This window comes from Diabrotica virgifera, chromosome 3 (assembly GCF_917563875.1).
Source record: "Diabrotica virgifera virgifera chromosome 3, PGI_DIABVI_V3a".
NCBI lineage: Eukaryota > Metazoa > Arthropoda > Insecta > Coleoptera > Chrysomelidae > Diabrotica > Diabrotica virgifera.
This window is the reverse complement of record NC_065445.1, coordinates 268,416,103-268,488,191: the sequence shown is the minus strand read 5'-3', so window position 1 is coordinate 268,488,191 and position 72,089 is coordinate 268,416,103. Positions and strand designations below refer to the sequence as shown.

Below are 72,089 nucleotides of genomic sequence, written 5' to 3'. Positions count from 1 at the left end.
TATAATTTGACTTAAACTTTCAAATGCTGTCAGCAGAATTACTATTTTATTTTTTAATCAAACGTTATTCGAGTTCAAAAATTGTAATTTCTCGATTTTTTGAAAGTTTCACCGCGTTTATCTCGAAAACTATGCATCCTACGAAAAAACTTGTAAGAACATTTTTTGCTTAGAATTACCCAAGAAACACAAAAAAAATGTTTTATTTTGCGAAAAATCGATGTTATGTAATTCCTCAAGTTCTTAGTTTATAACAATCTTATCGATATCCGGATCAACTGTTACCCAAAAAATTCGTGTTCTACGGGTCCAAATACATAAAAAACTTGGGTAAGTCCATTTAAATAAAGGAGCCCGTAGCACCCCCTCCTGGCCACAGCACTAATTTGTTCATAAGCCAAAAAATTGTTTATAACTTTAAAACATTGCTGAGGCTACTTAAATAATCCGATTTCAATTCTGTAAAGTGCATTAGATAGGTGGAGTACTTCTTTATATGTAACAAAATTGACAAATCTTTGTATGTTCTAGTTTCTGTTGCGCAAGATTTTAAAAAATTATAATTTTTTAAAAAAGTTTAGATTGCAAAATTATTATGCAAAATCTAGTAAGTCAATTTTAATGAAATTTGGTGTACGATTTTAGCACATTACAAAAATTTTCTAAGCGAATTAGGAAGGTTCCAAGTGTAACCTAAGTGATGGAAAATCATTGAAAAAAGACAGACTTGTTTTGCCCACTTATTTTATATTTATTGCTTTTTTGAAGCAAGTGTGATAAATTAAGACATTTTTAAACAATCGCGTCTGATAGAAAATTTAATTATCTTTGTTTTATTCCTATAAAAATTTGTTCTAAAATGAATAGTTTTTAAGTTATAAGCAAAAAAAGTAGAAAAAAAAAACGAAATTTTTTGAAATTTTTAAATATTTTATTTTTTTTTATTAATGTTCCGGGCATATTTGAGAAGGAGCATAATTCAATTATTATTAACGAAGTTATCACCTATAGGTCTGGATCTCGCGTATGAAAAAAAGTTGATTAATAGCAAGCTGAAAATTTGTTAATAGCTTAAGGGTGTCTAGTCGGACAAACTTTGATATATGGGAACACTGGAACAGGGGAAGTTTTAATTGTGGAACAGGTTAAAAATTTGGAACGGTCAGACCACGAAAACGGCACATGTATTTTGTCCGACAGAACAGACTTAAACTCTCCGAACAGAGATTAAACTCTCATGCAAAAGTCAGACTGCTATTTATCACCAAATGGGCGTTTTAATGAGTGGAACATGTAGAATATGTCAAATGACAGGAATTATGACAGGTGATAAATAGCAGTCTGATTTTTGCATGAGAGTTTAATCTCTGTTCGGAGAGTCTAAGTCTGTTCTGTCGGACAAAATAAATGTGCCGTTTTCGTGGTCTGACCGTTCCAAATTTTTAACCTGTTCCACAATTAAAACTGCCCCTGTTCCAGTGTTCCCATATATCAAAGTTTATCCGACTAGACACCCTTAAGCTATTAACAAATTTTCAGCTTGCTATTTATTAATCAACTTTTTTTTCATACGCGGGATCCAGACCTACTAACTTTATCAGCAAAAATCTGAATGCCACCTCTCACATCCACTTAAAAACAGATCCTTACTGGTCTATTATTGTTACATGTACTTGCACTGGACAATTTTCTTTGTGACAGGGTGACAGGAAAATACAGCGTGTTTTATATGTTCGTTCATGGGTATTCTTCCATTTTTCCGACTGTATGTAAGTTTAACAAAATTGAGTAGTGGTACATTATAAATCCCGAACGATGACTAATCCGGGAAAGGTCACTAGTGCACACAATTCATAATAATGCGAAACGCATTGTTGTGTTCGCCGACATTTATTTGAATAATTTCGCATTTTGGTCTCGTCCCGTACACACAAATACACACCACATCCACATACAGAAAGGCCGAAAGAAGTAAATTATGGGATACGTAACTAGAGAGAAAACGAATGAATCCGTAATGCACAATTTCAAGTGTTTTAAAGCAATTTTGACGTTTTTTATGGCGTGTCGCATAGTACGTGGCTCCGTTTCGCGCTCGTTGCTAACGGTTTTTATTTTTTTTCCTGAATTATTGCACTTTTTACGGTGATATTTAGTCATGTTGAATTGTACACAATTAAAATTAAATGGTGCTTTAACACGGGCCTTTTTAAATGTTACGCAAAGTAATTTTTTAATAAATGGGCTTCTTTTATCTTGAGTGATGAGTTTTTTCTGTAGGTATGTTTTAACCTTCCAGAGCTCGACTCTCGCTCCGCACTTTTAAAAGCTGCATAACTCCTCAATAAGCAGTCAAACGGCTAAGTGCGTGCTAGTATAGGCTATTCCACGAATATACTACTGTTTTGGATTATCGTGACAACAAATATTTTACTGTGCAACACAAGAAGTACGAAAGTAAATTGCTCTAATAATTATTCCAATAAACAACAATGTAATTTGCTATTTACTTTCGTTCTTCATATTTTGCCTAGTAAAATATTCATTGTCGAAATAAGCCAGTCATATATTCGTGGATATATATGGCATATATATGGCCAGCGGGCCATATAACCCAATATTGGGCGATATTGATAGCTGTTATGAATTCACACACACGTTAATATTATAAAATATTTATTGTTTTTTCATTTCAGATTAGCAATGGGTAAAATTTGTAAGAATTTGGGGAAACAGTGGTCACAAAACCAACTTAAAGATGCTATAACAGCTGCCAGTGGTGGAGAAAGAAGTGTTTGTGCTAGATTTAATATACCGAGGCGAACTCTACGCAGATATTGTGTCAACTTACTTGACATTACAATATTTTGCCTACCGTCGAATACTACCCATGAGCTACAACCATTGTGTGACCAAAATGTCACACTTGGTACCACGAAGAATGTGTTGGCCTTGATCACGATGACTACGATGACTTTGGGTGTTGTTAACGTCGTATGTATAATGTAATAATATGAGTACCTATCTGTCAATATTAAATATATTTTTAAAACAAGGTTTCGGTTTTGATAATAAATTGTAGAAATTTTAGTTGTGGGCCATATAAACCTCACGGATGGGTAATATGTTTTTATATGTGTATCCAATAAGATTAGTTTTTTGCCAATAAGATTACATGTAATAACAAATAATACAATCGCTTATAGTTTTTAATTTTTTTTATGTAATTATGTTTATTTACAATCTACATCATTAAAAGAGTATTAAGTAAATTTGTTCCATGTTTTTGGGCATGAAGAAGAGATTTCCAATGCTGTCTCATCTTATTCTATTTATGTTTAAGTTTTAAAATAGGTCCCGGGGCCAGGTTCTATCTAGTCTCCTTGTGGCAGGGCCATTATGGAATAATTCCCTTACTAACTCATTGTCATGGTGAATGGTACGCTCGTTTTGTGATTCCGAGGCTCGATGGATTTCTTCTCTGATGAAAAGTATATTTAAGTCTTCGTGAAGCGTTTGATTAGTTACATACCATGGTGCATCCACTATTGATCTTAGAACTTTAGACTGAAATCTTTGGATGATATTCAGTGATGTTGACTTTGCACAGCCCCAGAGGTGTAGTCCGTAGTACCAAATAAGTTTGAGTATTGCTTTGTACAGAAGAATTTTGTTTTGGATGTTGAGTTTTGATCTGCGTCCAAGGATCCAATACATTTACCGAAATTTCAAGTCTAGTTGTCTTCTTTTAGTCTGTATATGTTTTTTCCAAGTAAGACGTTGGTCAAGATGGAGGTCAAGGTATTTAGAATCTGTTACTGTTGGTATTCGTACATTTTCCGTTCTTACAGGTGGGCATGTGTTGTGGCGGTTTGTAAACGTTATTTGTGATGATTTTGTTTTATTTACTTTTGTTAGCCATTTTGTATACCGTTCACTGAGTATGTCCAGATGGTGTTGCAGGTCTTGTGAGGCTTGTATGTGATCTTCATTTACTGCTAGTATTGCTACGTCATCAGCAAAGGAAGCGATCGTAGTATTATGAGACTCTGGTATATCGGCTGTGTAGAGTGAGAAAAGCAGCGGCCCGAGAACACTACCTTGCGGTACACTGGTGTTAATAGGACAGAGGCTGGATTGTTGGTCTTTGAATTTTACTGAGAAATATCTATTTAATAAGTAGGATTTGATTAGGAGGAAATAGTTACCAGATAGTGCTAATTTTCTTTGTAAAGCAGACCTCTGTGCCACACTTTGTCAAACGCTTGTGAGATATCTAGGAATACAGCGTTGCAGTATTTCTTTTCTTCGAGAGTTTTTGATATTTCATTTACTATTCGATGGACTTGTTGTGTAGTAGAGTGATTTTCCCTAAAACCAAACTGATGTTCTGGTAGTAATGTTAGGAATTCATGATCTGCGTATATTCTTTGTAGCAGCAATCTTTCAAAAACTTTGCTAACGATTGGGAGTAGGCTGATGGGTCGATAAGATGTTACTTCATTGGGCGCTTTACCTGGCTTAAGGATCATTATGATTTCTGCAAACTTCCATATTTTTGGAAAGTATGATAAACTTAGCATGCGATTAAATATTACTGTTAGCATAATAATGGCCTTACGAGGAAGTTGTTTTAGTACTTGTAACGAGATTAAGTTAAAACCAGGAGCTTTCCGTGAGTTGAGTTTGGTTATTTCTTTCTTGACTTCTATAGGAGTAAAACTTTTGATTGGAAGGGACATTTGACATGCTGCGCTAATTAGTTCTTCCACTTCTTCATCAGGGTCTGGTGGCTCGATTTGAAATACACTCATAATATGTTCAGCAAAGACGTCCGCTTTTTCTTTGTTGGAACGAGCCCATTCACCATTTGGTTTATGGAGGTTAACATAATAATTATCAAACTAAATATTTAAATTTTTTTTAAAGATTATCTGGGCCATATTTTCCTCTAGTACCTTACTTTAACACGGGCCTGGTTTTTAAATATTACGCCAAGTAATTTTTTAATAAATGGACGAGAGCTTAAATTCTTTTATCCTGACTGATGTTAGATTGTATTATTATCTAATTGCAAGAAGAACATAGAAAATCATTAAGAGGTAGTCTATCAAATCAGGTATCTTTTCCTGAACCCTCTTTACAGTCCACACTTCACAGATGTACACCAACAGACGCCTAATCACACTCTTATACAGGGTGTTTCATTAATAATTGTCCATATAGTAACTGGAGAAACCTTAGCACAAAATACTAAGATTTAACCTAAAACACTTAAATAAAATGTTGTTACTTACTGAGTTACAGGGTGTTTTATCTATAAATTTAAAAACTATTTTTGCTCAGCATGTTAACACTATTCGACGTATCCTTTTTATACTTGGCAGAAAGTGCGACTACTAGGCACCCTACTAAATTATGATAAACACACGTTTATAGCTACTACCAGAGGCGTACGACAGGGGATGATGAATGGTTGACCTTTTTCAAATTCTACGCCACTGGAGGAATTACTATTTTAGTACCATTTTTAAATTCTACAATACTTTCTACGTAAATAATATACTCTTCATTGGTAACGATAAAGTCATTAGTTTTCGAGATATTTGAAGATAAATATGAAACGGCACAGTTATTTTGATTAATTTATGATATGATTCATATGATTAAAATTTAAAAATTATTTGTACACAGTACTTTAAAACTATTTGGCATATCCTTATCATACTTGGCAGACAGTGTAGGCACTTTACACCCTACTAAATTAAGATAAATAAACGGTTCTAGATACTACCAGAGGCGTACGACAGGGGATATCGACTGGTTGACCCTTCCCAAATTCTACGCCACTGACGAAATTGCTATTTTAGTGTAATTTTTTGATTTTGCAATACTCTTTATGTAAATAATATACTTTCTTTCGTAACGATAAAGTGATTAGTTTTCGAGATATTTGAAATTAAGAATGAAGCGACACAATACACTGATCAAAATAACCGTGTCGTTTCATTTTTAACTTCAAATAGAGTATATTATTTTCACAGAAAGTATTGGAGAATACAAAAGTTGAACTAAAATAACAATTTCGCCAGTGGCGTAGAATTTGGAAAGGGTCAACCATCCACTTTCCCCCGTCCTACGCCTCTGGTAATAGCCATAAACGTTTATTTAACATAATTTAGTAGTTTGTATAGTACCTAAACTTCATGCCAAGTATGAAAAGGATACGTCAAATAGTTTTAAAATGCCGAGCAAAAATAGTTTTTAAATTTTTAGATAAAACACCCTGTAACTCGGTAAGGAACCACATTTGATTTAAGTGTTTTAGGTAAAATCTTCGTATTTTGTGCTAAGGTTTCTCCAGTTACTATATGGACAATTATTAATGAAACACCCTGTATATTTTTCTTTTCAGCCCTTTACTGCTTTTTCGATCACAATTCATACGTTTTTAGTTATCTGTACGTCCAAGTATGTAAGCTGTTTCACAACTTAAATATTTGCGTCGTCTATTGTCAAATCTTTATCGTCAAAGCTGTGCTTTATAAATAGAAGATATAGCTTCATTATGGAAGAATTAAAAGGAATTAACCTAATGAAGTCAGAACCAACTTCTCCTATTCCATAAATACTCTGGGCTAATTAGCAAAATACAAGGAAAAGTTATTTACCAGCAATTTTATTGCTGGAATCGAATCTTATTATTGTATGTATTAATAATATAGGTATGCAAAGTCCGCAGATAGTGTGCTACTTTTTTTATAAACAAAATGGCGCCCGAAAATCGTGTTTTTTTCAATTTTTGCTATATAACTCCAAAGATTTTAACTTTACACCAAAAACACTCAAATAAAAATTCACCGCAATTAAATTCTGCATAGACACGTGTTTTTCCCGATTCACTTCGACGAAAATTTTCCCCGGAAAAAGCGGGTTTTTCCAACAAAATCTTTAATTTTCAACTAAAATTTTAGATAAGTAATTGTTAATCAATAATTAAATAACTTATTAGTGTAAAAGCCCTTTCCGTATAGATTATAATTCCAGAAGCCGATGGAAATTGAATGAACAGTTTAGCAACAATTGAATAGGTTATTAAAAATTTACGGTCGCTATAATAACGGTAATAATTGTGATGCATAAGAATAACTATGATTTTTTCATAAAAAGATACTATACCTATCTAATGTACTTTACAGAATTGAAATTGGAATATTTAAGCGGCCTCAGGAATATTTTAAAATTATAAACAATTTGTTGGCTTATAAACAAATAGAATACCTCGGTAAATATTAAATTAAATTAAATTGTAAAAACGGTATTCGAAAAACAGCGGCAGGACGCTTCTTTTAAAAGAAAAAAAACGTTTAATTATGACGAGTGGTTCCTGAGATACAACCGGTCAAAGTTGACCGGAATTTACGGCAAAGATATAAACAATAGGATCATAATTTTTAAACCACCACCTTTTTATTTTTGTCCGCTTTCTCCACACCAATTTTCAAATCCTTAAAATACTCCTAAAATATATTATTATAATAAAAACTTTCGATAATACGTGTGAAAATTGCCAAAAATAGCAAAATTCCAATCAAAAATTAGGTTGGAGAAAATGTAACCCTCAAAGTTCAAAATCGGTCTACGTTAAAAAAATGCATTTTCTCGGCTTCCCATGGAGCAATTTCCTTCATTCTTTTTCTGTTCCAAAGTAACTCGAGTAGAGCCATCCAACTAATGCATTATTAAATATCAAACTTGCTTTTGTTTTGTTATAATAAATTAATTTATTTATTATAACACAAAATTTTAATTTGTTTAAATAAAAATTGTTTAAATAATTATACAGCTTTCAAATGAGAATATTTATGATTTTACCTTTAAAAGGTACACTTGTAGTAAGTTTATCTAAAAAAAAGGCTACAACTGGAAAAAATATGTAGTTTTCTGTTTTTATAAATAAATTAATCTATTATAACAAAACAAAAGCAAGCTTGACATTTAATAATGCATTAGTTCGATGGCTCTACTCGAGTTATTAGGGAACAAAAAAAGAATGAAGGAAATTGCTCCATGGGAAGCCGAGAAAATACATTTTTTTAACGTATACCGATTTTGAACTTTGATGGTTACATTTTCTCCAACCTAATTTTTGATTGGAATTTTGCTATTTTTGGCAATTTTCACACGTATTATCGATAGTTTTTATTATAATAATATATGTTATGAGTATTTTAAAGACATGAAAATTGGTGTGGAGAAAGAGGACAAAAATAAAAAGGTAATGGTTTAAAAATTATGATCCTATTGTTTATATCTTTGCCGTAAATTCCGGTCAACTTTGACTGGTTGTATCTCAGGAACCACTCGTCATAATTAAACGTTTTTTCTTTTAAAAGAAGTGTCCTGCCGCTGTTTTTCGAATACCGTTTTCACATTTCATTTAGTTTAATATTTCCCGAGATATTCTATTTGTTTATAAGCCAAAAAATTGTTTATAATTTTAAAATATTCCTGAGGCCGCTTAAATATTCCAATTTCAATTCTATAAAGTACATTAGATAGGTATAGTGTCTTTTTATGAAAAAATCATAGCTATTCTTATGTATCATAATTATTGTCGTTATTATAGCGACCGTAAATTTTTAATTAACAATTCAATTGTTGCTAAACTGTTCATTCAATTTCCATCGGCTTCTGAAATTATAATCTATAGGAAAAGGGTTTTTACATTACCAAGTTGTTTAATTATTGATTAACAATTACTTATCTAAAAGTTTAGTTGAAAATTAAAGATTTCGTTGGAAAAACCCGCTTTTTCCGGGGAAAAGTTTCATCGAAGTGAATCGGGAAAAACACGTCTCTATGCAGAATTTAATTGCGGTGAATTTTTATTTGAGTTTTTTGGTTGTAAAGTTAAAATCTTTGGAGTTATAGAGCAAAAATTGAAAAAAAAAACACGATTTTAGGGCGCCATTTTGTTTATAAAAAAAAGTAGCACACTATCTGCGGACTTTGTATACCTATATTATTAATATATACAATCATAAGATTCGATTCCAGCAATAAAATTGCTGGTAAATAACTTTTCCCAAAAATGGCCTATTCTCCGATAATCAGCCCAGACTAAAAACAATGTTTAGTTAGGGAACCTCTCGGTAAAGTGTGCAAACGAGTATGCAATAAATGGACTATTGATATGGAAAGAACTAAGGATGTCTTGTGGGAAGAAGCAATCTTAAATGTAGTACTTGGGGTTCGCACCTTTGTCCCCAAAAACAAGATCGATGGAGCAGTTATCAGGAAATGTCAGAGGAAACAAGAAACAAGGATAAAGGCAAATATTGAGGAATGGTTATTGAAAAATCGGAAGAGCAAGGAGGACATACAAATCCTAGTGCACACGATGGACAAGAACTTTGCAATGCCTTAAGTTTTTTCAGCTCATTTCAAAGCGTACTACATAATTGTAAAGGCAATAGAGGCCTGGTTCCAATTATAGTCCTGTATAGGCAATCCTCCAATGTCCGAACTGTGAATTTTCGGTGCAGCACAAGATATACAAGGGGATTTAAAGGTTAAAAAGAAGAGTTAAAAGAAGAGCTTTTATGTAGATGATCTGATTATTATGACATTCATTTATATTATTCTGGTTTCTGAGTAAAAGAAAGGAAAATGAAATAACAAATAAAATTAAAGCACAAAGCACCGCAGATTGCCTTGATTTACCGCCGCCTTAAATTTAAATACCTATTTTCTCTCCCACCAGTTCTATGTCGCTACTTAAGCAATAAACCAAGAAAAACAAAACAAAAAAACGTAAGCTTAAAGTCTGTAGTGGTAAATGTGATATCATCAATGAAATTTTCGCAAAAACCCCGCTGCTCGCTTGTCGGGCGCTCTTACAAATTTGAATGGGTTGGCCGTGGCCGTACAGAACAGACAAAAAGGGCCAGATATCAATGTAAGTAACTCGACCGGTAAGACGCATAGCATTGATTTATACCAACAAACTTATATTAGACCTCCTACATGTACTTGCCAGGGACGGTTCAAAACGATGTAAATGAAAAAAGTTAAAGGTACGATATATGATATATGCCTATTAGGTCAAAGGTTCCAAGATGTGGCTGACCAACCGGAAAAACTTTCCACTGAAGGCAATAAAATAGGATTAAAATCAGTAGCTATTAATAAAGCCAAATAGATAAGAATAAATGTAAGGAACAACATAATAGGTCTGTTCCAACCAACAGTCAAACTAGTCAAAAATCGTCAGCAAACAGTTGGCCAGTGCGAGAACATAATACAATCATCAGTGCTATTCCCTCTACTCGCGCTGGTCGACTATTCGCTGATAGTTTCTGACTGTTCTGACCGCTAGTTGGAACAAACCTAATAGCTCTGTTCCAACCAACAGTCAAACTAATCAGAAATCGTCAGCAAACAGTTGGCCAGAGCGAGAACGTAACACAATCATCAGCGCTATCCCCTCTACTCGCGCTGGTCGACTATTCGCTGATAGTTTCTGACTGTTCTGACCGCTAGTTGGAACAAACCTAATACTATAACAACATGAAGATTGAAAATGTGGAAAATTTTACGTATCTTGGAAATGTCATAATAACAGAAACCGGAGGTACAGAAGACGATATTTGTATGCGGATGTATGAACATGCTCTAGAGGTCTGATCAGTATACTACAAAGACAAAGATCCAAATATTCCAGTCAAATTTAATGTCTGTTCTACTCTATGGATGTGAAACCTGGAAAGTGACAAAAATCCTTACAAACTGCAGGTATTTGTTAATAAATGTCTACGAAGAATTGTTTGTATTTCCTGGACTAATATCATCAGCCAAAGACTTGAGAATTATACAAAATCAGCAAGCAAATATTAGAATTGGCCTAAATACCTCTGAACCACTTAAAATTCTGTGGGGTTAGACAGGGATGAATCCTAACACCACTGCTTTTTAATATGTACTCTGAGCATTTTATCAAAGAAGCACTTGCCAGGGTTGATGTCGGTATCCCGGTTAACGGAATTAAGATCAGTCATCTGAGATATACGGTTGATACTGGGTTACTTAAGAGTTGTCACAATTATTAATTGGCAGTGTCACTGCAGAATGCGAAAAATACGGCTTAAAAGTTAATACTAAACTGAAACCTAAATATCTGATAGTCAACAGAGAAAACCCAATCGATGGTAATATCCAAGAACCCAATTAGATGTAAATTAGTAGTGTATGATCATATAATCGAACAGTTAATGGATTGTAGATACTTGGGTTTGGAAATATCTAGCGACAGACATCTGTGGCAAGAAACAAAGCAGCAGGCAACAAAAGCAGCGAGAATATGTGGTTTTCTGGAGGATATAATCTGGCGGAATAAATATATGAGCACAGAAAGCAAAGTCCGCATTTATAAGACATGTGTTAGACCCGTACTGACATATGCAGCTGAGACAAGGGCCGAGACAACAAAGACCAAACAAATAATGAGAACAACAGAGATGAAAACCATAAAATCCATAAGAGGTATCACACTCAGAGATAGAAGACGAAACGAAGACACATTGAGAGAGCTAGGCGTTCAAGACATAGTGGGATGGACAAGAGCACGACGACTCAAGTGGAGAGACCACGGAAATCGGATGGACCCTGAACCTATGGCGAAATGGGCGAAGACACAGAAGCCAAACACCAAGCGACCCATAGGAAGACCCAAAAAACGATGGTAGTAGAGCTGGAGCTCCAGATCGCATCAGAGATTGTAACAGAAGAAACAGGGCATAGTCCTATTAAAAGAAGAAGATATTGAGATAGAAGAACATTACTTATCTCGGTTCAAATAGAAATGATTGGGATATGAGCTAAGAGATAAAAATCAGCATTGAAGAGGCCAGGGCAGTGTTTTCCAAATGTAAAAAGTATTATGTGGACGGAATATTAAAAATAATCTGAAAATAAGACTCGTCAAATGAATGTTACATCTTCTCGATATTATTGCATGGAGTTGAAAGTTGGACGCTTACTAAATCGCTATTAAATAGACTTCAAGTTTGTTATATACCCATAAGCTGGTTTGACAAAATGAGAGGATTACAATGTTTAAAAAACGTAAAAAATCAAGGAATAGTCAAGAAGAGAAATAAACACACAGTAAAATATTTGAAGTAATAACTTTCCAAAGACTCGTTATTAGTCAATAGCCTCATTGCCTATAGATAGTACTTAAAGGTGCTAACTCTAAATCAGCTATTTCATTTTTCAGGTTTGAAAACAAATGATAATTATACCACTTTAACTAATGTCTAACATAAAAAGATTTCACAACTACTTTAAAACCTGTCCTGCCTATATTTGAAAAAAAGGTTGCATCAGCGGCACTGTTCATCACCACAAAGCAATAAAAAAAGATTAAAAACTTGTAGACATTAAATGAAATGAATAAGAAATAAGTTTAATAAAAATAATGGGCAGAAAGCAGGAATAATTCAACTTATAAAGGCATATAAGATGCAAAGGGATTCATTTAAACAATTGGAGAGCAGAGGCGTGTTTAAGGGTTTTAATTTAATTTAATATTAAATTATGTCGGTGTCATAGTGCTGATGATTGTTCCTACAATACAAGGAAAACTTCAAACTCATGGTCTGTAATACTGAGATAGAATTATTAAAAATATAAAATATTTAGAAAGGAAAAAAATTGGCTATGTATAGATGATTAATATGTGGTATATAAATTACTAGTACACAGGAACCTTAAAAGGTACACCCGGACAAATCAGTATAACAACGAACCGGAGAAACCAAAGATGAACGAGCTGGAATAACATAATAGTTAGATTAAAGATATACACACATACACAGTAAGTCTGTTATAGCCCAAGTCATCCCTCTCTCCTTTTGGTCCAGCGATTTCTGTTAATCCAATAATATTGACCTAATCCCTCGCTGCCATTGCTTCTTGGACCTCAATATTCCAAGTCCTATTTGGCCATCCTCGTTCCTTCCTTCTAACGGGAGGCCACATCCATACACTTTTCGCTTATCTACTTTCTTCCATTTTCTGGTGTCCAATAACACATAAACTCCTTCCTATTAATGGTATCGAGAATGCTGCCTTCTACTTGTATCTTCGTCTGTTCTGATTCGTCGTCCAGATCAGCAGCTATGATAAGCTGATTATCAGAAAATTGATAAAATCGATATACTTACTTAAAATAAAAATAATTTAGAAAATATAAAATCTACTGGACTTGACGGGAAACAACCCTTTTTTTAAAGGAGGGTTCGAATAAAATTATTTCGATATTAACTTATTCTGGAAAAATTTCCAGACATATTAAAGATGTCAAAGGTAGTACTTATGTTTTTGTTAATAAAAAAGGCCAAATGGACCTTCTTTATAACTCTAGGGCTACTACAATCCTAAGTGTCTTTGCTAAAATATTTAAAAGGGTAGTTTATAACCACATTGTGCCCTACTTAAATACAAATAATGTTATTACTCTGGCCAAGTAATGGTCTATAAATACCAATCTATGTAACGACATTCGCATATGAAAAGATAACCAAACCACTGAGCTTCTCCGTCGTATAAGACTGATTTGGGCAGCCTTCGGAAAGTTGAACTACATGTTTAAATCGTCCGACAAACCAATGTGTCTTAAAAGAAAAACCTTTAATCAGCGTGCTTTGCGTTTAACAGTCCAAGAGAACAGTGCAACAGATCAGTATGGCTCAAAGGGCAATTGCTATGGTAGGGGAGCAAAGTATGCTAAATGTGCAGTCACTCGAGCGCTTTGGGGACCTATTGGGTTGTGATGAGTAGGTCCTAAAGCCAAAAAAAGTTAAGTAAAGTTTTTCATTTTAGTGGGCGCTTGCCATTTTTTTATTTAATTTTCCATTTCCAACAATCGTTTTTTCCGATTATAACGCCATCTATCCATAATTCGAAAAAATATTTCGAATAAAAGTTACTTATTTTTACGTAAGGAATCCAAATCTGCAATAAAAAATGAGGGTTCCCATTTAGATTTTAAAGTAACCCCCACCCCACCTCCGTGGGGGTCGTGTTTAGTGCCATTCGATAGATTTTTCAAAATTATTGAATAAGTGTATTTTACAGTTTTTCGATCTGATGTTCATTTCGCGAAATATCGTGGGATTCGTATTTAAAATATTAAATTTACCCCCCCCCCCTCTCTCTGTGGGAAGTCGTGTTTGGTATCATTCGATAGATTTTTAAAAAATATTGAGCACATATTTTTTAGTTTTTCGATCTGTCATTCATTTCGCGAAATATTCGCTTTTTCCTTGTGAAACTTTGGGACTCGCCCATTTCCTTGCCCAAATTGTCAGATTTTTGAAATTTACACTCTTTTGCATGTATGTACTTAACTTATCTTAATCTGACAATTTCGAGTTTTTTTAAGGATAGATTTTTTTTCGGGCCCCCCTTAACGAACTCCCCTGTGTTAAAAGCCAATATATGGTAGAGGTACATCTACAGGGTACCAGGTTTCTCCCCATATGATAATCTGACGCGCTCGAGTAACTGCAAAATTCCCGCTTGGGCTCCCCTACCACTATGTTAGACGTTTCAATGCGACAAAATCCCAAACCGCCAGCTACGATGAAGAGTGAAAAAGCGAAAAAGAAGTGGAACTGGGCAGGTCACGTGTCTCGAATGACAGATAACAGATGGACAAAGCGGATACTGGAATAGAGACCAAGAGATATGATGCCTACCGAAGCAGAGGTCATCCACCAACATGTTGGACTGATGATCTAAAACGTTTCCATAGGAAATGGATGCAAGAGGCGCATCGAAATAGATGGAAAATTATGAGGGAGATCTATGTTCAGCAGTGGACAAGCGAAGATTGAATGATTAATGTTATTACTAATATCATAGTTTCCGGCTAGGACATTCTTGTGACACTGTCACTGTCCAATTTGTACAATATTTAATGAAAAAACTGACAAAAATGTGTATATGTCGTAGGCAAGTATGAAATGCAGGCATTCTTGCAAAAGCCTAGTCATTTTCGTAATGACTAGGCAGTTTGTATAACATTTTCATTTTTACAAAATGACTTCACACTTTTAGGCATTTGCAAAACCACCGACCGGCAACGTGAACGTTTTTACAATATAAAATTCTGTCAAACGGTAATTTTATTTTGAAACAGTGTTGCAATTTAGATTATGTTTATAAAATTTATTAAATTTAAATAATTAATGCTATGAATTTATTACACCCAGTGATTCTAAAACTTTATTTTATAATAAGGAACAAACAATATTATTATAAAAATATTAACTTAATTAATTCAGGAACTTAATTAAATATTTTGGACTTTTTTTTTTTTTTTTTATTTACATTAACGTGCTCGGCAACTATGGCCACTCGCACGGGACGATTACAAACAAGATTACAAGAGGTATAATTAAAGAGCATTAACAAGTTATGTCATAAAAAAAAAAAAAAAAATTAAAGTTTATGATACAATGATATTTTTTTAAAAAACTGAAGAACTCTGTCTAACTGGTTGGTATCACTTAGAATGTCACATAGCTGCGGTTTTAGTTTGAGCTGTTGTCTTACTACACTGAACTGGTGGCATTCGGTAATAATGTGGTTCACGGTAAGTTGGCACTGGCATGTTAAACAGATAGGCCGGATATCTGATGACATCAGGAAGCCGTGAGTAAGTTTGGTGTGGCCTATACGGATTCTTCTTATATTTCTAAGGTCTTGTCTAGAGAGTCTTGTGGGGCCAGTGTAAAGTGGCTTATATACTGAGGGCTGGATTGCACGTAAAGATGTATTTAAGGAACTCCAGTGGGTTTGCCATAATCTCCATGTGAATCTGTACGCTTCTGTTTTCAAATCTTTACAAATTTGGATGTGGGTTGTTGACGTGGTATCTGTTGAAGCCGTTTTAGCATGCTGATCTGCAAGTTCATTGCCAGGTATACCAATGTGAGACGGAATCCATATAAATGTAATCTTAGTGTTTAAGGTAGAAAGGTGGTAGTAACAATGATGGATATTTTGGACAAGAGGATGATCGGTAAATAATTCCTGAATGCATAAAATTGAAGCTAGAGAGTCTGTACAAATGGCAACATTTATATTCGGGAGGTTAATATTCTTAACAGCCTGTAAGATACTATATAATTCTCCAGTATGTACGCTGCACAGAAGAGGAATAAAAGAAGCACAAATGAGATTGTTTTGAGAGGTGACTGAACAGCCAACCCCTAAATCACTTTTGGAAGCATCGGTGTATATTACTTGATCAAAGTGGTTATTGTGTATAATTTCAAAAAAAGCTTTTATCATGAGTTTTTTAGGTGTTTCATATTTATTGAATTTTGTTAAATTTGTGTTAGTTTGAGGGGTCTGCATAATCCAAGGAGGAATTCGATGAAAGGGGATGGGATTTGTTAGTCTAAAATTGATGTCGCTTGTTATCGTGGACAATATAGAAAATATAGGTTTTATTATTGGTGAAGGGGTGGTATAGTTTGTTGTGAATAAACGGTATACAGGATTAAGGGGATTAGAAGAGACAGATGCAGCATAGGAAAGAAGAAGATATTGCCGTCTAATCCAGAGAGGAGGCTCACCGGCTTCACAGTAGACACTTTCAGATGGACTGGAACGAAATGCACCTAGACATAGTCGAAGGGCTGTGTTATGGATAGAGTTTAAGGAATCCAGATCTCTTTTTGAAGCAGACATATAAGCAATACTACCATAATCTAATTTAGAGCGAATTAGTGCTTTATATACTTTAAGGAGCGACTTTTCATCCGCACCCCAGTGATAGTGAGACAGTGTTTTAAGAATGTTTAATCTTTTGTGGCATGCACTTTTTAAATTGAGAATATGTTGCTTCCAAGAGAGGCGAGAGTCAAACGTCAATCCCAGTATTTTACAATGATCAACTACGGGAAGAAGTGAATCATTTATAAATAGAGGTGTAGGGGGCATTGGAGGCCGTCTACTAAATTTAATAACTTTGGATTTTGTGAGGGATAAAGTTAGTCCCAAAGAGTGGGTCCGAGAGATTACTATGTTTATGGCCGCTTGCAAAATTTTCGAACTAGTGGAAGCTGAACGACCATGACAATATAATATTAAATCATCTGCATAAGCTACATATTTAGTAGGAGATGGTAAATTAAAACAAAGATCACTTATGCCGAGGTTAAATAAGGTAGGGCTTAACACTGAACCTTGAGGGGTGCCATTGGTTTGAGTATAAACAGAAGAGAATACACCATTTACAGAAACTTTGAACGTCCTTTGAGACAAAAAATTTTGTATAAAATAAAATATATTTCCGGTGATATTATGCTGCTTTAACTTGGCGATTATAGCTTGTCGATTAATCGTGTCAAATGCTCCTTTTATGTCAAAAACGACAGCCGTTACTTCATACTTTTCATTTATTGAGCTGGCGATGTCACTTTGTAGAAGGACAAGATTGTCACGAGTGGATCTGTGTCGTCTAAAGCCAGATTGTTCTTTAGGAATAATTTTGTGTTTGTCGAGATACCACATAAGACGTTTGTTGATAATTTTTTCAAGTATTTTACACATGGTACAGGTAAGGGATATAGGCCTATAAGAATCAGGGACAGAGGCAGGTAGATCTTTTTTTTTGATTGGTAATATTATTGACGTTCGCCATTCATTCGGGAATTTGTGGAAAATCCATATTTTATTATATATCTCGAGAAGTTTGTATAGACATGAAGATGACAATTTCTTTAAGAATATGTATGGAAGGTCATCAGGGCCAGCAGCTGTGTTTTTACAGGATTTGAGTGCAGATTTTAATTCGGAATAGGTTATAGGAGAATTCAGATAATTGATATCTTGTGAAACTGGAGAACAATAAGGAAAGGGTGAAGGAAGAGTAGAGGATACAGGGTTAGGCCCAGATTTGTTGTGAAACTTTTCTTTAAAGTTTTCTGCCAGAACTTTGGCTATCTCCTGATTATCAATGATAACCTTTTGATTAAAAAGGAGATTGGAGATCTTAAGATTAGTTTTTTTGCCCTGTATTTGTCCAATTTTTTTCCAAACTTGGCTTGGGCTACTATTTTCATTTATGGAGGAGATATATTGTCTCCATGAAGTTTTCTTACTTAATTTAATAATGTATCTAGATTTCGCTCTTGTTTTTTTTAAGTGCAATAAGGTTCTCCTGACATTTGTTTCTGCTGTAAATTTTTAGAGCAGATTTTTGCTGCTCCACAGCGTTTTCGCAAGAGGAATTCCACCATGGGACACTTTTTCGTTCAGCTGAAATGACTGATTTTCCAATATGTGCTTCAGCAGCAAGGCGAATTGTGTTTGCGAATTGGGTGACGTCCATATCAATGTTATCAGTTAGAGTGAGTTTAGGTAGGCAATAATCAGTTTCACTAATATAATCAGACCAATTACAATTATTTAAGCGCCAAAAACTTTTAGTCAATATTTGAGAATTTGATGTATCTGAGTTGGTTATAAAGATTGGGAAATGATTGCTGTCGTGGAGATCATCAGATGTATGCCATGTTAATGTAGGAGCTAATTTTGGGTCACTAAAGCTTAGATCAATGTTGGAGAAGGTACCAGTAGAAATATTAAAGTGAGTATGAGAGCCCGTGTTTAACAGACATGTACCCGAGCAATTAATAGCATTTTCAACAATTTTACCTCTAGCAAATGTGTGGTTGGAACCCCACAGCACATTATGAGCATTGAAGTCCCCAACAAGTATGTAGGGGCTAGGAAGTTCAAAAATTAAGTTTACCAGCTCTTCCTCTTTGAGAGGGTAGTTGGGAGGAATGTATAAATTACAGATTGTAAGTTTATTCGGACACCAGCAAGTTACAGCTATGGCTTCTAATTTAGAAGAGAGTGGAAGATGTGATGAGAAAATATCAGAAGAAATAAAGATAGAGGTGCCTCCACTGGCTCTTATGCAATTAGTCCTTATATATTTTGGACTTGATTCACTGAACTTACTGGAAAAGCTATAGTTCATTGCACTAATTTGCTTAAATGATAAAATAAAATTATAAAACAAAAACAAAAATAAACAACATAACCTACACTTATATATGATCTGTGCCTAAATTGCAACACTTAAACCGGGAGATATTAACAGAACTTCAACCACGATCTTCTAAGTCCTGCCCTTGGCAATACTGGAAGGTTAGAAAAGGTACTTACAATTTATAGAAAAATCCACGGGTTTCCTGTGACATTTTCCTGTGAAAATTAGATTTTCCATGAAGAAAAAATGGGGAGTTGCGATGAATTTCTGAGTCCTGCCATATCCATAGAATGACAGGATACTATCAATTTGACGACAAAAATTTTTTGGGCAGGAGGGTTGCAAAAGGACTAAGAGTGTATATGCATATACGAATATGTAATGAAAATAATGAAATTTTCATAATTTTCTGAGTCCCGCCACTTTATAAATTAAACATACTTATTTGAAAATGATCGAAAACAATGTTGGCATTACGTCTCCTAATGTTTAACTGCACTTGTCCCTTGGAAAATTGTGTGGAAAAGTTTCACCCTGGTTCCGTGAGTCATAAAATAAATTGTATTATAAAATAAATAATTTCAGTAGACATTATTCAAAATGGCAGGATGTTTAGTTACACCTTTTTTACTACACATAGTTAAAAATGTGTAAGAAAATTCGTGGAAAGTTACACGATTTTCTGAGTCATGCCATTTTGGACATATCTCAAGAATGTTAATATAAAGCTATTTACAAAGAGGCAGGATGGTTGTTTAGTTATTTCGTATATAAAATAAAATTTTAAGTCAGTAAAATTATTGCAGGTTGTTATACAAACATATTCATATCACCACAATTTTCTGAGTCATGCCATGTCAAGTATGCTTAAAAAACACTAATCTAAAACCGTTTACAACGTGGCAGGATAACCGCAAAGATATTTAAATATAAAAATTAATTTTTATATCGTAAAAAGAATCGTACGGTATTAAAATTTAATACCGTATATACCGTAATATTTAATATTATTTTCCTGAGGAATGTCTCAGATTTTTACACACCTTTCAAATCTAATACCAAACTGTAACCTATTTACATTAAGCGATTAGATCATATTTGTATCTAAGTAAACGTAATAAAAGTAATAGGAAGAAAATCAATAATTTTACAATTAATTGGTTATAGTAGGGATTGACCTATAATACAGGGTGTCCAGAAACTCTTCTAACAATTGAAGCCCGGAGATTCCTCAGATAATTTTAAGAAAATTTAACTCAATTCACCTCGTCCAAAAATGCTCCCCAAGGAAGCTAGAGCTCTTTAAAGATGGCGTATTTTAATTAGTTTTTTTTAATAGCTCCAGAACACTTCTATTTAGAAAAACGAAAACTGATCTTCCAGAGATATATCGATTCCATCATTTGTCAATTTTTAGTACCGGTCATATGCGTCCGTTTAGGGTAGGGAAACAGATATTTTATCACATAACTTTTCTGTGTTTAACTTTTAAGCATTTTTGACACTGGATTATTAAACTATGGGGTATTCTTGTACTAAAACGTACTCTGGTAGGATACGCCGTGTTCTAGAAAAATTTATTTGAAAAATTTTTCGGTTTTTGAATTTGAAAAAAAAAAATAAATAAAAAGAAACTATTTAGAAAAACGAAAACTTTTACGTTTATTTCTCTTCCAGAGAAGAATATTTCATAAATTGTCAATTTTTAGTATCGGTCATAGGCGTCCGTGTTGGGTAGATCAACCAAATCTCATAATTTGTTTTAATAATTGTTAAGCATTTTTGACAGTAGAGTATTAAATTATGAGGTATTCTAGTATTAAAAGTTACTCTTGCTTTAAGTCAATTAATACACCGTTTTTTTTATTTTTTTTTCAAATATTTCTTAAATTCAAAATACGAAAAATTTTGAAATTGATTTTTTTTAGAAAACGGTTCCTCCTACCGACTTAAAGCAAGAGTACCGTTTAGTACTAGAATACCTCACAATTTAATAATATAGTGTCAAAAATGTTTAAAAGTTAAATACAAAAATGTTATGCGATAAAATAACCGTAGCCCTACCCAAAACGGACTCCTATGACCGGTACTAGAGATTCGCAATTGATGAAATCGATTTATCTCTGGAAGATAAAAAGGTGGACCAGTTTTTGTCAATCGAAATGGAAGCGTTCTGGAGATAAAAAAAATCTAATTACAAGGCGCCATCTTCAAAGAGCTCTAGCTCCCTTAGGAAACATTTTTGGATTATGTGAATTGTGTTAAATTGTCTTAAAATTAACTAAGGAATCTTAAAATTATATACAGGGTGTTCCATTAAAAAAACATAAGTGTGTATCACCCTGTCAACACGAGTAGCCCTGTATATTAGAAAATATTTTTAAATTATGATCCTCTCTTTGCCCCACGTTTTACCTAAATAACTTTTTTTCGTATCTTTTACGACAAACGAGTAATTGGACTTTGTCACACTAATGCCCCACCCTGTATACGAAATAACTATAAAACCATCCTGCCTCTTTGTAAATAGACTTATATTAAGATTCTTGAAACATATGCAAAATGGCATGACTCAGAACATCGTGGAATTTTTCACGAATTTTCTTACAAATCTAGGACTCCTGCCGTCTTACAAGAACCTTTTAACGTTCCTGCCGAGTACCGAAAAAGTATTGATTGCATTTGAGTATTATAACTTTTTAAAGGCAGGACTCAGGAAATCACGGAATCAGGGTAAAAAATTTGCGCATAATTTTCCAAGGGACAAGTATACTTAAACAGTAGGAGACGTCATGCCAACATTTTTTTTTATCATTTTGAAATAAATATGTTTAATTTATTTAGTTCGCAGGACCCAGAAAATCATGAAAATTTCATTATTTTCCTTACATGTTTGTATACATATATACTCCGTTAGCCCGTTTGCAACCCTATTGCCCAAAAAATTTGATTCATAAAATCCATAGTATCCTGTCATTCTACGGATATGGCAGGACTCAGAAATTCATCGCAAAACCCTATTTTTATTTTTTGGGAAAATCTAATTTTTACAGGAAAATATCACAGGAAATTTGTGGATATTTTCACAAACTGTAAGTACCACGTCTACCCTTCCACTATTGCAAAAGGCAGTACTTAGAAAATCGTGGCTGAACTTCTGTATAATATCTCCCGGTCTAACTGTTTCAAAATTAAATTATCCTTTTCGGCAGTTTCGCAAATGCCTAAAAGTGTGTGAAGTCATTCCGTAAAAATGAAAACATATCAACTGCCTAGCCATTATGAAAATGACTAGGCTTTTGTAAGAATGCCTGCATTTCATACTTGCGTACGACATATACATTTGGTCTGTTCTTTGATTTATCCCAGGCTTTCGACTGCTTAAAACTAGAATTTCTTTGCGAAAAGTTGGAAGCATGTATTTTCATCCATGTTTTCATTTTTATTTTTTTCTGACTTGTCTTCATAGTTGTATGGTTCAAAATGTCAATAAATTATATGATTATACATATTAACAATTTAACGTAAAATTGAAACCAATTAAACTTTTAATGATTCAACTAATTACAGTCGCCACATCTATAAATAGCAAAAAAGCAAACAAAATCTGAACCAGCTGGTTTCACATGGAGCCAATTTGTAAGTAACTTGTTATTCCGATCGTTATCCTACTTAAAAATGTATCGAAATAACAACATTTTTAACACATTATCCATATCACGTATGAGAAACATGAAAGGCGGCTTTTTCACGGTTATAAAGTCTTATTTAAAAATCTACGGACACCATCAGCAAGACGTGAATTTCAAATGTGTGTAATTGCTTCTTGGAAAGCTTCTGGGTACTGCTTAAAATGTTCTGGGTGTTAGATTAGACGTGTTCAAATAACCGAGATTAAAAATACCGCAAAGAAAGTTGGGAAATTATTGTTTGATCCATCAATATGCCCGCAAAAATTTAAATGTCACCGTATTAAGTTTCTTTATGGTTTGCCGAATACCAGAAAAGGCATGATAGCTTTAATACTCGTACACACAACAAATTTAAAAAATGGACATAATACATCAATGAACTGTTCAAAGACAATAGACACAGCAGATGGAAGTAGAAGTAGAAGATGATATGGTTTTAAAAATATTAACAGAGGAAATTAAAATGGCACTGAAAACAACAAAAATAGTAAAGCAGTAGGTCTAGACCAAATCCCAGTAGAAAGCTTAACATGCATAAATGATGAAACCTTAACTATAGTAGACTTCTTTCACAGGATACATACCGAAACAATGGTTACCCTCCACCTTTTATGGTATCCCTAAAAATACAAATGCTAAAGACTGCAATGGATATGGAAAAATATCATTAATTCATGTTCTCCAATTATTCTTGAAAATAAGAAAAATTAATACATGATAGTCAGTTTGGGTTCAGAAACGGACTATAAACCAGAGAGGCGTTATTTGCTTTAATGTGTTAGCTCAAAAAGGCATTGACATGAATATGGATGTGCATGTTTGTTACGTTTATTTTGAAAAAGTATTTGACAAAGTAAGACATGAAAAATTAGTGCTAATTATCAAACAGACAAAAAGGAATTACGAATAAAAACAACAATAACAAACCTTTACTGGAATCAAAGAGTATTGTACCGATTGTAAGGGCATACCGAACTCGTGGAGGTGATTGGGCGAATAACGGCTGAAATGTACATTGAAAACATTTTAGAAGATCATGTTTTGCCATTTGCCAGACATATTGGATATTACAGATTCGTTTTAATGCACCATGACGTACGTCTCCATGTCGCTAGAATAGTGAATAATTACTTTGATGAGACTAAATTTGAAAGATTATATTGGCAACCATGTATCCCATATCACAGGGCTTCCCAAACTTATTCGTACTGTGACGCCCTTGAGACTTTGGAATTTTTTTGCGACGCCCCTCAACCCAACCCCCAATAAAATTTACCAATTTTAGTAAGTACTAGCTTAGTAACAGGTTATAGTTATAACAAAAAAGAACTATTTGAACATTTATATTTTTATGACGGATGTGCTTGGTTTTTTGAGCACAGCTTATGAAACCGGGGCTCCAATTTGGAAATTGCCACTCTCATTTCTTTTTTTAAGTTCATGTTTGACCTGTACTTGTTTTTAATTACTGTCACTGCAGAAAATTCCGTTTCGCACAAGTACGAAGTCGCAAATTGTAATAAAACCTTTAATGCAGTGCTGATGGCATGATATTCATGAGAAACTGAGCCCCAAAATTCAAACAGTGTATCCTTGTCGTATTGAAGCTTTTGGCTGGAATCACAGGACAATTATGTCAGTTGTTCTTCTTCCTCTGTTGAAAGTGTCGATAATGTGGATAACTGGAAAGGGTTTCTGAGCCAGTCATATTACTCCAGATCTTCGGGAAAATATTTCTCAAAGTATTCGCTCAATGATAACAAGTGTTGTGTAAACATATTTTTTAAAGAGGGATCGGGGATTTCTATCGAGTTTACTTGTAGAATACCTTGTAAAGCAGGGAAACAGTCAATTTCTTGATCTTCTAATTTTCTCTTCTATGAGAGCAACTTATTCTGAAACCCAGTAATTTTATCTGCCAATTGCAGGATATGAGTATTGTAATACATATATTTTCTGTATTAAAAGTCCGCTCTGACACGCGACGCCCCTGGGACAACTGGGCGACGCCCCAGGGCGTCGCGACGCACAGTTTGGGAACCCCTGCCATATCAGATTTAAATACGATCGAGCATTTATATGACATTTTAAAACATCGCATTTGGAAAAAAATCCTTTTTGTGTGACACTGGGAGGATAAAAAATTGCAGCACAAAAAATTTCACTTCACATGATAATTATTTCCAAATGTTCGATATTTTTGTCTATGAGTGTATGATTTAAAAACAAAGGTTTTTATAGTTAATTGGCACTTTTATAGTTAATTGTTTTTGTATATTTTATATATAGACCAGTAAGGATCTGCGAAAAACGTCTATTTTTGGATGTGACAGGTGGCATTCGGATTTTTGCAGATAAAGTTAGGTGACAACTTCAGTAATAATAATTGACTTATGCTCCTTCTCAAATATGCCCGGAACATTAATAAAAAAATTAAAATATTAAAAATTTCGAAAAACATCGATTTTTTTCTGCTTTCTTTGCTTATAACTTTAAAACGATTCGTTTTGGAACAAAGTCGTAGAGAAATAAAATAAAGATAATTGAATTTTGTATGATATACGACTGGTAAAAAATGTCTTAAAGTATTACCTTTTCTGCAATATAGCAATAAATACAAAATAAGGGGGCAAAATAAGTCTGTTGTTATTTAATATTTTTTAACCACTTTGGTGGCACTTAGAACTTTAGTAATTCGCTTAGGAAATTCTTTGTAACATACTTAAATCGTATACCAAATTTTGCATAATAAATTTGCAATCTAAATGTTTTTAAAAAAGTTCAAATTTTTAAAATCTTTCTGAACAAAAAGTAGACCATTTAGAAGTTGGCTAATTTTTTTACATATAAAGAGGTGCTCTACCTATCTAATACACTTTACAGAATTAAAATCGGATTATTTAAGGAGCCCCAGCAATGTTTTAAATTTATAAACAATTTTTTGGCTTATAAAAAATAGCTTTGTTTAATAATAAAAAAATTAATTTTTAGCAATGCAAATAATTAAAACCGGTATAATTTGACTTAAACTTTCAAATGCTGTCAGCAGAATTGCTATTTTATTTTTTAATCAAACGTTATTCACGTTCAAAAATTGCAATTTCTCGATTTTTTGAAAGTTCCACCGCGTTTACCTCGAAAACTATGCATCCTACGAAAAAACTTATCAGAACATTTTTTGCTTAGAATTACCCAAGAAATACAAAAAAAAATGTTTTATTTTGCGAAATTTTTTTATTTAATTCCTGAAGTTCTTTGTTTATAACAATCTTATCGACATCCGGATCAACTGTTACCCAAAAAATTCGTGTTCTACGGGTCAAAATACATAAAAAAAACTTGGGTAAGTCCATCTAAATAAACGAGCCCGTAGCACCCCCTCCTGGCCACAGCACTAATTTGTTTATAAGCCAAAAAATTGTTTATAACTTTAAAACACTGCTGAGGCTGCATAAATAATCCGGTTTCAATTCTGTAAAGTGCATTAGATAGGTGGAGTACTTCTTTATATGTAAAAAAATTGACAAATATTTGTATGCTCTAGTTTTTGTTGTGCAAGATTTTAAAAAATTTTAATTTTTTAAAAAAAGTTTAGATTGCGAAATTATTATGCAAAATCTAGTAAGTCAATTTTAATGAAATTTGGTGTACGGTTTTAGCACATTACAAAAAATTTCTAAGCGAATAGGAAGGTTCCAAGTGATGGAAATGATGGTTCCAACCTAAGTGATGGAAAATCATTGAATAATAAAGCACAGGCTTGTTTTGCCTCCTTATTTTATATTTATTGCTATTTTGAAGCAAAGATGATAAATTAAGACATTTTTAACCAATCGCATCTGATAGAAAATTTAATTATCTTTGTTTTATTCCTATAGGACTTCTAAAATGAATAGTTTTTAAGTTATAAGCAAAAAAAATAGAAAAAAAAACGAAATTTTTTGAAATTTTTAAATATTTTATTTTTTTTATTAATGTTCCGGGCATATTTGAGAAGGAGCATAAATCAATTATTATTAACGAAGTTATCACCTAACTTTATCCGCAAAAATCTGAATGCCACACATCCACCTAAAAACAGATCCTTACTGGTCTAATACAATATATGTTTAAAAACTGTTTTAAAAACAAGAATTACATGCACTTAAAGGGTTTTAGTTTTTATACTATTTAAAAAATAATTAAATAGTGGTCTAGTTTACTTCGCCTAATTTGAAATGTACTTGTTTTGATGAACTATTCGATCGGAACTTATTCGATTTTATTTGATCTCTAATAGTATATAGCGTTACTCATTATGCTAACATAAACAGCCTGAATACAAATACCTCAAAAAGCTCACATGGCTCACTCCACGTTCATGCTATGGTATACGAGCAGTTTCATTATTAACCTTACTTCTTCCATTACCACAAATTGTAACGGAATACAAAAGCTTAATAGTACAACGTAGAGGTGGGATATACTCGTGGAACAGCTTCAGAGTTTGCTCTGTTTTTTGGGTTGTGAAATGACAGGAGCAAGTTGGCTGACATGTTATTTCTTATACACCCATACCTCGCTATATGGCCGCTCTGTATACGTCTTTTCGCTATAATGGCCCTGTTCAGTTACGGCACGGTTTCGATTTACGGCCTAAAATGTTTCGCTATAACGGCCCCATGCTGTCATTCTCGAGCAAACGCAATCTCGATGCACACTCTTTTCTATTTCCACTTGTTTATGCATAATTTGAAAATAAAATGAGATGAGGTCGCATCTAAGGAATATCTTAACATTTTAAAGGGAATTATAGAAAAATGTGGTTATAAACTTGAACAAGTGTTTAACGTAGACAAAACAGGACTTTGTTGGAAGCAAATGCCTGATCGCACGTATATTTCAAAAACCGAAAAATCTGCGCCTGGTTATAATTGTTATAAATGGTCTAAAGAACGATAAACTTTGCTACTTAATGCAAATGCCACTGGTGATTTTAAGCTAAAACCACTTCTAATTTGTCCAAAAATCCAGGCCTATTACAGGACTAAATAAAAATCATTTACCCGTTATATGCAGATACAACAAGAAAGCTTGGAGTTTGTAGATTATTTTTGGTTTTTGGAATCTATTATTATTTTATATACCAGTGTATGTGCTTTTTTTGTATGTATTTTTGATTAAAAAAAAATAAACAGATAAAATGCATTTTTAACGGCAAATCATGTAACATATTTAACAAATTTGGAACCGATCCCATTAAATTTTCATGAATTTGTATTAGAATAATTGATTCGTTATACGGCATTTCGCTTTGCGGCCATGTTTCGTGGAACGTATCTAGGCCGTAAAGCGAGGTATGGGTGTACTATTCTCCATTCTGGCCAGGGGCGCTCGAATCGAAAGTTTGAAAGATCATGATGGTTTTGCTGGGAATTAAGAAGACCAGAACGATACCGTTTGTTCCTAAAAAGACATAACCGGACCACAGTATAAAGAGGGACAGTAGAAGTACTGTCCGAAAACTTGGAAGTAAAATCTTTCAACACGCATGGCGACCACGAAATGTTCTTAGTCGCTTTTGGCCCACTCTCGCGTTGCGAGTCGCATAGAAACGTACGGGTTTCAACAGGAAAAACCCGCATCCTCCACTGGTGAAATATCAATTGCGTACTGCCAGTATAACTTCTTGAGATCAAAGTTCCGACAGAGAAGTGATTTAACTGTCCCCCTTTTTAATGTGACCGGACCATTAACAACTAGCTGTCCTTGTTTGTAAATACCTGACAACCAGCAAGACTGAGACAAACTGGTCCTGTTGCATCTGCTTCTGCTACTACGACAAGATTTTTGAAAAACCCTGCGACAGTTCAATTTTTGTAAAGGGGGACACATATTTCCGGTATTTTATATTATTTTACTTTCACTCTTAAGCCAGGGTAAGAATCACCCCAACACTGTTAATGACAATGGGAATCTAAGATATCGTTTTAAAGCCCTTGTAATTCCCTATAGATACATTAGTCTTTAAATTTTTAAATCCGGTCCAGTCTTTATTTGATACCAATATTAAAAAAAAAAAAATCAATATTTTTAGCTGGTTATTTATTTCTTGGTTCACCAAATGGTGAAACGATGACCTCTCGGCGTCTTTACAACGATAATGGTTTACTGAAAATGTTCGTTGACTTCTTCTTCTATTCAACTTTGGACATAGGCCTCCTGCAGTTTTTACAATATCGTCCTTACATCGCATCTGAGGTTTTCTTCTTCTTCCTGTCCACGGTCTCCAGTTTTGTATTTCAGCATTCCATCCATCAGGAAGATAAAATCCTGTCTCGCATTGTGGCCCGCAAATCTCCACTTTAACCCTGTTATTATGTTCTGTTACATTTTTTACTTTTGTTTTCTCTCTTATCCATTTGTTTGATTTTATGTCATGCAGTTTTATTCCCAACATGAATCTTTCTATTTTTCTTTGCGTTTTTTCTATTTTGTTTATGTTGGCCTTTGTTAAAGTCCATGTTGCTGAGCCCTACGTCAGAGCAGGAAGGATGTACTGATCAAATAAATGGGTTTTTGACACTATTGTATCTTTGTGCTTTTTAGTATCCATCTTAACTTTCCAAACGCTGCCCACGTCAATCTGACTCTTCTTTGTAGGTACAGTGGAACCTCGATAACTCGGATCAATCGGGACTGCGGCCGATCCGGGTTATCGAAAATCCGGGTTAGCCGGAGAATTCGGTAAAAATAATAAAATACGGTATACTTACAGATGAACTCCGTTATAATTGAACTAAAATGAACTACACATCTAAATTATTAAAAACACGCAAACACAAACCTAAGCAAACGGAAGCAAACAATACAAGACTGTACTACACACAATACAGTCACAATCGGAACGATGTTATGAATGGTGAAAACTAAGACCATTGTTTAAAAAAGAATTTTTTAAATAGTCTTTTAGTCTTTTTTAAACAATGCTAAGACAGTTTGAAATAAATAAAGGATTTACAGATGCCTGTTGTTTCCGATAAATCCGAGACAATGACCGTCGCTCTGCCGCCGCCGCCGTGTGCCAACATATACATAGATCAAATTACACAAATACACAATATTATATTACTATCCCTTGCAAGATAATTCTGATGGAATTCCCCAGATTAAGAGACCCGGCCGATATCAAGCACAAAATAATCTGGGGAATTCCATCCGAATTATCTTGCAATGGATAGTACATTCTTATTGTTGAAATGTTCGTCTGACGAAAATCAGTCCGGGTTAGCCGGACTTCCGGGTTATCGGGGGCCGACTTATCGGGGTTCCACTGTACTTCAATTGTTTGGTTCTATTTGTTCATCATCATCAATGGTGCTACAGCCCTATGAAAGAGCCTCGACCTTCCCAAGTTTATTACACCAGCCAGTCCTATCCATTGCCAACCGTTGCCAGTTTGCTGCGCCTATTTTTCTCCCATCCTCATCTACACCATCCTTCCATCTAAGTTTTGGCCTACCCCTATTTCTACTTCCCACAGGTTGTGACATAAGGATTCTTCTAGGAGGGTTGTTATGCTGTGATCTTGCTAGATATCCTGCCCATCTTAGTCTTCCTATTCTTATAAGAGATACTACGTCTTTACCACCAAATATATGTTTATTTCTGTGGTATACCTCGTAGTTGTACCTCCTCCTCCAAATACCATTTTCACAGATGCCACCGAATATTCCTCTCAGGATCCTTCGTTCAAATATAAACAGAAGGTTTTCATCTGCCTTGGAGATGGTCCATGTCTCCGATCCATATGGCAACACTGGTTGTATAAGGATTTTGTATATGGTCTCTTTTGTATATATCTACTCAGTCCAAAATAGCATTTGTTCGCTAGGATTATCCCTCGCTTGATTTCTTCCTTCATGACGTTCTCCTTGGTGATCAGGAGCCTAAGTATGTGAATTGGTTCTATTTATTAGCTTTGATTATTTGACCCAGGTATATATTCGTCAGTAACCTCAATATTTAATGGATTCGGAGATGGACTCGTAATGGTCTTGGTGTATGGTGAGGCGTTGATTTCAAGACGCCTCACCATACAGGGTGACCTACTTAGTATGTGGTTAGTCACCCTGAACGATCTGGGTGCGAAAAGTTTTTTTCCCTTACCTACCCTGGATTGTTTTTGTAATGGATTCGGAGATGGATTCGTTATGGTTAGTGTTGCCCAAAATCGGTCTTGGTCTTGCAGTCTTGGTCTTGTTCTTACGTTTTCGCAAGACCAAGACCAAGACCAAGACCGCCTAATTTTAGCAAGACCAAGACCAAGACTTACCGTGCAAGACTTGAGCAAGAACAAGACTAAGCCTGCGAGACTCTTGCGTCTTGCAGTTAGAACTGAGGGCCGTTTTAGGGAGTATATAAGTTCGGCTATATTCTTAGATACTCTATGAGAAACAAAAAAAATTGTAACAAAAATTTTGAAAATTGGACTTATGCGCATTACGAACTATACCATAAACATACATGGCGAATCAAAATATCCATTAAAAGAACACCCGACACATTTGACATGTACTGAGAGGTCATTATTATAATGTAAAAATAAAAATTTTTAGCCATACATTCTTTCTCAGCAGCAGTGGCGTAGCTAACCCCACAGGGGCCCCGTATCAAAGATTTTCGCGGGGCCCTTTTCAAGAACTGATATAAGGTAGTGCTAGAAAATGTTCGATGCAACACCGTACTTATGTGAATGTGTACTCTTTTGTATGGTGTCTAAGGTTAGACTTTAACGGATACCCTTCTCAAAAACCTGGAAGCCTTTGAAACCTTGGTGTATCGGAGGATCCTACGAATAAGTTGGGTGGATAGAGTTCGTAACGAAGTTGTTATACATTGGAGGGGAAAAATTACGGGAAGTCATCAGAACAGTAAAAACTCGCAAACTTGGATATTTTTTTGGCCATGCTATGAATTGCTATGTGCTATCCGTATTATACTACGGGATGGAAGCGTGGACACTGAAGAAAATTGACGTGAGAAGACCGGAGACATTCGAGATGTGGATGTACCGAAGAGTGCTGAAGATCTCATGGGTAAATAGAATAACCAACGTAGAGGTAATGAGACAGACGTATGTATAAGGAAAGAGAAGGACTTCTAACAATTAAGAGAAGAAAACTGAGATATATGGGACATGTGATGAGAGGAGATAAATATCTAATACTCCACTTCATTATGTAAGTAAAATCCAGGAAAAAGATTTATAGGAAGCTGATAGCTGATTTAACTCATGGCTGAAGAATCTTAGGGCATAGTTTGGATCTAGTAACAACGAATTATTTAGAGCCGCACTCTCAAAAGTAAAAATCGCTTTGATGATTGCCAACCTTCGAAGCGGAGACGGCACCTAGAGAAGAATGCGCCACCCAGAGAATTATAATATACTCCATTTAATAATAAAAGGCAAAGGAGACGGAAGAAAAGGGTCAGGTCGAAGAAAAACGCCATGGCTTAGAAACTTAAGAGAGCCAGCTTCCATTTTCCGAGCTGCCGCCAACAAAATTACTATAGCCAATTTGATAGCCAACACTCGATAATCGAGCATGGCACATGAAGAAGAAGACATGTGTGAATAATTTTATTCTACTTTAAAATTCCTGAAATTCAATTACTCATCAGTACCAACTAACCAGCATCTGAAAGAATTACTAAGAAGTGCTGTCACCATTTATTCACTAAGATTTAAAGAATTATCAAAAGAAGTAAAATAAATTTATAATATTTAAATTTAGTACTAATAGGTTGTACTTTTGTTTACACGTGTTACAAAATCGGCTGAGATACGCAAATGAAATTTTGTGGGTTTTAAGAGGTAGTTTTAACTTTAGTTAGTTAGAACATAGACAGCGATCACTTTAGATCGTGGGTTCAAACCCCACCCGGTGTCAGTTGTTTAGATATTTATTAATTTGGCTAGTCTTTACTATGGCTATGATATTCAAGCTTAAAATGTACCTCTCTGTTACGTTGTTCTAAGATATGCAATAGGCTAATGGGCAACTGCGAGACTTGCAAGACTCTTGCTTCAAGACCAAGACCAAGACCAAGACTGGGAGAGCAATACCAAGACCAAGACCAAGACCAGGTGTAATGGCGCAAGACCAAGACCAAGACTGTCTAAGTCTCGTCTTGGTCTTGCATTTGGGCAACACTAGTTATGGTATTCGTGTATGGTGAGGCGTCGATTTCAAGAAGTGTTGCTGGCTAAATGGGCGCAGTTCCCAAAGGCCATAAAAGAAAAAAAAAAGAAAACCTCAATATTTACGTTATTTATATTTATATCTATTTTGTCATTTGTATTTGTCATGATTTTTGTTTTACTCATGTTCATTTTTAATCATGTCTTCTCTGATACTTGTGCTAGTTGACTCAGCATTGTTGCTAGTTCTTCTTGGTTGGTTGTAATAAGAACAACATCATCGCAATATCTGAGGTGAACCCATGTCTTCCCATTCCAGTTCTTTAAAGACGTCTTCCAAAGCTAAGGTGAAGAGTTTAGGGGATATTACATCTCCTTGTCTTACGTCTCTACGGATTGCTATGGGATTAGTTTTGTTTGTTTTACTGTCACATTCGACTGTCATAGTTGCTGTTTTTTTTAGTTCGTAAAATAACCAATTCATTGATGTAAATATTTTAATGGGTGGTGTTCTATACTTTTATGATTATACTTTTTATTTTTAGGTGTACTCACAAGAAAATCCAGGAGAGATCAATCCCAATTCAATACCGTGGATAATTTTAGTCTAAAAATTGACGAACAAGTAAAGCGTAATGCAAAGGAGTACCGTCCTATTAAAAAATCAAATGATCTTCCTCATATACAGGGTGTCCCAAAAGTAGTGGAACGGTCGAATATTTCGCGAACTAAACATCGGATCGAAAAACTGAAAAATACGTGTTCAATCATTTTCAAAAATCTATCCAATGACACCAAACACCAACCCCCACTACACCCCCTGGAGGTGGGGTGGGGGGTAACTTTAAAATCTCAAATGGAAACCCCCAGTTTTTCTTGCAGATTTTAATGGTTTACATAAAAGTAAGCAACTTTTATTCAAGACATTTTTTCGAACTGTGGATAGATGGCGCTATAATTGGGAAAAACGATTTATCCTGATACCATAGGTAAATTATAGAAACGGTCTAATATCTCACGAAATACACTTCCAAATGTGAAACTAAAAAACAGATTTTTAATCTTTTTCGAAAACCTATCGAATAACACCAAACATGACCCTCCAACCCACCCCCTGAATGTGGGGTGGGGGGTAACTTTAAAATCTTAAATAGCAACCTCCACTTTTTATTACAGATTCAGATCCGTCATGAAAAATTAAGTAACATTTATTCGAAACATTTTTTAGAATTGTTAATAGATGGCGCCTTAAGTCAAGCGTCCACAGACCCGCATCGTACGCATCGTACGCAACGGATTTTAGTTTGACAATCGATAATGCGATCCGTACGATGCGGATCAGTGGACGCGGTTACATAAGTTTCTGTACAAGGCAAACTAAAATCCGTTGCGTACGATGCGTCCGATGCGTACGATGCGTACGATGCGGGTCTGTGGACGCTTGCCTTTAATTGGAAAAATTCGATTTATTAGCGCCATCTATCAGAAATTTTAAAAAATGTTTCGAATAAATGTTGCTTAATTTTTTATGACGAATCCGAATCTGCAATAAAAGTGGGGGTTGCTATTTAAGATTTTAAAGTTACCCCCACCCCACATCCAGGGGGTGGGTTGGAGGGTCATGTTTGGTGTTATTCGATAGGTTTTCAAAAAAGATTAAAAATCTGTTTTTTGGTTTCTCATTTGGAAGTGTATTTCGTGAGATATTACACCGTTTCTATAATTTACCTATGGTATCAGGATAAATCGTTTTTCCCAATTATAGCGCCATCTACCCACAGTTCGAAAAAACGTCTTGAATAAAAGTTGCCTACTTTTACGTAGCGAATCCAAATTTTCAAAAAAAAACTGGGGTTTCCATTTAAGATTTTAAAGTTACCCCCCACCCCACCTCCAGGGGGTGTAGTGGGGATTGGTGTTTGGTGTCATTGGATAGATTTTTGAAAATAATTGAACACGTATTTTTCAGTTTTTCGATCCGATGTTTAGTTCGCGAAATATTCGACCGTTCCACTACTTTTGGGACACTATATATTTGATCATTTTCAATAATATCAGTCAATAGTACGTTCTTTAACGGTAAAATATTGCAAAACCTCTAAATTTTAAAGAACCGCTTGGATTGACATGAAATTTGGCATACACATAGCTAAGAAGTCAAAGAAAAAAGTGATATTGTGCCGATGTCTGCTTTTGCCATAGGGGTGAGTTTAACCCCCTTTTGGTGGTGAAAAATATATGTTCGAAATAATTTCGGAAATGGATAAAATGACTAATTCTAAGCAACTTTTGTACTATAAAGTTTTTTCACAAAGTTAATACATTTCGAGTTATTTGCGAGTGAATTTAATTTTTCTACAAAATTACCACGTTTTCAGACGGTTTTTCGGAAATATCCCAAAAAGTAAGTATTTGATCGAAAAAAAAAATTCTTATCAAAAATATAGCACGTAAAAAAGTGAAAACATGGTGTATATATTAGGTCACTATACCTGTAGTAGAAGCAGAGTTATAGCCAATGAAAAATAGGTTCATATTCAAGAAAATGTCATCCCTCACCAGCAGCATGGTTTTATCAAGGGTCGTTCAACGATCACAAACTTACTTCATTGTATAAGTGACTGGTCTTCATCTTTAAACAATCGACATCCTGTTGATGTAGTCTATTTAGATTTCTCCAAAGCTTTCGATCGTGTTCCCAAACGTCGATTACTAGCTAAATTGGATCACTATGGTATCCGCGGAAAGTTAAACTTTTGGATTCAAAATTTTCTATCAGACAGGTACTTCCGAGTTCGTGTTGGGGAAGCTTATTCACTGGACAAACCAGTCAAGAGTGGAGTTTCACAAGGATCAGTACTTGGACCACTACTATTTTGTATATACACTAGTGATCTTCCTCTTGTTGTATCCAGTAAGGTTTCCATTTACGCAGATGATACTAAATTATATGTGAATCCAATTATTGACCAACATGTTCTTCAAACCGACCTTGACGCAATATTCAAATGGTCCTCAGAGTGGTTACTTCCACTGAATATTGAAAAATGCGTCATACTACATATTGGCAAAAATAACCCATTACTACCGTACTTTATTAATGGGCATCCCATAGAGTCAGTAACCTCCCACAAAGATCTTGGAGTGATAGTTAACAGTAACTTAAATTGGTCTGACCATATAGTGTCCGTGTGTAAACGTGCAAATTCTAAACTGTTTCTAATCCGCAAATGTTTTACACGAATATTTCTAACCTCAATGAGTAAACTTTACTCTATATACGTCAGACCTATTCTTGAGTTTGCAGGACCAGTGTGGAGTCCAGATCTTAACCGTGATAAAGTCTTACTTGAAAATGTTCAACGTAAAGCCACAAGACTGGCATTTGGCCGTGTAAGACCTAATTATGAAGACAGACTATCCTTGGCTCATCTAACAACATTTGAACATCGACGTCTTCGAGGTGACCTAATTATATCCTTCCGTATTTTAAAATATAATTTTGGAAACCTTAACACAATATTTACGCTAAATCTAGACGAACGATTAAGAGGTCATCGATATAAATTAAAGAGGGAACAGACGACAACAAGATCCAGAATGAACTTTTTACCAAACAGAATATTTAACATCTGGAATAACTTAGATGAAGACACCATATCGGCAACTAGTGTTAACATTTTTAAAAATAGACTTGATAATTCTTTATTTTCTTTGCAAGACTGAATAATTTTAGGACGGCATTATTTTTGGTTCAAAATTTTGTTTGAAATTGTAATCTTTAAAATTTTTATTAGTTTTATAACGATATTTTTCTTTGTTTTGAACATTATGGGAGCTTTACAGGATTGAATTGTTTTAGGGCGACATTGTTTTATTGTTTCAATATTTTTATTTGATGTTTGTTAATTTTTAACTTTATTCTTAATGTGTATTAGTTGTAAAATGATATTTCTCTTTGTTTTTGGGCATAATAGGAGCTCGCTCCTCTGCCCTTATTTGATTTATAATAATAATAATAATAATAATAAATTCGTCAAATTCCAAATCGAATATTTTAACGTGCCATAAACTTTTTTGGGGAAAACCCATTTTAACTTTTTTAAAGTGTTTAAAAATGCTTATTTTTGCTTTTTAAAAAAATTTTTTGGCATCAAAAGTAAACAAGTTACGCTCAAAATAAAGTTGGTCCCTTTTTTTTGGTAAGAAATCGGGAAATTCACCCCCTAATTAGCAATTTAAATGAACTTAATTGTTACCACTTCACAAGTTTTTCACTCGCGTATGTATTGATCACATGATCTGTAAGTTTCATCGGTTCAAAGTCCTTATTTTGGAAAGAACTGTGGTTAAAAGGGCTTGAACGAGTCACTTATCACAAGTGTATGCAAATTTAGAAACACCGGATCTTAACCAATTTTTGTCTTACAGAAAAACAAAAAAAAAAAATACAAAATATTCAGAAAAGTAAAGCCGACTTTTTTTTAATGTTTTTTTAGTATTTTTGATATCACTAACAATTTTTAAGTTACTTTGAAAAAAAGCATTTTTTTCAAAATAAAAATTTTTAAAAATTTTACTTTAAAACCAAATTTTTTCAAAAATAAGCACTTTGAATCGATGAAACTTACAGATCATATAAACACAACATAAGTAAAGTAACCTGAGAAGCGGTAACGATTAATTTCATTTAAATTGCTAATTGGGGGCTGATCTTTATGATTTTTTTTTGCCAAAACAAAAAGAACCAACTTTATTTTGAGCGTAACTTGCTTACATTTGATGCTAGAATTTTTTTATAAAAACAGAAATAAAGCTTTTTTTAAATACTTTAAGAAAGTTGTAATGTGTTTTCCTCAAGAATGCTTCATTATTTGGATATTTCACATTGAATTATTCTATTTGGAATTTTTCGAATATGAACCTATTTTTCATTAGCTGTAACTCTGCTTTTGCTAGGTATAGAGACCTAATATATACACAATTTTTTTCATTTTTTTATAGTCTATAGTTTTGCTAGGAATATTTTTTTCGACAAATTGCTTACGTTTTGAGTTATTTGCGAAAAACCGTCTAAGAACGTGGTTATTTTGTTGAAAAATGAACATATTCACTTTCAAATAACTCGAAAAGTATTGATTTTGTGAAAAAACTGTATAGAACAAAAGTTGTTCACCCTTGAGATGGGGTGAAAGTCACCCCCAGTGCAAAAGCACACATCGGCACCATATCACTTTTTTTCTTTGACATGGTAGTTATGCCTATACAAATTTTCATGTCAAATGTAAGTGGTTCTTTAAAATTTAAAGCAAAAACCGTGAAAGAATGTACTACAAGGCACAATTAATCACGTATTCCACTTATTCCAGTAATTATAAATACATTTCGCCTGTCAAATTACCAGAGTACACACACTATAAAAATAGTCCCACCAGTCGATCTCCAAAAATACCAGCTCATAGATTTAATTTTTGCGGTGTATGCACCTCACATGTAAACGACACGGAGGTCATATTAATTTATCCCCATTAAATTCCTGAACTAAGAATACTATAATATAGAATTTGTTCTTTTTCAAAGTTACTTGGCACTAGTTTGGTTGAATCCAAATACAGATTAGTAACAAAGTAAATAGTCGAGGAAATGAAGCATTTTGGCTCGCAATTTTTTCGTCCAGCATGGATTTACTTGAAATTTCCACAGAAGGTAGGGAATAGTCCAAGGATCATTTTCTATATCATGCTGCTGTACGCTAAAACCTTGGGGGTAGTTGTCAAACGAAACTGTTTTTCTATAATATTTTTACGACCAATACAAACCGAGATACGGCATGTTAAAGGTTAGCTTTTTTCGTCAAATGCATAATTTGAAATAATCAAAGCCAAATAACGGGAAAACTTTGCATTTTCCAGGAAAACTTACATGATGTTTTTCAAGCATACAATAAGATCTTTCAAAAAAAAAAATAAAAAGTTTTTGCATAAAAATTGAGCAATTTATGATAAAAAAAACATACATACCTATTTTTCTCTACGAAAGAAACAGTGAAAACAACCCCCTACCTACCCTTGTAACTAAAAATTGGTCTTCGCTTTTCTGTAATTCCTTTTATATTTATATTATCAACACACCCAAGAAGTTTGACCTATTTAAAAGGCCTAATTTTAGAAAAATTGGAGTTTAAAAAAATTGATTTTTTGCAATTTTGCATTTTTTATCATTTTCTTTAAAATATCTCCGAAAATACTGGCGATACGAGAAAAATGATAGATTACTAAATTGTAGCTTTTATAATAGCTAAAATTTCCCTATGCATATATTTTCATTACAGTGAACAGTTAGCGATATATAGCTGTTTAAAACATCTATTTACGAGCAAACATCCCCTTATTCGAGCCCTTTAAACCCACCTCAATTAAATATTAAGGGATATTACGGAATTTAATTTACACAGTCTTATTACTCTTCAAAAATCCTACAAAACTATTATAGAAAAAACTTTTTATCGCCAAAAATAAAGGAGCTATGTTTATAAAACTAATTTTTTTTTCGAAAAATTCGAAGTCCCTTTATAGAGCATTTTCAATGTACCTATATATTACCACAGAGCCGGTTCGTATACTGGATGACTAAAAAACTATTTGTATGTGTATTTTTATATATTTGTAAATTCGGATTTTTGTGTAAATAAATGTTTTTATAATTCTTTAATTCTACTTTTTTTTCTGTATAGATCTATTAAATTGTCTACTTATAAAAATTGCAATGTTATTAAGGGTGGTTTTTAAGGGTTGAAATATTATGATATTATATCCTAAAGCATAAGACAATCATTATTTAACCAGTCAAAACCAAATGTTACCTATCTTAAAGTTTACAATGTTTTTATATAATTTTTGACAATAAGGGTAGTTTACACCCCTAAAAATAATCAACGTCCTTGAGCATGATATAGACTATGAAGTACAGGGTAAGATGATCCTAACCCCAAATTGTTATGTAAATTGATGCAAGCCTAAATTATTCTTTTAGGATAAGTAAACTTTTCATATATAGCTCCAACAAGGGTGGTTTTAAGGGTTGAAATATTGTGATATTATATCTTAAAGCAGAAAACAATCATTATGTAACTAATTAGAGGCAAATGTTGACAATATTAAAGTTTAAAATGTTATTTTATAATTTTTTACAATTAGGGGTGGTTTTCACCCTTAAAAAACCAAAAGCGTACAACGGCTCAATATAGAAAATGAACTAGAGGGTGTAATGAGCCTAATCCCAAATTGTTTTACAAATCGATGCTGGACGAAAAAATTGCGAGGTTTTGCCATTTTTCCAGCTTAATTTCCTCGACTAAAAGTGGTGCCAAATTTAAAAATCTTAATTTTAGAATTTAGTCAGGAAATTTTAAATTTGTGCAGTGAGCAGGCATTAAACAATAGAAAACTAGTTATAAACAACGTAATATATAATAAACATAAACGAGTGTCAGGAATAACGTCTATATAGTCTAATTTCTTTTCCTTTCTTTATTTTTTGAAGTGCTAACCACTTTTGTTTTTTTTTTCCTTTGTTATTTTGGTGACCATTGCTGTTACTGTCTACGTTAACTCAACTCGTTTTCTGTCCAATTCTTCTATTATTAAAGTGTCAAAATAATTTGTTCGACCTCTTTTTGACATTTTTTTCGTGGATTAGCATTCTAGTAGACCCTGTGTAATTTGGCGCATCAAGAACATAAATATACTTTATTCTTGATAATTACTAACTTACTGTTACTGCGTAATGCGCGAGATGCACGACAGCAAAAAGTCAAGCTACGTGCCATTAATTTGCGTCAGTCAGTTGTTTATATTTCGTTCATTAGCGTCAATCACGTTTGGATAAAGATTGATGCACTTCGATTTCCATAAAGTTGCAAAAAATAAAACGTTTTCTATAAATCTGTTGTAAGCAAGTGAATCAAGATAATTTTCACAATAGTACAGTTTGCAATGCAACACTGTAACTTGTGCAAGGTTTGTTAATTGAATGTAATTCATTCTCTTGTTAATTAATTGTAAAATACATAATGGTGTAAATATTGTATTTAAATGGGATTAACCAGAGTTGATAAAAAAAAATTGTTGCCTAAAAAGGTTGACGTTTCAATGTCCACCCCGGAAATCGTTTTCAAAAAAGATTATTATATCTTCTTCTTCTTCAGGTGCCATCTCCGCTACGGAGGTTGGCAATCATCATAGCTATTTTAATTTTTGAGGCAGTAGCTCTAAATAGTTGTTTTGAGCTGCATCCAAACCATTCTCTCAGGTTCTTCAGCCATGAAATTCGTCTTCTGCCGATGCTTCTTCTGCCATCTATCTTTCCCTGCATTATGAGTCTCAGGATGCCATAATTTCAATACACTTTAAACAATAAAACTACAGCAGAGGGTACTTTTTAGTAGCCCAGACAATCTTTATGATTATTTAATCTGCTTCTATTTCTCCGAGGTACTTTAATGTAGCCCAGAAGTTTAGAATACAATAGAATATAAAATAAAAACGTATACCATTTTTATTCAGTTGCAATGCGAAGGCAAAACAATCTTACTTTTCAATTAGAATACGGAATGCAGTCCAGTCCCTTGAATCACGATTTTCGGCTCTTATTGGAGCCTTCATCGGAAAGAACGTAGGCACTGTTCTCCATATACAGGCACAATAGAATATATTTATTTAACTACTTTTTGCACATTTTGCCTTGATTTCATATTACGAGGGTAGTAAGTTTACTTACACTAAATTTTTATTTGGTTTGTCCTCAAACAATAAAATAGAATAGGGTACTTTTTAGTAGCCCAGAAAATCTTTATTTTGAGCTGCTATTAAGCTGCTAACTTATTTCTAAAGAAATTGTATTCAAAGAGTGTATAACCACCAAGGTGTTGAGGAGATTATGTCTTATCAATATTGAAGTTTACATACTTGACTATGGTGTTGTAGGTAACAGCCATGCTCTTTCTGAAAAGATCTCAGGGTGGATGTTTTATACCCTACTTATTGTACATCAAATTTTGGTTATTCTGTGTGTTTCTGCATTATTTCTCTGGTTTCTCTGTGATTTCTGTGATTTTCTATTTTCTGTGCTTTGGTAGTATTCGTAGTTCGTATTGTCTTTGTGTATTGTGTGTTGCATATGTATCGTGTATGTCTGAAGACGTATGTTTCACATTTTTATCTAATTAGAGAGATATCGCAAATGCAAACGATAATATCGTGTCAAGACGTAAATAACGTATAACGTTCTATTTCAGCACAGGCAACAAGAGAGTTATCGCAAATGTTCTGGGGCGGGGCTTAACGTTATTATGACAACCGACGTTTGGTATTACAATGTAACCTAGAAATTAATTTTGAGGAATACTGTAATTGTTTTTTATTGAAAAATGAATTTGGATATTGAGCTGGTTGACATGCATTTTAATTTTAATGATTTAACCAACAATAAATATAAATAGTTAGTATAAAAATAATATAAAATATCTGAATAAATAATATCCTAACCACAAAAAGTAGTCTATTGTAGACAAAATAAAAATGCACGTGTTTCCCAACATAAGATGATTCACAGTATTTAGTTTATAAAATTTGTATTCTATACATTATTTTTATGTTTCATCCCAAATGTCAAATTAGCGTTAACGTTATTACCGTCCCTTATTTCAACCTAAATAGCGGGACACGCTATCCGGTATTAGCGTAACATTCATTCTGCGCTTGCGTACATGTCAAAATAGCGTATTCCGCTATTAGCGTGCGATAAAAATGCATTTGCGATATCTCTCTATTGTTTCATGTTCGACCCGTAATAAGTTTTTCAATAATATAATAAAAAGCTTGTTTCCATTGAATTAATTACTACAGCTAAGGTGATGAGCGTACTAATAACCGGCAGAATAGCGCAAAAGATGGAAAACATATTAAATTGTGAGATAAAAAGAAATAAAACTAGTAGAGGTGTTAAATTTAGCGATAATAACATATTAATTGACATTATATACTCCTCACTTAAAGAACTAAACTAATCTAAAAGGGAAGTTCCCTAGGTTGGCTGTATACCATATAGTTAAAAAACTCTAACATGAAGTAAAAACCACTTCTATGTAATTGGTATATTTATTAAAATCTAAAAAATCCCAATGGATTGAATAAAATGTGTACAATTCAGAACGTTTTCAGACCTATCGGTCCATCATCAGTGAATTTGAATTCACTGATGATTTGAATTTGTTTGGTTCTGGGGCTATTTAGCAAGTATTCAAATTTACTGATGATGGACCGATAGGTCTGAAAACGTTCTGAATTGGACACATTTTATTCAATCCATTGGGATTTTTAAATTTTAATAAATATACCAATTACATAGAAGTGGTTTTTACTTCATGTTAGAGTTTTTTAACTAAGTTAATGTTAATTCAAAGTGAGTTAGGGGTAATTGAATGTATATTTTTTTCGACGAGTACTCAAATCTAAGTATTTAAGATTAAATACCGGGAAAACCATGCATTTTATAAAATATACCTTCTAAACACTTGTCAAAGTACTTTAGAATACCTATCAGATGAGCCTCAGAAGAAGTTAATAGCATCAAAATTAAGCAAGTTATGATGAAAATAATAGAACGATTTCGAATTTTTTAGGAAAAAGTGAAAAATAAAACATGCCATTTCCAAAAAAATTAAAATTTATCCTTACAAAAATTTCTTTATATTAGCATAAGTAATTATTTCAACAATTTCGACCGGTTTAGAATGCATATTTTTGAGAAAAGATATACATACCTAATTTAAAAAAATCAGAATTTTTAAAATTATCGTATTTTTCATATTCTTTGGATAATAACTCCAAAAATACTCAATATACGTAAAAATAATATATAACCAAATTTTAGTTTTTTCTGTATCAAATATTTTACCTTTTTTACTATTTCTGTAGGGTAAAAAATAACCGAGGTAGAAACGTTTAAAGCTTAAATTTTGCTGCGAGAACCATGTAACCGGGGCCATTTAACCTTTTATTTTTAAAAGACTGAGGGGTTTAAAAGATTAAATTCAACGTGATTTAATAGCCCTTGGAATTAATTTTCAAATAGTTTTTAGGTGAACCTGATATCATAAAAATTAACGGAGTTATTTAATAAAAACAATAACATTTTTTGGAAAAATTTTTAAAACATAAATTTTGAAAAATTTTTGGAGCATAAATTTTAATGCTATCGACTCGTTCGGGTGTTCATTTGATAGATATTTCTAAGTACGTTGACAAATGTTTAATAAGTTTATGGTATAAAATGCATCATTTTCCTGTTATTTAAGCTTGAATAATTAGATTTGGGTACTCGCAAAAAAAAATATACATTCAATTTATATGTCAAAAATGATTTATTACAAATGCCACTTACAAATGTTTAAATTGTGAAAATTATAGTAAAAATGAATAAAACACCTTCAAAAATAATTATAATTCTTACAGAAAACGAAGTATTTATATAACGTCAGAAGAATCCCATCGGAAATTTTTTGTAATCCTTTCTTGAATATTATGAAAGATTTTCGGAGGTCCCATAAAAAATTTAACAGTAACTGAATTAGGTGAGAAGAGGAGCCCAAAAATTGAAGTTAGATGATCGAAAAAGACAATATTTGATTCATTTTTTTGTTAACCTATAAGATAAATTAATGTTATTTAATATGCTTAATCAAAATTTAACCCTCACGCACTTTGTAGTCTATTTGACTAACAACTTAAGTGAGAAACTGGGTTTATTTATTATGTATTAGTTGCTACAAATAAACTCTATTATTATTATTATTAGTAAAAATTACCTATAACTCACTTTAAGTTAACACTAGAAGGCATTATTTGTGAAAAATCGGTTCAAAACATGCATTTTTCTCACGAAAAATTAAAATCTTTGATCTTTAATAACTCAAAAAATTTTGATTTATTTTCATAACTTTATATAATAAATTTTGCTTAGAATTTGTCCCTCTATCGAATTACGGGGTTATTCTTAATACAATAATTTTCACCCCCGAGAAGGGGTGGTATCCACCCCAGGGTCAAAGCCCAAGTTGGCACCATGTCACCTTTGTTCCATGAGATATCCTCTAACCACTCACCAATTTTCATGCAAATCTATGCAGGTTCAACGAAATCGGAGGTAATAGTTCATATCCACCTTCAGTAACTGCACTATCTCTCTCTTTGATCTCTCTGTGCTGTAATCGTTCTTGTTACCATTGTTTGTCTTAGAGATTAGCCGAACTACATCTGAGAAGATCACAGAAATAACGAAAACAATAAAAATTCGACAGTTATAATATTTCAGCGATGGAATGAGGCATCAAGAGAGGTATAACTTCTACACCTCAATACAGGACAAGATCACCGGAAAAAAGACCCTAGCCGAAGAAGAACATCCTGGCTCGGAAATCTCCGAAGAGACATCCACTAATCCATTTCGAGCTGCTGTCAGTAAGGGCATTATTGCTAAAATGATCGCTAACGTTCAATAATCGAACAGGGTACTGATACAAAAAAAGTGTTTCACCCTGTATAGTGTTTTGTCATAACTTTTGTGCGGATTGTATAATATTAATTTTTGCGACGACGCTCCATTTTGTTTTGTTTGCGCTGATGTACTTAGTAGTTTATAGTTATTAGCATATTTAGTTTATATTTTATACTTTTTTCTCAAATAACTTGTAAAAATGTTGCGTCTCCTCCATCTCCATTAAGTCTTCTCTTGCGATGGAGTAGTTAGCTTGACCATCACAGCCTACTACTAATAGACTGGCTGAAAATCAGGATTGTTTACAGGCTGACCCCGTATCATTAGCAGAACAAACAGTACGGGATAGTTAGAGTAGGGTTCGTGACTTGGCTGAAATCAATCCCGGATTCCTCTCTTTGAGCAGATTTGCTATTTGCCTGCAGACAAATACAAGCTTAGTGTAGGTTAAATAGCGTATTTTGCATCGGCAAGGGGGGGGGCGGATTCTTGATGACGGGGTGACTGCAACTAATGCCAATGTATTTATATATAGTCCAAGTAATGAAGCTTGAAATAGGACAAAACCTCGCAATATTATTTACAGAATAGATCGATTTGCTTGAAAATTTGAGAATAAGTAGTAGATAGTCCAAGGATCAAAATCTATATGAAGCAGAAAGGCGCTTTTATCATGGGGGTGGTTGCCACCCCATCTGGAGGGTGGAAATTTTTTATTTTATTTTGACCGCAAAAGTTGGTAAACACATTCATTCTAAGCAAACGACGTTCTATACCCTATTCCACGAACATACGCCTGTTTTGGATTACGTCGACAACGAATATTTTACTGTGCAAAATAAGAAGAACGAAAGTAAATTGCAAATTACATTGTTGTTTATTGGAATAATTATTAGCGCCATTTACTTTCGTACTTTTTATGTTGCACAGTAAAATATTCGTGGTCGAAGTAACACACAGTAGCACAGTATGTTCGTGGAATGGCCCATATACATTTTTTCTTGATAAAATTAATAGTTTTCGATTTATTCGCTATCGAAAGTGTTAGTTTTTTATCGAAAAAATCAATGTTTTTAGTCAGTTTTCTGCTAATAACTCAAAAAGTTTTCGTTTTATCAAAACAATTTTGCTTAACAAAAATGTACCTTTTGAAAAAAATAAACAAAACAGTTTTTTTTATTTTCTTTAAGTTAGCTCTAGCTTTCTTACATGTTAGCTCTTCTTTGTCAAATGCTAAATAATGTAGTTTCAAACTCAAAAGACGGGAAAAATGTGCATTTTTCGAGGATAACTTGTTCAAACTAATTTAAAGTATTTAAAAATATCTATCTCCAGAAATAAAAAAAGTCTCTAGCTCAAAAAGTAAATGACTTATTATGAAAATAATGTCAGTCCCTATTTTTTTTCTCAGCGAAAAAGTGATCGGAAACTTCCCCCTACTTAATACCCTAATTAAAATTAGTCATTGACCTTATTTGGTCTTCTATATTTTTGTATTAGTAATAGGTTATAGAGGTTTGACCGACTTAGAATGATTAGTTTTTAAAAAAATGAAGTTAAAAGCGAATAACGAATTTCTGTAGTTTGGTAAAAAATGCAATTGGATGTTTCTTTCAGGACCCAGGCTTCACTGTCATAGCATTTTATTGGTCCAATTCTTGCTGTGCTTACCGCATACATACTTGCATTTTGAACAAACTATGGTTGTTTTTACCCACTTATTGGCCTTTTTCTTTTAGATTTTGCTAATTTGACACATGAATGATATCGTCCCTTTCCATTTTAGGATGGTGTTGAAGGTATTCAAGGGGATTATTTATAGCCCACTGTCAAGTTTTTTATAAAAGTATGAGGAAATGAATTAAATTATAGAAATGCTAATTATGCCATCTAATAGGGTAGTAGTAAGCCGACAACTACTAACTATATTTGAGATTTTTAGGAACAAAGGTATTTAGAAAATCGGATATAATGCAATGTTGTGGATACTTTTTAACCCTCCTTGGTCCTTCTAGGGCAGGAAAAGTATACTTTCGGTAGAGATAGGTGGAAAACATCTTACCAGTTGCATTCTGCGGCATGCAAATCAGGATTTATTGTCGCTGTCATTTTGATTGCAAAATATTTTGAATACCTAGAGTCTATAGTCAACCACCTAAAATCTGCGCAAACTAATGTTTTAGAGGTAGCGGAACATATTCAAATTCAAATCATGGATATTTTTAACTCGTTCAGCGCCCACGCCGACAGTATGTCGGCATGAGGGTTTCATCGAGAGTACCGACGACGCACGGGTTTCGGCGATAGTATTGTTTACTAAAATAACCGTTACGAGCATGGGTTACTCAGTTGAGCTCTGTTAAGGGTATGGGCATCGAACGAGTTAAAAAACACAGACAGAACGCAGAGAACGTAACAAACACTTTATTGCATGAAGCCAATAAGATAGCCGAAGAATGCGGTTTTGAATTATCTACCTCTAGAACTATAAACAAACAATAGCATAGAAGCAATCAACCAGCTGATACGCCTAGTAAATACTGGGGCGATCCATGGTTCTTCCGTATCTGGATTCTATCATATCTTCTCTAGAGACACGGTTTTCCGAAGAAAATACGCCAGCCTTCGCTCTGAGTCTTCTGCATCCCAAGCATTTTTCAAAAATTGATTTATATTGCCTTAAATTATAACTGAGACAATCCTTGAGACGTCCAAACCATTATGAAGTATGGGTAGAACATTGGAATAAAAAACGCCTTAATAATGAGTAATTCAACACCCTTGAAATTTTTGAACTGGTTCGAGCGTCCACTACTTTTTATTCGTTAACAAAAAAATTGCTGGAAATTCTCGTAACATTGCCTTGCACTACGTGTACACAGTTGAAAGGTCGTTCAGCAGTCTTCGAAGAATAAAAACATGGTTGCGGAATACAATGGTCGAAGATCGCCTTAATGGGTTAGCTCTAATGAGCATTCATCGGAAACAAATAGTATCAAAAAAGAAAGAGTTTGCAGAGAAAGTTTTACAAAAATTTACAATTGATCCGCTTAAATTGTTGTTTAAATAATAGTGTTTAGGAATAGACAATTTATCTTGCTTCGCAAATCGAAGGCTTATCCAGGAGGAAATAAACTTGTTAAATTTGCATCACGTTTTTGTAAAAAGCATTAAAAAGTTTTTAAATATTTAAATTATATTTAGTTTGCTTTATTTTTGTATGAAGGCGTTGAGTTATAATTTTGGCTTCAAAAACGTTATTTTCAAAACTTTTCTGAGGGAAACCCCTCTTCCCTCTCAGTGAACACTATCAATTTACGTCTATATTTTTTATTATTGCTTATCTAACCAATTTTTTTATTTCTAAAATCGCCCCCCCCCCCAGTTTTGATCCTGCGGACGCCCATGAGCATCTTTGTCCACTGTGATCCTCCCTAGTGTTCCATTCCTCTTTCAATTGACTTTTAACCTTTCCTGTCTTCGTCTTCCCTCGACCATAGTAGGTAAGCTCTAGATCTCTTCTCTCATGCAGCTCTTTTCTTTCCACTACCAAAATTGTCAGCGGAGCACATTCAGCGATGGCGAACAACGCTGCCGCAAAGACACAGTCCTGTAGGCGCTTACCACTCGCAGCAGACTCTTTCTGTCCACTCGTGTCGGAACGCATTTTCTGTAGCCCAATAAGCTTTTCTAAATATTGCAGCTACATCTCTAAGTTTAATTAGCTCTACTCGATTTTGAACACTAAATCTCTCATACTAAATCCTAAAATTCCTAAACTTCAATCCTATGAGACGACGGCTATCGAAGGACTGCTGCTGCTTATGTACCTAATGCATTTTGACAAGAGCTATGAATGAGTCATACCGATGCAGTACAAATTTTTCGTCTTATTTGCAAGCTCATATCTCTTGTTAAAATCCATTAACTCTACTATTTATTTTTTCATATCTCATAATAATTGTACCTCTATTAGTTAGAAACTCTAATTTCGTTGAAATATAGTGTATTATAAATTTGAAGTAAGTCCTCGGTAGTATAGTGGTCAGTATCCCCGCCTGTCACGCGGGAGACCGGGGTTCGATTCCCCGCCGGGGAGGACTATTTTGGTTTTATTTTTCTCGTTTTTCTTATGGGTCTGACGTAAACTGTAATAATTAATTATTTAATATATCTATAGTTATTAGGAATAGGAATTCCAATTTAAAAACAATTTTTTAAATAATTGCAATTCTTTAGTTTTTACCTGTTTTTTTTTTAATTTTTAACATGGTTCATCTTGAACATAAGCTGCAATAATAACACACAAGAATATAACATAGACATAAAGATAATATTATATTTGCTAAAGACTGCTTTGTTTGTAATGATGTTCTAATAAAAATAAAAAAAGGTTGAGGCCCCGACGAGATTCGAACTCGTGATCTCCTGTTTACTAGACAGGCGCTTTAACCAACTAAGCCACGGCGCCGTTGACTACACCAATTTTATCACGTTATATACACGAATCTTAATTTTCTTTACATTTTATAGGAATAGGACTACATATTATTATCTGTCCCAGGATTACACGAATTATAAAAAAATAGGTGAAATAATTAAAGCATTGCTAGAACGGATTTATAAAACTGAAGAATAAATATGTACTTAAAATAAGAAAACAGTAAGTAAGTAAAAAAAGTAAAATAATAATAAATAAGAAAAAACGAAGAATGCTACTTTAAGAAGTTGAAGGGACAGAGAGGTGAATGGTAGAAGAAAACCGAGGAGAAGATTGAAGGACCGAGTGGCAGAGGACTTGAGAAGACTGGCAGATGAGGTTAAAATGAAGAAAACACGATGGAGAGAAATTAGTGAAGAAGAGAGAAGGAAAAGCTCTAAATTACCGTTATCTACACCAGTGGCGGATCCAGCAGGATTCAGCATCGTCAAGAGGGGGGCCGATTGGCTAAATTTCTATGAAAAATAAATGAATAAATTAATGTTTTTATAATCTTTATATATAACTTGGTTTGAGAAGGGTGGCCCCCATCGCCCCCATCGCCCTCCCCTGGATCCGCCACTGACCTACACGAACCCCGTGACCAAACAACAGTTGTTTAACAACTGTAGAATTAGTTGCAGCAGACAGTTTGTGCACTGTGCAAAAGCCTTTTTATTATCAAGTTGGTTAAAAATGGAAAGTTTGTCCGATCAGCTGTCAAGGTAGGTATGTGCAACATTTTTCTCCAACACCACATCTCAAAGGCATAAATTTTTGGCGTTCTTGTGCTCAAAGAGTCCAAGTTTCTTCCCCGCATAGTAATATTAAGATTACAAGTGTATTCAATAATATTATCTTTATCTTTTGACTAATATATCTATCTTTTAGTTAGGCGATCGCATTTTTGCCATATCAATGAGTCTACAAACTTCTGCTTCGTAAGTAGTTGCCATAGTTAGTTATTCTAGATCCGAGGTAGTTAAAGCTATCTAGTGTTCCTGCAAGTGGTTAGATACTCAGCTGAATAGTGTTAATCTGTCAATCACTATTATTTTCGTTTTCTCTTTATTAATTCATAATAAGGTGTCACAATGCTGTCCGTCCAATTCAACGTTTCACAGGAGTTCTAGCATTTATTATTCATTTGACGCTGCAAGTGCAGTGTTGTCAGAAAATCTTAAATTGGAGATTTTTCTACCAGCCACAGTTACTATACATCGACCCATCCTTTCGACTTTTAGGAGCATATGATCATAGGGGTCTTCTTTTACGCGTTTTAAAACGAAGTCAGATCAATAGGTACTAAGTAGGAGTTGATAACAATTCCACAATCTGCGCTCGGTATATCTTCTACAGTACAGTTGATAGCTGAGGATTTCCATATTAATATTTTTAGGATCTAATCTATTCGATTTATTTTTAGTCCACCTGGGCTACGTGAGTGTTGCTGATTAAACGTGTTTGCAATTGCAGTCTTCACAGACTTCCAAAAGACTGTTACCCCTAACATGTCTCTGTCACAGTCCATTGTTACCCGAAACTCCTTCAATGTTTGCATTAGATGACTACTTTGGCGATAAAGACTCCTGGGATTGTGACTAGGTTATGATTGAGAATAGAGTTCTAGATGACCATAGAACCTATTAATGTCTTCAGCCTATATGCAGCTGTTGTAAAAGCTTATCTGTATAAGATGTAAATTATTGGTTGATATTCGCATTTGAATGATTTAATGAATATTATTCTGTCATCTACAATCTACAGTATCATATCCAATGACACAGTCGTCCAGTTTGGAGGTAATAATTATTGCTACTCAATTTGTATTATCTGGGCCAGAAATGTAGACGACGCGACTAGTGTTGCCCAAAATCGGTCTTGGTCTTGCAGTCTTGGTCTTGTTCTTGCGTTTTGGCAAGACCAAGACCAAGACTGCCTAATTTTAGCAAGACCAAGACCAAGACTTACCGTGCAAGACTTGAGCAAGAACAAGACTTAGCCTGCGAGACTCTTGCGTCTTGCAGTTAGATCTGAGGGTCGTTTTAGGCAGTATGTATATTAGTTCGGCTATATTCTTACGTACTTTATGACAAACAAAAAAAATTTGTAACAAAAATTTTGAAAATTGGACTTTGTTCACTACGAACAATACCATACACATACATAGCGAGTCAAAATATCCATTTAAATAACACTTGACAAATTTGACACGTACTCAGGTCATTATTACAATGTAAAAATAAAATATTTTGTACTTTCCTTTATCAGACGACTTCTCTGAAATTAGTTGTCCGGATTATAGGTCTGGATCCCGCGTATGAAAAAAAAGTTGATTAATAGCAAGCTGAAAATTTGTTAATAGCTTAAGGGTGTTTAGTCAGACAAACTTTGATATATGGGAACACTGGAACAGAGAAAGTTTTAATTGTGGAACAGTTTAAAAGTTTGGAACGGTCAGACCACGAAAACGTCACATATATTTTGTCCGACAGAACTTCCAATTGATTTGTTACCCTTTCATTAAACTGTCATACAAAAATCAGGCTGCTATTTATCACCAAACGGGCATGATAATGAGTGGAACACGTAGAACATGTCAAATGACAGGAATTATGACAGGTGATAAATAGCAGTCTCATTTTTGCATGAGTTTAATGAAAGGGTAACAAATCAATTGGAAGTTCTGTCGGACAAAATACATGTGACGTTTTCGTGGTCTGACCGTTCCAAATTTTTAACCTGTTCCACAATTAAAACTTCCCCTGTTCCAGTGTTCCCTTATATCAAAGTTTGTCCGACTTGACACCCTTAAGCTCTTAACAAATTTTCAGCTTGCTATTAATCAACTTTTTTTTCATACGCGGGATCCAAACCTATTATGAAAATAGTCACCTTCTAATCATAACATAACATTCTTGCTTTGCGACGCCGATAATAATATCAAATATCGTATCCAAACTTTTTAAAAATATGTCACCTTGCTGATAAAAAATATACCTAATAAATTTAATCTTATCGGTATATAGAATAGTAAGACTATTATGTATTGTTTTTTATGAATGTGCTATGACCTATGCTATGAGATCACTGGGTTACAGAAAATTTGCGGAAATAGCGCGTCTATTATTTAAAAGTATGATTACGAGACAAAGGAACAGTGTAAATAAAATACCGAAATACCAAAATTTACTCACCACCTTAAAAACAGGTCATTGTCTTGAATTTCCTAAGCCCGTTGTTCGATTTAAGTGATTTTTTAATATGTTGTCTTATTTTTATAAATACCGCTGTGTAATATTGTTGCTAGACAGGTCAATTATTATTGTCACTGTAGACCGGGTGTACCAATAAAAGTGTGTTTTTCACAGAGCTAGCATCACTCTGTGGAATATTCTAGCATTTAAAAAATACTGATATTCCAACGATAACCTCATATTTTCGCTTATATTGGACATTACATTCGCTTATATTGGATAATAAAATACACTACTACTACTATTACTATCGGTTTACAGCGTTCTTCGACGCCTTCCGACTCCTAACCGCCATTCTTCTCTGTTTAACCATAGACCTGGAGGGATTTCTCTTTCCTCTAGTTCTTTTTCAATTACCTCCCTCCAGCTTCTTCTCGGCCTTCCTCTTTTTCTTCTCCCTTGTGGTGTCCATGCAAAAATCTGCTTAGGGATCCTGTCATCTGTCATACTAGTTGTTTTGTTTTTATGTCATCAATTATTGTAAGTGTGACTCCCATCATTTCTCGTATTCTCTCATTTGGTATCCGATATCTTCTTGATTTGCCTGCTGCTCTTCTCCAGAAGTCTATTTCTCTTACTAGTAGCATTTTCTCCGTTCTTTGTTTCAGTGGCCAAACGTCACTGCCATATGTGATTATACTTTTAAGTATGCTATTGTATATGAGCTGTTTGTTCGCTTTAGATATTGTCTGGTCACACAGAATGCCGTTCATCATGGATATGGCTTTTCTACCCTGTATTAATATAATAAAATATATAAGTTTCTAATAAACTTTAGTTAGTTAGAACATAGACACGGATTACTTAGATCATGAGTTCAAACTCCACCCGGTATCAGTAGTTGTCTAGATCAGTAATTCTCAATCTTTTTGAGTCATGAACCACAAAATACTTTTTATTTTGGTTACCAACTAACTGAAATAGGTATCTAGCTAGGTAATCTAATTAAGTATAATAATTGTGGTGCTGATTTTAGCTGTGTTTGCGTTTTGTGTACCACCGCAAATAATGATATGTACCACCAGTGGTACATGCACCCCAAATTGAGAACCGCTGGTCTAGATATTTATTAATTTGGCTGATATTTACTATGGCTATGAAATTCTAGCTTAAAATGTACATCTCTGTCACGTTGTTCAAAGATATGTAATAGGCTAATAGGCAACTGCGAGACTTGCAAGACTCTTGCTGCAAGACCAAGACCAAGACCAAGACCTGGAGCGCAATACCAAGACCAAGACCAAGACCAGGTGTACTGGCGCAAGACCAAGACCAAGACTCTTTAAGTCTCGTCTTGGTCTTGCATTTGGGCAACACTAGACGCGACGTTCCCATCAGTTGTTTTAAAATTTTAAACGGCATTTAAAGAAGAAGACCAGGGGTATTTACCTTTTTATCTATTTTATTGATTATTTCATTCATAGGAGTTTCTGACCAATAGAAAGCTACAGACATGCAAATTAAGGTGATAATTTTTGATAATCTCCCGTCGTTAAGCATATTACGTCAGATGCCCTTCGTTGCTACGAAAAAATACATTCAGTGACATTAATGACAAATGTTTTAAAAATCATAAAAGTGATGATTTTCAACCGTCAAATACATATTTATAACAACTGTGTGTTTAATTTCACTAATTGGTACTTACATATATAAATTACAATAAAATATTGGTTTTGAACAGTTTTATTCATGAAATAATCGCAACAAATTGCACTCGAACTCTAAAATTAATATAGAATTTTTGCCCTCGTGACACTTTGACATAATTTCACTCGCCTTCGGCTCGTGAAATTAAAACTGCCAAAGTGACACTCGGGAAAAATTCAATAATTTTAGAGCTCTTGTGCAATTACTACTGATAATCTGTGCTAGCTTTTTTAATATTAAAGACAACCTACTAACTGGATTGATTATTGTTGTACCCCTTTTATTCTTTATTTTGCTTATGATTCCACCTCAATTAAAACATTAAATGAAGAGGAAACCGCAATTTCTAAGGCAAATGTTGCCTTGTTTCGTCAACAAGCCATAAGTAGGCTCAAAACATCAAACCGTATCATTATCAATCGATACTTTTCTGCGGTTTATTTATAATAATGAACCCTTCGCTATAACCGGCAACATATGGCTACCGTTAAAAAAATTGTCGGTGGCGATATATCGGAGGTTTATTAAAAACTGAATTGCCGTTCTGTTATTTTAACGCAACGAATTGTAGTATTGAGTGTTAAATTATCGAAAAATTGCGGTTACTTTGTCATTATAGCGCTCAGTGGTGCCGAAAAAGGAACTAGACGTTTAAAGGGATCGTAAATATAAATCGAAAATGGAAAGAATACGTAGTAAAAGACGCTTAACTTTTTACAAACTAGATGTCGAATATATTATGACTCATCAAATATCATGACTGTCTTCAAGCAAGCAAAGATGTAAGATTGAAAATGATAATAAAGTCCAAATCAATATATCAACATAAATGATCACCTATACACAATTCATCATCCCGTCCTATCCCAAATAGTCAAACACATAAAAAAGAATGTGTGTGTACTATGTACGACGTAAGAAGATATTCTTCTATTATATAATAGGTAATTTAAACGAAGTAAATATACTTAAAAGGTTATTTGTATTTTATTTAAAAATCAAACTAACTTTCTTATCTACCACTTTCAAAAAATTTTTATTAAAACAACCAAAAATAAAAAAAATATATGGATCCCCCGGGAATTGAACCCGCAACCTTCCAATCTGAGTGCTAACGCATTTCTAACTACTCCATCGAGGCAGTAGAAATAAACATGTAAGTTTCCGATATAAATACACAATACGGCGACATATAGTGTAAAAATGTTATGCTTACATAATATTTTATTAATCCAAAAACACAAGAATTATAATAAATAATACATTTCCTAAAACCAGTGGTTTTAGGAAATGTATTATTTACCACTAATATATTCTTTTAATGACTTATTTGCACGGTTACAGATACATACATACCTATCTTGAAAGATTAGCAATGAACTACATACTGTCAGAACTACATATTGTCAGTGTGCGCAGGCGCGCGGTAAATGTACAATTTTACCCTCAATCGATTCGCCGCTAAAGAAGAATATCTTCAAAAAGGAAAAAAACAGCTTTAAGAACAAACAACCACTTAAGGTGGTGTATACAAACTGACATTTGGTGACTGCCCAAAAACTTATTCAAACTGGCAGAACCTTTAACAAATGTACAGCAGAACATAAAATTGCTCTCAATAATAGAAAAACAGATTCTGCGTACGCACTTCACCTTTTAATGAACAGTTTAAAATTCTTCATATTCAAAATAAAATCCTTAATTTATTAGAATCTATGAAAATTAATAAATTAAAAAATACAGATATAATTCTATAGTTTTGTTATTTCCTGACCGTGAATTTTTTAATAGAAACTTTTTAATTCCTGGGTTTTTCGGTCTTTTAAGTAAAACACTTTGTTATGACTTAAACGTTTCGGCTAGTTGCCATTTTCAATAAGCACTTTAATTAATAATAAACATTACATAAATAGAGCACTAAAATTTACAATTCACTTTTGGCTTGGCGTTTTGTTGTGGAATGCGAGCTTGACTCTTGAAAACATATGGCAGAATTTAAATTGCCATCCGTTAAGGACCGCATTTAAAATTTTTGTCAATGGTACATTTATAAAAATAAAATCAATTGATTAAATTATGATATATACTGGAGAGCTCTTTGATGTCAGTTTTGTTGTTTATACAACGTTGATCTTTCTTTATATGAATCATCTCCAATATACGTCTTTTGTTATAGTTTTGTTCTTTTTCTAAAATCTGTACATTTTCAAAATTAAAAACATGGTTATTTTCTATGGAATGTTTGGCTAATGTTATAGTGTTTACTTTGTTGGTTTGTACAATATGTTTGTGTGCAACAACCCTTCTATGTATATATTGATGTGTTTGCCCAATGTATGTCGAATTGCAGTCTTTACAATTTTTTTTATAAACAACATCTGACTGATGGTCCTTAGTAACAATGAGTTTAAATTTTGAAAAATATTTCACCGATGTTTTAGACGCTTTGTGTCCAACATTGATATCATATTTTGCAAACATTCCCGACATTTGTTCGGAAAATCCACTAATATTTAGAAGAGATATGTAGCGTTTATTTGGGTTGATGATATTACTATTGATATTGTTGGGTGCAGTTTGGATTTGATTTGGAGTGGTATTGGAATTTGATTGGTTGTTGATGATATATATTCTTTTTTTGATTAGAGGATTGTAAAATTCTGGCGGATAATTATTTTTTTCTAAAATACCTTTAACTTTTCTCAGATTTTCGGAATGGAATTGTGGGCTAGATAGCTTAATTGTTCTATACCCGTTAGACTAAACATAAAACTTCTTTTATGACTTATCGGTGCGTTGGTATTGTAGTTTAAATATCTTCCGCACCAAACATTTTTTCTAAACCAGTTGGTAGTTATACCAGTTGATATAATTCTAAATGACCCACTTAAGACCAACAGCTGCCCAATTCTTAACCTATTCAGTTAATAACTTTAAAGTGCAGACACACAAGTGGAAGTGTATCAACAAGGGATCTACAGTAGGAAAAATGAAAGAATACCCATGAACGAACATATAAAACACGCTGTATTTCACTGTCACCGTGTAACCTAAAAAATTGGCCAGTGCAAGTACATGTAATAATTATTGTTACATGTACTTGCACTGGACAATTTTCTTTGTGACACGGTGACAGGAAAATACAGCGTGTTTTATATGTTCGTTCATGGGTATTCTTTAATTTTTCCGACTGTACCTGTTTTATGTCATGATCCCTTGTTTAATTAAGTACACATTTCCAACAATAGTACCCCGCTGAGCTGAATATGAATGACTCTCTTAGTTTGATTGCAGAACTATACCTAGTAAGCAGCCCTGATGATGGATTTGTCATTTCTAAAACGTTGTGTGATGCAGTTTGAAAGAGTCTTTTTAATATAAATATATCTTTTATATACTCCGTCTAATATACTTACCGTTGCACGTCATTCGCGTCATAGCTCGTGACGTCACATGATACCAACACGAAATATTTAGGCGGTAGGTGTGTTCTTTTTTAGAATAATTTTGCCGAATACACTGGAATTACAGCCACTAGACATATTTTATTTTATACGCGTAGAAATAATATTTCAAGATTTCAAGACTGAAAAAAATACACAATAATATGTTTCATTTAATTTGTAGAAATGGATTATAAAGCGTTTTTATGAAGCACATTTGTTCGGAACACAATGTAACTGTAATCGAACGAAGGTGCTATTTTGGCATAAATTGGTAACATTTATTTGACAGTAGTTGCGGTGATGACACTTCTTCAGATTTGTTTTTATTTTTACTATAAATATTTGTTGTATTATATATGTTGTTTTTATTATTTAGTTTAACGTAAGATTATAACTTAATTCTTGTTATCTATTTCTAATGTTTTTATTTATTTACATTGAATATTAATTTGCTTTATTGTATAATCCACTTCGCAAAAATGATGTGATATATTTGATTTAAAATGAATTCAAGAAATTGTTTTAATTGGGCAACAATGTCAACGATCTCTGACGTAGATAATGACGTGCAACGGTAAGTATATTAGACGGACTGTACATGATTTTTAATATTTTTTTAAAGACTAACTACTAATTGGTGATGCAAATATACTTTGGCATGACATTTATCAAATATTTTAAAGTATTAGACTCGATGGTGACGCTCCTGAAAATCTTCTCTTATTTATTATTTGAAAAATGGTTTTAAAAGAAGTCACGCGATATTGTTTCCTAGAACTTTTTTTTTGGGAAAAGACCATGCTTAATTTTGACACGAATGCTGATGGTAGTTTAGCACATTAGAAAACGCCAGAGATAATTTTGGGTAATCTGTGGTTTGTCGATGAAATAAAAGAGGAAGTGCAATTAGCAATTATCTTATTGTTCGATGCCAATTGTGAGTGCATCGAATTATCTCTGTGGGAACCCACATTTTCACTCCGATATAAAAAAAAATATATTTCACTTTTGACGCCGAAAAAATATTTTTGAATATTGGTAAACAATTTGATCAGCTTGCTCAAGTTTAATATTATTTACATATACAGTGATGACCGCGCTAATAACCAGCAAAATAGCACAAAAAAATGGAAAACATAATAGGTACATTGCGAAATAAAAAGAGATAAAAGTAGTGCAGGTGGAAATGATCGTTATAAACGTATAAATTAACATTACATTACATAGTTTTTCACCTTTCACCTTCACTAGTAAACAAACCCAATAGGAAGACAATAAGTGGGAATACCATGAAAACGATGGAACGACAACTTCATCATCATCACACAGCCAAATTTGTCCACTGTCGGACATAGGCGTCCTCAAGATGTCTCCGCCCTTCTCTGTCCTGCCCAGCTGCAATCCAGTTTGTCGCTATTCTTTTAATGTCGTTGGTCCATCTGGTAGGTGGTCTTCCACGACATCGCTTGTCTGCCCTTGGCCTCCACTCCAAAATCTTCTTTGTCCATTTCCACTTCAACTTCGTAATGCGTTTTATGATGTCTTTCACTCCAGTTCTTCGCCGTAACTCATCATTTCGTATTCTGTTTCTCAAAGTTAGGCCAAGCATGGATCTCCATTTTTCGTTGTGCTACTTGTAATTTTCGTCAGTGGCGGCTCGTCACTACTAAAAGAGGCGGTGCACAAATAGAGAAATTTACCATAGGTAACCCTTAACACAACTTAATAGGTAAATTTACCGGGTACTGGATGAAAAAGGATTTTTTTTTCGTTTTTCTGGCACAGTAGGTATCTTTAAAATTGAAATTTATGTATAGTTAGGTGACCGCTTGGATAAAGAATTATGAAAATAAGGCAAGGCATATATTTATTTTTTCGTAAATATGCATTAAATTTAATACCACGTATTGCCCATGTAGAATCGCTCCCAAACAAAACACACACGAAACAGAAAATGCATTTTTTTGATCACATACACAAACCCAGCTATTTTTTGAATATATATTTCTATTAAACATCCTTAAACGGCCCTTAAAATTTGAAGAGTGGTGAGTGATGATTGAAATTTCAAATCAACGTTAGAAAGTTATAGATAAGCGAAAACCATTCTAATACACTAGCAAAGCCACATTCTAAAAGACACTCGAGCCAAAGTTTGCCTGGCTCTGATTCTCATAAGCCCCAGCGTCCGTTACAAGCTGGCCACGGCCACGTCAACCTTTTCCTATGCTTTTGAAGACAAATCTCGAGCCATATGGAATGGTGCTCGGGTAGGGCAAGTCACAGAAATTATTTGTATTTTCGTGGAGATTAAATTACATAATGATAAATATAGTATGTAGATACTGCATTAATATTAAAAAAGCATAGTAAAAATAAAAGTATTTTTATCCATCAATATGTTTTCCGATAAGTATATTTTTGAGAGCCAGTGCCATGGCTCTGTGGCCCCTTAAGACTAGCCGCCACTGATTTTCGTATTGATGCTTTAGTTAATGTCAGTGTTTCAGCTCCTTAAGTAAGTTCCGGAAGTACGCACTGATTAAATGCTTTTCTTTTTAACTTTATTGGAATGTTTTCCTTGAACACGTATCTTATAGTTTGTCATACGCTACCCATCCTAAAACTATTCTTCTTAATAATTCACATGTTTGGTTGTCTCGACTTATTTGTATTTCGTGGCCCAGATAGATGTATTTGTCAACTGTTTCGATATGGCAGTTTTCAAGTTTCAATAGTCCGCTAGGTACTAAATTGGTCATCATTTTAATTTTCCCAAAGTTTATTTCCAACCCTACTTTTTGAGAAACTCGTTGTAGTTCTTGCAGCATTTCGTGGGCTCCTTTAAGTTGTCGGTTATTAGAACTATGTCATCTGCAAATCGTAGGTGTTTTCCCATTATAACATCTGGAATGCATGCTGCATTACGGCATTGAATAGTTTTGGCGACATGTTGTCTCCTTGTCTAACTCCCCTTTATAATTTTATTTTTTGAGTTTGGGTATGTAGGTTTAGTGCTGTTGTGGCATTTTCATATATATGTTGAATAATGTTGGAATATCGGTAGTCGATTCTACAATCTCTCAAAGCTCTTAAGATGGATACCATCTCGATAGTGTCAAAGGATTTTTTGTAGTCAACAAATACTAGAACTAGCGGCCGGTTGTACTCCACAGTTTTTTCGATTAGGACCTTTAGACAAGTTAGATGGTCATTAATCATCAAAAGTGATTATTCGAGCGAACAATGTATACAGGTGGTTTAGAAGACTAATTGGCATATAGATTTCGAGGTCTGTTTGTTCTTCTTTCTTATGTATGAGGAGCGTTATAGAATTATTCCATTCAGCTGGTATTGCTTTATTTTCTAAGCATAATTGAAGAGGTGTTTGATTGCCCTGATAAGAACAGAGCCTCCGATTTTTAGTGCGTCTGCCATTACTCCGTCCTCTCCTGGTGCTTTGTTATTTTTCATTATTTTTTAAAGCATGATAGATTTCAGCCGTTGATATATCGAGAATAGTCTCTGAACCTTGATTCATAATTTTTTGTTCTGTATGTTTTATCAGGTTTAAGTCAAGCTTATTTTTATATAGTGTTTTATAGAAGTCTTCCACTATCTCTAGCATTTCCTCTCTGTTAGATGTTAGTTTGCCATTTTTCTCTTGAGTCTTGAACGACAACTTACTGGAAACATATTGAAAAACAGACAGTCATGTTCACAAGATAAAGAAGAGAAGAAGGTCCTGTTTCATTAGTCCTATTCGATGCAAATAATTTTTCCCTGTATAGGATTTCCATGGTTCGAAGATCTTTTATGGCTTCGAGGTAAGATTTCGAGGCTTCGAAATCAAATTTGTTTTTTTTTGTCATTGATTTGTTTTCTTTATTCATATTGTTATGTCGGCCCTTGGCTTATCGAACACCAGTGGGAGGGGAAGTATTTGATATCCTTTCTTTTATTCTCCAACTTTTGACAATGGACGAAGATCCCAAACAAATATGTAGAAACTAATGATTTTTGTGGCAGTAAGAGAAATTTTGAGCAACGTTAATTGTTGTTGTATTATAAAATAGGACATTCTGTATAACATATGTTTAAAACTCATTCAAAGTAATTAATCGATGTAGTATCTGTTCTTGGATTCAATAACCGCGAGTAACATTGGATTGTCATGTTTGTTATTATTTAAAGGTGTATATAAACATTAACTCGGTCGAGAAAGATATTATGATTATTGTTGTAGTTAGCAAGTAAACACGTTTAGGATAGGTCGCGATTACAAACAAGTTATTATGATTTGGTCATCGACATGGTAAACCGAAAATATATGTATTTGAATAGAAATAAGAGTTTTAATTAATTGGGAGCAGAAGGCATTAACATCAAACATATTTATTACAACCGAAACACTGTTCAACTGTTGTTGTTTAACTGATTCTTAAAATTCGAAAGCTCGTACCTTTGCTGTTTTAAACTATATTGGCAATTAGAGACGCAGTTATCTCAGATTATACAAATAAATAATAGAAATAAAATTGGCAACGGATCCCTAAAGATCCAGGCTGGAAGAGCAATTCCGTATCGGGGCGTCCGTGATGATATCCAATGAAAATAAAACAGAGAACAAGAGCAATGTGTTTTCCTTCTTCTCACTAGATCGGATCTCGGATCGTTGAATTGTTGAGTCAACGTTGAACGTTGAACGCTGGGAGTTGGAGTTGGCACTTTTTGTTAGGAATGAGTATCGCTTTAAACGTTCAACACTGAGAAAAATTGTTTGTGCAAGCTGAAGTGGAATATTCCAGACAGATGTTTATTTACAGACATTTAAAATGAGATACTAATAATTATTATAGGCAAGGCGAAAACGGCGGGTTCGTTGGAAAAATATTCCCATGAGATTTTTTTTGCATAATTACATTCGTGAGACATCCCAGAATAAGGTTCAAGAAGTCGCCCACGTGAAAAGTGGGCCAATTTTTTTTTTAATTTTTCTTTAATCAAATTGCAAAAATCAATATTTTTGGCCCGGACAATTTTTTTGTAGGTTTTTTGGACCATTCTGGATAAAAAAGTCTCATAATTTTTCTCTAAAGTTGATCGTTTTCGAGTTATAAGCAATTTAAAATTGAAAAAAAAAAAACGAAAAATGGCGATTTTCAAGGCTTAATAATTCGTTTAAAATTATTATTATGAAAGTCAGAAAGTGACTAAATCAAAGTTTAATGCCCGCCCTACAAGATCCCGAAGAAATTTTTGTCATTATTTTATTACTACGCTGTTATTTTTAAGTAATATTATTGAGCGCCATGCACGTGGTAGCCGGCCGTAAATGCTGAGTGCAAGAGAGATGCCATTCCGGCAGTCCAGTGTGTATCTTACTTGCACTCAAATTTACGGCCGCCTACCACTTGCATGGCGCTCAATATTATTTCTTAAAAATAACAGCTTAGTAATATAGTGGAGTCAATGAAGGTTTTCACCTCCGATTTCGTTGAACCTCCATCGATTTTCATGAAAATTGGTAAGTATGTAGAGGATACCTCAAGAAACAAAGGTGACATGGTGCCAACTTGCGCTTTTACCCTGGGGGGGGGATGCCACCCCTTCTCGGGGGTGGAAATTATTTTATTAAAAATAATATCACTAATCGATAGAGGGACAAATTATAAGTAAAATTTGTTATGTAAAGTTATTTCAATAAATCAATAGTTTTTGAGTTATTAAAATCAAAAGTTTTGATTTTTCCCTGAAAAAAATCCATGTTTTAAAGCTGTTTTTCATAAATAACTCAAAAACCATAAGTTTCTTAAAAAAAGTTGTTATTACCAAAATCGAAGATAATATAAAAATAAATAAGCTCCTTATTCGAGAAATCCTTTATAACATATACAAAGTGAGTTATATGCAATTGAATGTAAATTTTTTTCCGCGAGTACTCAAATCTTAGTATTCAAGCTTAAATAACAGGAAAACGATGCACTTTGTTAAAAATATATATTAAACATTTTAATAAAGTACTTAAAGGTAACTATCAAAAAGCTATATAAGAAGTCGATAGCATCAAAATTAAGCAAGTTATGATGGAAATAAGAGGACCCTTTCAGATTTTTTAGGGAAGAATGAAAAATGAAACATACGTCATTTCCACAAACATTAAAATTTATAGTAACCCATTTAAAACTTTATTTATTTTGATATGAATAATAACTTCAACAATTTTGACCGGTTTAGATGCATATTTTTTAGAAAAAAATACGATTAAAAAAAATTAGAATTTTTCAAATTTTCGTGAATTTCATTTTCTTTTGATAATAACTCCAAAAATACTCGATATACTTAAAAAATGGTACAGAACCAAATTTTAGTTTTAACTTTATATAAGCTTTTTCTTTTTTTAATACTTTTTTACGACAAAAAATAACCGCGATAGAAACATTTAAAACCTAAATTTTACTTCGAGAAACATGTAACCGGGGCCCTTTCACCTTGTATTTAAAAAAAAGTAAAGGATTTAGAAAATTATGTTTAATACATTGTTATAGAACTTTTACTTAGCTTTGTAATGGTTTTTGGATAAATCTCATATTTCAAAATTTAACGGAGTTATTTTAAAAAAACCAATAACATTTTCTTTGAAAAAATTTTATAGTGTCCCCATAACGCTTGAGTGACTGCACATTTAGCATACTTTGCTCCCCTACTATATGGATTACTGTACATTGGGCAATTTTACGCAGCTATGATACCTTTTTACGTCCTATACTTGTCTTGCGCTCTCTATTTCTTTCTACATTTCTCCAAGGAATTAATGCACAACCTGTTATAGCCTATATCCTTAACAATATCGCTATAGTAATATTGTAGCTAGACAGGTAAATTGTCATTGTATACCTATACCGGGTGTAACAATCAAACTGTGTTTTTTTTATCAAAGTTCGCGTGACTCTGTGGAATATTCTAGCATTCATAAAATACTGAAATTAAAACCCAACTAAAGCCTCATGTTTTTTAACATTCTGTTTTTTGATTCATTGCCTTATGTTGAATAATAAAAAGCTTAGGTACTTTAACAACTAGCCATGTTTTTCGTCAATACAGGATGTTTTTAAATAAGTATGGCATACTTTAAGGACTAATTCTGCATAAAAAATAATAACAGTTTGCTTTATAAACGTGTGTCCACAATTGCTTCGTTTCCGAGGTAGGAGGTGTTGAAATTTTTCTTACAAACTGATGATTTATTTATTGCTTTAAAATCGGTTAATATATGTAAATGAAATTTGGTGGGCTTAAAGAGATAGTTATTGCGCATTTTTTGATATACAATTAGGATTTTAATATTCACCATTGGCGCACATACAGGAAATATGAATCTTAGCACATAAAAGCAGTATAGGAAGATCGCAAAAAAGAAGCATTGACGACATTAAAGAAAAGGCAGAAAGAAACTGGCACCAGATAGCTCAAGAAGAGCGAATATGGGAAACACTAGGGGAGGCCTATGTCCAGGATTGGAACAGTAGATGATGCTAAAGAAGAAATATACATTCAGCTTTATATATGGATAAATCAGCAGTTTTTAGTTTTTGGTAAAAAAAGATTAGGTAGTTTTCTCCCCTTAAAAAACAAAAACCTCACATTTTTATCATAATATAACCTTTGCAGAAAAAGATAAGCTAAGCTTACTTGCAAAATCTCGTCAAAATCGGTGCGGTTCTTTAGAATTATGAGGTTTTACAATAATTTACCGTGAAATAATGGACACGTCTAATAATTTTTTTGCCTAGTAAATTTCGCTTCCTAAATTTTATAAAAAAAAAACACTTTCCAGAATTGCTGCTATAGCAATTCAGCATCCTAGGTAATTTTTGTCGTATTACTTCTTGTTGTTAAATGAGTATAATTATTTTTTCTCTCAGTGCAGCATCGCTTAGGGACGTCCACATCGTCAACGTTGATGGTGGCGTCGGCAGTTGACGCGACTCTAGGCGCCTGTTTGCGACGCCCCTCCTCCCCCCTTCGCACTCCACGCGGCGCCGACGAAGCTGCCACTATATCACTCTCTCTTCTCTCTCTAATCATTTTCTGTTTTACACTCCTTTTCTATTTCTATGCAACGGATTTCTGTAGTAAATGTTGTTGTTTGTTTTTTAGTATCTAATAGGAAACTGATTTTTCTTAACTCAGTTATTTTCACGTAATTTTCGATTTGGAGCTAAAGGTCTCTAATGCAGATATCTCATCTGTCATTCAAGATTTTTTTTATTTGAAAAACTGAAAACACTGAAAAAATTTTGTTTCGTAATTTCAGGGCCTTCTTATGCAGTTTTTGGTTTAAAATTTTGTTTATTGTTTGTTCATTGTACGCGTTGTTTATTGCTACTATAATATCATAACAAATAGCAGTAAACCAAATAGAACCTAAATAGAATTTTACACCAAAAACTGCATAAGTAATTCCTGGAATTAGTCTACCCACCACCTGAGATAAAACCTAGTATCTTCTGTTCTATTACATATATAGGCAAGATATCAACAAATATAGCAAAACATATAAAAAACAAAGGAAAAACATCAGCCTTCTGGACAAACAACAACTTAAGCAAATATGTTAAGAACAACAAGTGCCAAAAAGTGCAGTTACACAGTGGTGCATTCAAATTTACTGTCCAAAAACTTACATCGGTCAAACTCGCAGAACATTTAACAAACGTATAACAAAACACAAAAGGGCTTTCAATAATAGAAAAACAGATTCTACGTGCGTACTTCAACTTCTAGATCATAATTATTCTTTTAAGGAAGAGAATCAATTTTTTCATATTCAAAATAATGGCCTTAAGCCATCTTTATTAGAATCTATGGAAATTAAAAATGAATAAATTAAAAAATTTCAATTAATAATTAACATAAATTCATAAATTGAAAAATATACATAACTTTTTGAATGACGAAATTGAGACAAACAGTTCCCCACTCCTCAACCTATTCAGTTAAAGCGTTCGTAGTCATTTGTTAACAAAGACCAGGGGCGTAACAGAGGGCCCCGCAGCGTGAAGCTTGCGGGGGGCCCCAATCGCTTAAGGGCCCCATCTTGTCATCTGATATTATGTAAAAATCTGTTATTGTTATATTATTTTTACGTTGTCTGTTTAAATTTAAAAACGTAAAAGTTTCTAACTAGACGTAGGTATTTGCCAAGTGAATCATCTCATAATATCTAGAAACTGAATCCCTTCCGGCCTACCGAAATTTTATGGCAGCGACAATAAACTACCTATATAATGCTTTGTACGTGACTATTGAAAGATATTAGAATTGCAATTTGCCGAATTTAAGAACAATATTTTTAAATCTAAAAATGGGTTTTCTTTCTCTCTGTTCTTTACCTACTTTTAGTATTTCGATACAATATTATCGCCAGTAATTTCATATTGAATGTTTGCATTGAATGTTATTTATGTTTGTGTTGTTTTACGGTTATAGTTGCATCAGTTTGGTACGCATTTATTTAACAATTATTGACGACTTTTCTTGTGTAGGTAATCATTGGACAATCTCTCAACAGATAAACGGTAAGATAAGGAAATTATAACACTTACGCTTTAGGGGAGTCAATGTAAAAAAGCTTGCATTGTTTCGGTTTCGGAAAAAATCAAAGAAGCTTATATTTTTCTAATACATTTTTTGTTAGTTTATATATCTTATCTTAAAGTGAAAAGTTCTACTCACAGATGCCTCTAATTGTTTATTAATTCTTAAAACAATAAAACTGTTTTATATTAAATAATTTTAAAAGATATCGGCGAATTCATCATTTTACTTTGTTCAAAAATGTTTCTATTTGCTTTTTGATTATACTGAATTCGAACATGTCATTCAATCAGGGCCATAAGTACGATGTTAAGGGGCCCCGGGGAAAACGTGATGTGGGGGCCCCCTACCGGGAGGTCTGGGGTTAATCACCCTGTGCAGAAGGAGTCCGGGAAAATTGATATTTAACCACTTGAAAACGCATTTTAATGTACTCCATGACTGAAGTTTCCTGTACCTGCCTACATATTGCTATTTTAGTTGACCAACACAAAAAAATTTGAAATCACATTATTTTAAGCTAAATATTTACCATCAATATAACATCTTTTCTGTTTTCATAAAAAATATACTACATATAATGTTACTTACATTCTTCGGCTATAATGTAGGTTTTTATTGCCTATAGGCAGTATAACGCGATTACAATCGCGGGGCCCCCTTCGCCGGGGGCCCCGAGGCACTGCCCCGGTTGCCCCAATGGTAGTTACGGCCATATCAGACATTACAATTTGAAAATTCAAAATAAATTTTTTTGAGCACTTATACAGTATGTCTGCGTGGCTTCGAACCATATGGGAAACATTTTTATTATCAATTTTACGAAACAAGTTATTCTTCATGAAATGCTCTGAATGGTCTCTTAAATCTGAGATACAAAATAAGCCAGATAAACCATCAGATATCAAAGCTTATCAATTTTATACGAGGTAAGTCAAAAAATCGGAATTTAACTCAAGGATAAAGTACCTACTTTTATATTTAACAATATACGATTTTAATTTTAATATGTAATTACATCCTTGTAAATAAAAAATTAATTTTTCCAAATATTTCTCAATTTACCGATAACCAACATCATTTTATTACAATAATTATAATAACTATTTTATTATAAATTTTTTAATTTTACGAAAAAATTCTTTATAAAATTCTCATCAGATTCTTTATAAAAAGCTCTGCATTATCTCAAAACGAAGATTCAATCGTAATATATCAGATTTTACCAACTTTATACGAGGTATGTCGAAAAATATGAATTTCTCTCTAAGAGTTAAGTACCTTTATAGTTCACAATATTTCAACTGGAATGATATAATTGCATATTTAAACATAGTTTTTAATTGCGGACAACTTCTTATAATAAAATTTTTCAATATTGTAAAATATAAAGGCGGTCTAGGTACCTACTACTGTGCGAAATTAATATTTTTTATATTGTACCTCGTATAAAATCAATAACATTTAATATCTGATTATTGCAACTTAGGTTTTATACCATGCAGAGCATTTTATGAAGAATAACTTTTTTTCGTAATATAGATATGTAATAAAAAAGTTTCCCATAAGTTCCAAGCTACGCAAACACACTTTTTTGGAATGGGTCTGTATACCGATAAAGATGAGAAATGTAAGTTGTTATAAACAGTGAATGATAACGCTAACATAAAAAAGATTTTGTTAAATAAGTCGTATTTAGTAATTGTTTAACGCGGGAGCAGTCGCGCGTAGAACAAAATCTAACAATACAAATTTAAAACAAATTTCAATTTTATAATATTTTTGTTTGCTTGTTATGTTAAAAATATCTATTTCTAACAATTTTAAAACTAATTGGTTCCCACCAAAGCCATAAATTCCACAAAAAAAAATGAAATTAAAAAAAATTAAAAAAAAAATCCTAAGCATTACTACAATCTTCTTCGAGGCACTTACAAGTGGAAAGTTATGTTGCAAAATTGTTCATTAAGTTATCACGGAAAATGATAAAAGTTGGATTTTTTCTAACGGCGCGACTGCTCCCGGATTAAAAGGGGCCCCATTTCAAATTCTGCGGGGGGGCCCCGACGGCGTTTGTTACGCCACTGACAAAGACCTGCAGTTTGTCTGTAAGGGGTTTTGTCGCTTTCCAGGTTTCACGTCCCTAGAGTAGAACAGGAAACACAGAACGTGTTTCCAATTGGTCAGCCTCATCTTGGAACCTTTGTTCTAAGAGGCAGATATCATCGGCGAATTTTAGGCCTCTTAGGAGATTGGTTAACGTCCATTGTATACCTCTGGTTACGGAGTCTATTTTGTACAGGACATAGTCTACAGCTATGTTAGATGGAAGCGCAGAAAGCATACATCCTTGTCTGGCTCCAGTAAGTATGTTAAATTCGTCACTGTTGGTTCTATTGTGTATCACGCTGCATTACGCCCTAGTGTACAGTGAGTATAATGAAAATTCTTTTTTTCGGGATGTTTTTTAGCTCTAAAATTTTCGATATAGCAGCATGAGATAAGCTGTCAAAGGCACGTTCGAAATCGACAAATGCCATGTATAAGGATGTGTTCTATTCAACCGATTGTTCCATTTTTACCCTCATAGAATTAATGTGGTATATGCAGGAGAATTCTGGTCTAAAGCCTGCTTAATGAAAGCCTAGCATGAAATTAAATTTTGTTTGTCAATCATTTCACTATGATAGTCGTGAAATTAGTATATTATTCAACGAGCATGTAATGATGGCTATTACTCACGATGATGAAGTTTGCGACACGAGCCGTAGGCGAGTGTCGTAATTCATCAGAGTGAGTAATAGCCATTACATGCGAGTAGAATACTATACTTTTTCTACGACCTTTTTTTTATTTTAATTAGTAAAAAATTTAATTATCAACTACTCTAGATTTAAATTATAATAATTTACAAAAATACCTAAATGCTATTTACCCCTAGTACGTGGCTGAAAAATTGGTTGCCTACTATTACTAAATTCTTATTTATTGTAAGAATACAACTAGAAATAGTCAATATAAGTTCTATTCGTTTTCGAAAAATTATAAGCTTAAATTTGTACCTAAAGTCAGTGTACGTATTTCATATATAGTTATAATGTATATTTACATTTAACTAGGTATATAGTATAATATAATAATATAACTATACATAATATGTTATTATGTACCAAGTCAGTAAAGTGACTCTTTATCGAACGAGTCTGATATTACGAGAAGAGCGAGCGTAGCGAGCGAGGCGAGTAACAGACGAGTTCGATAAAGAGTCTTTACTGACGTGGTGCATACAAAATTTTATCGCCAACATATATTTTTTAAATTTAATGTCGTCCGAAAAAATGGGGTTATAAACGACAACAATGGAAAATACATATTAAAAATAAAAAGAGATTGTAATATTAAGTAAATACATGTGTACTAACAAAAAGTATACCTGAAAAATTTGTGATACAATTAAATGTCTTTTATTCCTATTTCCGTTAAAAACTGTATGATATTGTTGATATTTGTATTGTCTCTAAGAAACTCAGATATGTCCCTGGGAAGGTTGAGTTTACTTCTCGTTTGCTGTTATATTTGACAATCGGTTAAGATATGTTTTGTTGATATAAAATAATATTTGCCAACAAAATTTGATATTGGTTTTAACACTTACTTGTAGGGCTTCCAATACCGAGCCAAAATCGCAATACCGGTATTTGGTATTTAAAATTTCAAATACCGGGATCCCGGTATTAAAACCGGTATTATGAATAAAAAATATACAAGTTATATTTATAATATCCTTAGTTGTTATATCGACTTGTTATTAAATAATTTAATATGAAACCTATTAAATTTTGTTTTGAAATGTGTAGATGTTGTTTATAACATTACATAGAGAGTAGGAATAGATAGATACAAAAAATGTGCAAATAGAAAAACTATATACTTGATTCTAGGATAAATTTTGCATATAATAGGATAGTATACCCTATTCCACGAACATACGCCTGTTTTGGATTACTTCGACAACGAATATTTTACTGTGCAAAATAAGAAGAACGAAAGTAAATTGCAAATTACATTGTTGTTTATTGGAATAATTATTAGCGCCATTTACTTTCGTACTTCTTATGTTGCACAGTAAAATATTCGTTGTCGAA

At 33.6% G+C, this 72,089-nt stretch overlaps 2 non-coding genes across 2 annotated transcripts; one reads left to right on the top strand and one right to left on the bottom strand.

Moving 5' to 3' along the window:
* The first annotated feature begins 49,538 nt into the window (after window positions 1-49,538).
* Trnad-guc (transfer RNA aspartic acid (anticodon GUC)) lies at window positions 49,539-49,610 on the top strand. Its single transcript has one exon. It is a non-coding gene; the product is annotated as a tRNA-Asp (tRNA).
* A 298-nt stretch (window positions 49,611-49,908) lies between these two features.
* Window positions 49,909-49,982, bottom strand: Trnat-agu (transfer RNA threonine (anticodon AGU)). Its single transcript has one exon. It is a non-coding gene; the product is annotated as a tRNA-Thr (tRNA).
* Window positions 49,983-72,089: the final 22,107 nt, after the last annotated feature.